Source organism: Pongo abelii, chromosome 4, assembly GCF_028885655.2.
Source record: "Pongo abelii isolate AG06213 chromosome 4, NHGRI_mPonAbe1-v2.0_pri, whole genome shotgun sequence".
In the NCBI taxonomy this organism is placed as follows: Eukaryota; Metazoa; Chordata; class Mammalia; order Primates; family Hominidae; genus Pongo; species Pongo abelii.
Window position 1 is genome coordinate 179649332 of NC_071989.2, and position 72089 is coordinate 179721420.

General features: G+C 42.7%; 2 protein-coding genes across 3 annotated transcripts; both read left to right on the plus strand.

Annotated features, from left to right (window-relative positions):
* The first annotated feature begins 204 nt into the window (after positions 1–204).
* GABRP (gamma-aminobutyric acid type A receptor subunit pi) lies at positions 205–30562 on the plus strand. Of its 2 annotated transcripts, XM_024247114.3 has the most exons (10): positions 205–534; positions 5235–5329; positions 5790–5908; positions 10900–10967; positions 11880–12097; positions 14133–14215; positions 22230–22367; positions 25113–25265; positions 26085–26272; positions 28470–30562. In XM_024247114.3, exons 2-10 carry the CDS (start codon positions 5277–5279, stop codon positions 28770–28772), a joined length of 1323 nt encoding a protein of 440 aa, XP_024102882.1. In that variant the 5' UTR covers positions 205–534; positions 5235–5276; the 3' UTR covers positions 28773–30562. The 2 variants fall into 2 exon arrangements, with proteins under 2 accessions (XP_024102882.1, XP_054411266.1); XM_054555291.2 differs by lacking the exon at positions 26085–26272.
* Positions 30563–50788: 20226 nt separating this feature from the next.
* LOC129059677 (basic proline-rich protein-like) lies at positions 50789–53342 on the plus strand (the record flags this gene model as incomplete). The annotated part of the gene is made up of 4 exons (XM_063724591.1): positions 50789–50835; positions 51103–51556; positions 52292–52647; positions 52961–53342. Coding segments are annotated over 4 exons (1239 nt in total), but the record flags the coding sequence as incomplete, so codon positions are not given.
* Positions 53343–72089: the final 18747 nt, after the last annotated feature.

Consider the following 72089-nt stretch of genomic DNA (forward strand, 5'->3'; position numbering starts at 1 on the left):
ATTTTATAGATGGGAAGCTGAGGCCTAAGGAGGTGAAGTGGCCACTATAGCCATTCCATTGCACCAGAATGGAGGGCTGTTCACCAAATTCAGAGCCTGGCATAGTGGGTGGGGTCACCCACTTTGTCTGACTCTCATGGGTCCTTGATCTCAGGGGTCTTTTCTGGCAGAGGTCTGGGAGCATGACTGAGACATGATCTCAGAATCAAGCCCCTGGAGGCAGTAGCTATAGCAGGAGCTGACGATCTCCAGAAACTCAGGACCAGACAATCTCCAGACACTTAGGACCAGTCAGTGCCCGCACCAAGGACAGGGCTTTGAGAGGCTCCGCCCACCTCTGTTTCTGCACAGCAGGTTCAGCAGCTCCATTCTTCCCCAGAGAGCCACTCCATCTGAGGATGGCTGCGTGTCCACATACGAGGGGACAGGGCTGAGGATGAGGAGAACCGTGGGGACCCAGAAGACCGTGCCTTGCCCGAAGTCCTGCCTGTAGGCCTGAAGGACTTGCCCTAACGGAGCCTCAACAACTGCCTGGTAAGGAAACTGCTGGCCCCTCCAGGTGCCTGGAGAGAGGGGAGGGAGGGAGATCCAAATACAAGCCCTGCTGGGACCGAGGGAGGGGGCAGGCCTGGACTCTGCTGAACACCTAATGTGTGTCAGGGAGCGCCACTGCAGGATGAGCAGCAGAGCCAAGATTAGAGCCCCTGCTGTCCTCACTATAGCCACAGTCATTTGCTCCTGTGCACCAGCTGGCCAAGACCAGCAGACACAGGGCACACACTGCACCACTTTATCTTCTGGGATTTTCTTAAGCAGGACCCATGGCAATAATGCCTTTCCTCACCTTAACCTAACTCGGGCTCTGCTCCTGCTTTCCAACAGATGATTCTGTCTATGCTGAAGTGACAAGGATAGGAAAACAGTGCCTGCATAGGAAGGAAGCTGGAGGTGACAAGTTGGCGGGGGTCACTGTATTTACGTGGTAGAAATTCTGGGAATAGAGTAGAAATGGGAGTAGAAACTTGCACATATTGGAATTATTTCTGCTTCCAGCCTGGGAAGTTTTCAAAAGAGACATAGAGGCCAAGAGCACAGAGTATAGAGGCCCAGTAGGCCAAGCCAGGAAGAGGCGGGGGAGAGTGGGAGACATTAGGCTGGATTTCTGGTTTAGAAAAAGGTGCCATCAGCTCCTTATGTAAACCTAATGCCCTGTGCCTGACCCTGTCCTTCCCGAGGTGGTGCCAGTTAGCTCACACTCTCAGTGGCACCTGGGGTGTGTATAGAAATAGAAAGAGCTTGAGATTTGGGTTCTATTAGCCATAGTGGAATCACTGAATTCCCATGGAAGACACGGAAGGCAGAGGAGAATGAAAACTAGTGTTTATTGAATGTTTTCTATTCTCATTTGTCAGATCGAAAACTGAGACTCTGAGAGGTTAAATGACTCGGGTGTGTCAGAATCCAGAGCTCAAGGTCTTCTCTACAAGCGGAGGTAAGAGCTTGGCCAGAGATGCTCTCGGGGCAGGATAATGCATAGGCTGTCCCCACTCAGAAGCCTCTTGGGCCTCCTGAGCACCATGTCCCTGCAGATGCAGAAGGCTAGGTGGTTCCAGTCAACATCTGTGTTGCAGCTTTGGGGACAACCCTTAGGACACTGCCCTCTGGTGGCTTAGTACCTCTCCACTAAATTCCATCCCCCAGCACCTGTACCAGAACTGGTGGCCTGAGCCTCCATTGAGGCTGGCCGACACATAAATAGCAGCTTAACGATTGGCTCTTCTACCATAGGGGGTGATGGCATCAGCTGCACTTGTCACTTGGGATGTGCTGCGGATGCAACACTCCATCCCCCAGATGGGTTTGGTATAAAAAGGACGAGATTCAAGTAGAATGCAGTTCAGTTTGGGGTTGCTGAAGGCCCTCCTCCTAGATGCAGGGCAAAGAAAAGGGACTTGGAAAACAGATTTAAATCATGCCACTTAACTGTGTGACCTCAGCCAAATCCCCTTGCAAATCTAAGATTTGACTCTAAAACTTAACACCTTCTGGGCCAGCAGCCATGAGAATTAAATGAAATTAAGCACCAGACATGGCTTCTAACAATTCATGGGCATTTAGAAGCCTTTTTCTTCTTCTCTTTTCTTCCCTTACAAAATGAGACATGTTCAGCAACCTAACCAAGCAAACAGGGTAGGATGGGATTACATTTCTGGCTCTAGCCTGGGTGAAGCTTCTCAGATCATGAGACTCCTTAGAGGAGGCTAAGAGGCCCAGGGCCAAATGTTACATCTTCCTAACAGAAGTTTGGCCACTGGGAAAGCACTATTCAAGAGGAGTCTTGGAACTGAAGACTGGATGGTTCCCCAACTCACTTGATCGAGGGCCATTTCCTATAGGAGGAGGAGGAAATGAGGAATATGCCAAAGTGGAACCATGTTCATTCAGGCCAGACCAGGAGAAAGACACAGACAGCCAAGGGCTGATGGGAAGAGGCTGATAAGCATGTGGGAGAGAGGCCGTGGGCAAGCCTCCACATCTCTGTCCAACATTTGGAGGGCCCCCACTCTCCTTTGTCCACGTGGCAAATGCAACACACTCTTCAAGAATCAAATGACCTTTTCTGTGACTTCCCTTTTGACATTGCCCCATCCTCCCCGCTCTTTTGCATACCAAGTATCCCCTGTCCTCTGCTCATATTAGAGGATGGCTATAGGGAATGTTCATTCACCAGTCACACATGTCTCTTCCTCACTAGATGGGTGCTCTGGTGGTGCTTTTCACATGCCTGGTTCATAGGAGAAGCTCAACAAACCTGTGGAAAATTGAATGAGGCAATGGAGGGCATGGGAGCTGCTCCAAGGACCCCCTTAAACTCGATGCTTGGACAGGGAAAGGACAGGGATTGGGGAGATGGACTAAAAGAAGAGAATGTGAATATGATCGTTGGTAGATTTATAATGTTGATTTTATAGCTGGTATTTTCAGTGAGTGAGAACAAAAGAGCTAACACAACAGAGAGCAGAATGATAAGAGTTTACCTGTGTGCAAAACTGTTCTTCACTGATTTTGTAACAGTAAAAACTTTGGAAATAACAGCATTCACAGTAGAAGATGTGTTCTAGAAATGTTGGTACATTCAGACCGTGAGACACCTTGCAGCCATTAGAGAGAATAAGGCGGATTATAGGAACTGACATGGAAGGTGTCACTGATACTGCAAAACAGCATGTTTCATGGTGCACTCATTAAAAGGAGTTGGGTCAGCTTGCTTAGATGCACTTTTCTGCCCCTCATGTACTACTTAGCCTTGGAAATATTCCTTATCCTCTCTAATCCTCAGTATTCTCACCTGTAAAATGGGGAGAGTGGTAGTCCCTACTTCAAAGAGTTGTAAGGATTCTAGATATGCGTGGCACAGTTGTAAGCATGCATTAAGTGTTCAATAAATGTTTGCTGTAATTATTAAGTTAAAAAAGTAAGCAGCAAAAAGTATGCTATTGCCCCAATTTTGCTTTTTAATTTTGTTGATATAGAGATATATATGTATGTAAATATATATGTGTGTCTGTGGATAAAACAACTGTTATCAGTAGTTATTTCTGAAGTATGAGACAAAAGAGAAGAAATGGGGGGGGACTTTTTTTGTTTTTGTTATGTTTTTTTAAATAGACTTCTTTTTTAGAACAATTTTGGGTCACAGCAAAATTGAGCCTTCCCTACACATAAAACCTTCTTTACTGTCAACATCCCACATCAGAGGAACACATTTGTTTTCATCGATGAATCCATATTGACACATCATTGGGACTTATACTTTTAACTTCTGACTTGTTGCCATTTCTACAGTGAGCGTGTATTAGTTTTGAAAGTAAAATAATATCAATGAATGGCTGAATCACACCCAAGCTCCAGAATGGCCAGATTCTAGAAAATGGCCTGTTTCACAGAGGTTGCCACAGAGAAGGTAATCAACCCAGGGCTGCCTGAGAATGGGGCCTGAGCCTGAGCACCCCCATTCTGCTGTCACCAGCATCACAGGTCACAGGCTGGCCTGCCTGGCTGCCCCCTGCTCCCTCAGAGGGATGCCTGACAGCAGCCCCTGAATCTGAGGAGGCCGGGCCCCTGGGCCATGCCCCACCGATGGTCCTCACATACACACCAGCTGGAAGGCTTCAGGAAACACAGGGACAAGGTCTAGCAGGTCACGACAGCAGCAAGCATCATTGGGTCAACTAAGGCCCAGGCCCCAGCCTGCTCTGAAGGAAGAGCGTACCTGGGGGAGGCAGCCAGCCCTGGATTCAAAGTCTTCCCTGGCACTCACCAGCATGGTGTCCTTCCCATGCACCTGTTTCCTTGTCGTAATAATGTAGGGATTAACCCACCCACCACACAAGGCCGCTGTGAGGATGGAGTGAGTTCTGTGGGACAGCACCTAACTCATGACCTCCTGACACTGGAGGCTCTCAGGTTTTTGTTTCCTATCTATATGACTGACCCCACAAGCCTAGATTGGGGATAAATAAAAGAACGTCTGGCTTGGTCAAGGTGAATACAAAGTTGAGAGTGTCCTTCCTGGCAAAGCTGGGACAAGGACAGGGCAAGGAGAGCCTTGGCTCCCAGCAGATGTGGCCTAGAGGATAAACTGGCTGCATTTCTGTTGCTGATGAACCACTCTCCAAACAAGGTCCCTGTCTTAATTTGGGGTAGATTTAAAACACAATCCTGGGCTGGGCGTAGTGGCCCATGCCTGTAATCCCAGCACTTTGGGAGGCCAAGGCAGATGGATCGCTTGAGCTCAGGAGTTCGAGACCAGCCTGGGCAACATGATGAAACCCCACCTCTACCAAAAATACAAAAAAATTAGCCAGGTGTGGTGGTACGTGCCTGTAGTCCCAGCTACTCAGGAAGCTAAGGTTGGGAGCATTGCTGGAGCCTGGGAAGTTGAACTGCAGTGAACCGGGATCATGCCCCTGCCCTTCAGCCTGGATGACAGAGTGAGGCCCTGTTTCAAAACATAAAAAATTAAATTAAAAAAAAAACATAATCCTCCAAAATGAAGTCATTCCTGGAGGGAACACAGGGAGAAGGAGCTGTAACTGAAAGGTATGGAAAGAGGCTGCTTCCTATGCATGCTGAGAAAATGCTGCACTGACCACCCACCAGAGAGAGAGGCTGGCCAGGAGCAGGTGAGCCTGTTGCACGGCCTTCCACTTACCTTGTCCCCTGTTTCCTAGGTGATTCCTACTTCAGCCCCTTGGTGTGAGCAGCTTCTCAACATGAACTACAGCCTCTACTTGGCCTTCATGTGTCTGAGTCTCTTCACTGAAAGGTGAGCTTTGCTACCCCCAGAATGGCCTCTATCTGCGTTGATTTGCATTCGGGCATGTGGTGGGAGGGGGAAGCTCTTCCTATTCACCCACCGCAAGGCAAAACCTGGTCCACTCACTTCCCTGGAGCACCGAACAATGAAACTTCCCGCCGTTTACTCTATTTACAGAACACAAGCTTCCAATATGGTCACAGATGGATGAACCCTTATGTTTTTAAAGAAGACACTTGGAGGGTTTCCAAATTACCATGATATTTTGACCTATGGCAAGTGCGTAAAAAATGGAGATACTAACTCAATAGCTGAAAACTAAGAGATTTTTCTGTAGGAATGTCACTGCTGGTACATGGGCAAGGCACATATACCCACACACATGTGGGCAAACACAGGCTCAAGGGTGTGTACACGTGTTGATTCACACATAAACAAGCAAACACAACAAAGCCCATTTCTTTTCCAGGATGTGCATCCAGGGGAATCACTTCAACGTCAAGGTCGGCAGAAGTGACAAGCTTTCCCTGCCTGGCTTTGAGAACCTCACAGCAGGATATAACAAATTTCTCAGGCCCAATTTTGGTGGTAGGTCATCCTCTGTGTCCAGCACATCATTCAAAGGGAAGAAAACAGAGACAATAAGCAGTGGAGGGTTTCAGGAGGTTTTAGTTGACTCCATTTTCTGATCTGCAGCCTGTTAAGGTTTGGCAATGATGGATGAGGATGGCTACCAATGATTTTTCACACTGCCTGGAAAAAGGCATCCAGCCTCTCCACCTGCAAGATAAAGCAATGCTCTTCCTCACTGTGGAGGTTGCAAGAGCCTCCTAACAATCACTCACACACTGTCCTCCTCCTGCCCCGACTTGCAGGGTCATTATTCATGAATTCACCATGCGCCACCAGGCTACCCCACCTGGTCTTCCCCCTCCAGCCTGAGCCCTTTCAGCTGACTCCCCAAACTGCCATCTGGATGCCTCCTGGGTCATTGCCCTGTTTGGAACACCTGTATGTGTCCCAGCATCCTCACGTAGAGTCCAGGCACACCAGGCCCTTCCCAGCCCAGCCTTTATCTGTCTGCCATTCTCATCCACCCAAGTCCCCGCTCCTTCCCCTCCTACAATGCTCCCCAGTGTACTCAGAATGCTCCCTGACATCCTTGGCCTCTCCTGCCTCTATGCCTTTACAGAGGCTATCTTCCTAGAATTGCTTCTTTAAACTTGACTCCCTAGGAAAATATCAATTTTCCATCATGTCTCAGAACAAACACTGCCTTCTCTGAGAAGCCTCCCCTGATTCCTCCAGACCCTATCCCCTTTCTTCTTCACTTCCTTGTGAACATGCGTCAAAATCATAGCCATTCCCATTATGCTATAACTGGATTCATGTCTGTCCCGGCTCCAGGCTGCAGCCCTAGAAGGAGTCTGACTTCATTTCCCTCGCTATCCCCCACAGAAGCTCAGTGCGTGACATATAACAAATTGCTGATTAATATCTGTTGAAAGAATAAAGCAAGGAGGGAGGGAGGGAGGCCAGCTACACAGCTCTTCATAGCAGAAAGCAACAGAAAGAGCCTTAGCATTTAACAAACCTGAGTTTGGCTCCTAGCTCTCCTGCTTGGCAAGTAGTTTACCCTTCTGTGCCTCACTTTCCCTTTCTGTAAAATGGGGACATCCATCTATCTCACAGGGAAGACTGAATGAAGTGAAATGTGTAAGCCTGAGGCACAGTGCCTATCCCATCAACAGAGTGTGGGTTATTTTCATCCCTTCTCCTCCTTGCTCCTCCCCTCAGATAATAAAACCCTCTGGTCTGATCTAAGATTCATGTGGTAGTGCAGATCCTCTGGGCAGCAGATGCCAAGAGCTGATGACTTCTTCAAGCTATTTATGGGGACTGTGTCTAGGAGGGAGAATGGGGCAGCGGGAGAGGCAAGCTAGGAGAGCTGTCAGACCTGCAGGTCTGGCCTCAGGGAAGGAGAGAGGGAAGGAAGGGAGGTTGGGTGGAAGTGTCTTAGATGGTAGAGCAGTCCTCAGTGTTTGGAATGACCACCAGGTCATTGAGCTACAGTTGCATTCAGAGGAGTCTCCCATCTCCGTGCCTCCCAGGAACAGGCCGCTTTGATATCCCGACTGTGTTCAGTCTGGGGTTGGCTGTGGCCCATGAGAAGTGTGGCCTTGGAGCAAGTGTGGTGGTAGATTCCAAAGCACAGCAGCCGGGGCCCTCAGTCAATCACACCTGCTCAGTTGGAGATGGGAGAGATGCATTTTCATTCAGATTTGAGACACAATTAAGATGTGACATCCTGACATTAAGGAACCTAAAGAGGTTTCAATATCCCCTGGTTTTCCCAGGCCCTACTGAACACGTATGACAAGCACTTGAGTCTGCACGCCTTGGTTAGTGCCACTCAACAATTTCTCTTGCCTCCCAAACCCCAAACAATTAAGCCAGAATACACCCCTTCTTGTTTGCCTACTCACTGGCCAATAAGGTGCAGGGTCCTTGGGCAAGGAGCTCATTCTGAGAACAGGGAGCCTGGGGTAGGCCTAAAGGGATGTGATGCCTCATCCCACCTGGGATGAAAATGGGGCATGGAGTCTTCAATTTAAAAAAGGGAACAGCACAACCCCATACCTCTTGTTTTGTGCCTCTTGGCACTTCACTCCTGAAAATCCCTATACTTGCATGGCAGGCTGGAGGCCCACGGAGGGCCATTGCTTTCTGTAATATCTGTGCACCCAGTTTCCAGGACCCCAAGTGCAAAAGAGACAAGACCTTCATAGGATTTCTCATGGACTGAGCTGGACAAAGCAAAGGTTTGTAAGCAGGCACTAGTGAACACTACCCAGGAGCTGGCTTTGACCTCGTTCCTAGGAGAAAGCTGCCCTCTGGTGGCACAGCTTGCTTTTATAACTCAAGGGGAAGAAACAGCAAGCTCTGGTTCACTAAAAAAGCCAACTCTGAGGCAAAGCCTAGACTAGACTGTGTAGAAATAAACTGAACAGAAAGCACAGTGGTACTGGAGCTCTCGTGTCTTTTCCATTCTCTGCATTCTTCAGGGAGGGCAACTAACACGGATCTATGGCACTTAAAGTAGATACCATAACCGTGCCAACCCAACTCTCAATGGTTGGCACTTGTCTTAGTCTGTTTTGTGCTTCTATAACAGAATACCTGAGACTGAGTATTTATAATGAGCAGAAGTTTATTGGCTCACAGTTTTAGAGGCTGAGGAGTCCAATATCAAGGTGCTGGAATTTGGCAAGGGCCTTCTTGCTGTGTCATCAGATGGTGGAAGGTGACAGGGTAACAGAGAGGACAGGAGAGGGCTGAACTTGCCCTTTTATGATGGCACCAATTCCACCATGAGGTTTAATCGCCTCTTAAGGGTCCTGCCTCTTAACACTCTTACAATGGCAATTAAATGTCAACATGAGTTTTGGAGGGGACAAACATTCAAACCACAGTGGCTCTAGTAGCTCTACTTTACAGGTGTGAAACTGTAGCACAGGCCAGGTGCAGTGGCTCACACCTATAATCCCAGCACTTTGGGAGGCCGAGGTAGGCAGATCACCTGAGGTCAGGAGTTCAAGACCAGCCTGGCCAACATGGTGAAACCCCGTCTTTACTAAAAATACAAACATTAGCTGGGCATGGTGGTGGGTGCTGTAGTCCCAATTATTCTGAAGGCTGAGGCAGGAGAATCACTTGAATCCAGGAGGCAGAGGTTGCAGTGAGCCAATATTGCACCACTGCACCTCCAGCCTGGGCGACAAGAGGGAAACTCCATCTCAAAAAAAAAAAAGAAAGAAAGAAAGAAAAGAAACTGCAGCGCAGAGAAATTTGAAATTTGCTCAAGATCACAAAGCTGTTAGGTGGCCTGAGTGGAATTCCAACACCTGTCTCTGACTCCAGTCTTCTAGTCTCAGAGCTGCACCTTGCTGCCCAGAGGGGCAGAAAGCCACTTAGCACCCCACCGCTTCGGCACCTTCCAGGGTGTGCCCTCAAAGATCTCGCCCTTTTCCACCAGATATTAACATTCAAGTATTGTTTAATTGCATTGGCTCTAACACTTCATTTTCAAATTCCTATATCCTATGGCTTAGTTTCCTTAGATTAATAAGTAGTTTGCCTTGACCTATTCCTACCGATGAGATGTTTTTAAGCTTCTTTTGAAATCCGCCTGGCCTCTTCCTGGTTAATGCATTATCACAGTCCCCTGAGGCACCCCCGGGGGTTATTTATTGCAAGTGAATGCTATTGCATCTATTAGCCTGGTGAATAAAGTTGTCCCTTTTCCAAAATTAGCTAGGATTACGGAAGAGAGGGGGAAGGGAAGGGAAATGCCATTTATTGAGTACCTATTATTACATGACTGATGGACATGATGCTGGGAGCTTTGTACAGATAACCAATGACGAACACCTTCAGGATGTCCGGCTAGGCAGGCACTTCTCTTACACTCCCTATTGCCGCCATTCCACAAAGACAATGTCACACATCTAATTTTATTTAACCCTTCCCATGACTCTGTGACGTCAGTATGATCTCCACTTGCAGGTAAGAGAACTGCAGCTCCGAAAGATTTAATAACTTTTCCCAAATAAAGAAGTGGGAGGTGACAGAGCTGGGATCTAGGTCCATTATTCCACATCTCCATATAAAGAGAAGCAAACTTCCCTGACCTGGCCTGGCTTCTTGAAGGTGGCTCTGACACCTCAGTCTCTAGAGATAGAACTGTCTCTCTCTGAAGTTCAGTCTGTCTGCTGAGACTCCAGGATTGAGGCCCAACAGTCTGCACACTGGACCAAGTGCGGAGGTTCTGAAATTCTAAATTGTTTAGGGTTCTGGGAGAGTAAAGGAAGAGAAGCAAAGTGTCAGGAGGTCAGCAAAAGCTCAGCCATGAGTCTTGAATGCTTCTTGTGGTAAATTTACTTTGCCAAGGGGGAATAAAACAACATCTGTTCACAATCAGATTACCAAATCTGTTACCTTTCTAAACAGTTAGTTCCTTGCAAATGCCATAGGAAAAACCTTCCATGTAAGAAGTGGCAAATATCTCAGCACTATGTTCCTTATGTGTTAATTGACCAGCGTGACCAACATGGAGAAAAAAATACAAAATTAGCCGGGCGTGGTGGCACATGCCTGTAATCTCAGCTACTTGGGAGGCTGAGGCAGGAGAATCACTTGAACCCGGGAGGCGGAGTTTGCGGCGAGCCGAGATCGTGCTATTATTGCACTCCAGCCTGGGCAAGAAGAGTGAAACTCTGTCTCAAAAAAATAATAATAATAATAAATAAAAAGCATTAATTATGCAGGTGGTCTCTCTTACATATTAAGATACCTATGTATGTGTGCATATTTTTCATACAAAAGAGAGGCACACCATACACAATGATTACTCTTGAGAGGGGATAAGAAAATTTTTCTTTTTATATTTATAGAATATTTAAATTTTTGTAACAACCAAGCATGACTTTTGTAATTTTAATCTTTTTAGAATGCACTAATGTAGTATTAGGACAGCTCATGTTTGTGTTTCTGTTCTTTCCTGTTTTTTTTCATCTTAGGAGAACCCGTACAGATAGCGCTGACTCTGGACATTGCAAGTATCTCTAGCATTTCAGAGAGTAACATGGTAAGCGCTGTTCCTTTGTACTCCGCCTAAGTAGTCCCTCTCTGTGTGTTTAATGGGGATATGCTTTCTAGTCACTCAAAAAAAAAAAAAAAAAAAAAAGAATGGCTCATGGCCCTCCTCCATTTGGAATGGCAAAAGCTGGAGTGCTATCTCCAAACTCAAGACAGTGGGAGATTCTTGTAGAGCAGATTTTCTGAGTAAGACAATCGAAGATTCTTGTAGAGCAGATTTTCGGAATATTAGGAAGAAAATCGGTTCAAGAGCCAGGAGGAGAGAAACCAGGCAATGAAGTGGGTACACTTGGTGATGGATAAAATTTGGGGAAAGGAATAAAAGTGTAGTAGGCAAGCCTGGCCATCGCATGGTCTTTTATAATGGGGAAGACAACCCAAGGAAAACTGACAGCTGATGCTGACAACGACCCTCTCCCTTAAGAGAACATATTCGAGACAAGGGCAAACTAAAGGCAGTTTGCCAAGAGGGTATGCTGTGCATTCCAGATAAATCAGGGACAACCTAAGCACTTAGCCCACCAAAAAATTCAACAATTTTGTGGGGCCTTAGTGATCAGTGCAATGTGAGCTGTCACGCCAAGTAAGTTAAAGTCTTGAACATGGGGCTCCCTTTTGGCAGTGGGAGCTATTATCTAGAATAAATAAGGCGATTTGTTCTCTTATTTCAATATGCCACTAACCCAAGACTGGGGTAACTGGAGTGACTTATCAGTTACCCCAGTCTTTGGGTAGTGGCATATTGCAATTAGAATGGTAACTTTATTCACCAAAGTCTGTGTACTCTTGCTCTAAGTGGAGGTGGGGAGGGGAGTGAACCTTGACCACTTTTCTCCCTGTTTGGTGGGGTTTTCTCACCCACTACCCCCATCCGTTTCCATACCCTGCCTCCCCCTCCCAGGACTACACAGCCACCATATACCTCCGACAGCGCTGGATGGACCAGCGGCTGGTGTTTGAAGGCAACAAGAGCTTCACTCTGGATGCCCGCCTCGTGGAGTTCCTCTGGGTGCCAGATACTTACATTGTGGAGTCCAAGAAGTCCTTCCTCCATGAAGTCACTGTGGGAAACAGGCTCATCCGCCTCTTCTCCAATGGCACGGTCCTGTATGCCCTCAGGTACGCGGACACCTGTGACCTCAGGGGTGGAGGACAGCAGCTGGGAGAAAACATGCAGATGTGTCTTGGGTAGTTGTGACCAGAACTCAAATAGCCACTGTGAGTTCCCATGCCTTCTTAGATCCTTGCCCCCATAATAGAAGGTCCCTCTCTCAGTTCATCATCTACCAAATGCCTGCTCTGTGCCAAGCCCCATGCTGGCCACAGGATAGAGCAGAGTAAGACATTGCCCTGTCCTCAAGACATGGACATGGAAACAAAGGAGGTCCCTGGTGCTGGGGCTCAAGTTAGGGAGTAGGTGAGTGGTTTGGGGGTGATGTTACAGGATGCTTTCACAGGATTCTGAGCTGTGTCTTAAAGGGTAAAAGGAAGTTAGCAAGGGAAGAAGTAAGGGCAATGGCAGAGACAACAGAGAGGTGCATGCAAGGAACTTTCCTTTCATGGGGCCCAGTGGAGCTGCAGCAGCTCCAGAACACCGCTCTACTTGTCTGAGTCATGTTTGTAGAGAAAACCAAGGTGCAGTGACCCAAAGTCTCTGCCACCTGCAGCCATGGGCTCCCTTTTGCCATCTCCCCAAATTCCTGAAGCTGAAGTTCCTTTCACCCAATTGTTAATGGAGCCAGGTTGGATGGAACAGGACTCATCCCTGCCTGTGCAAGGACTGTGCAAACCTAAAGCTCCCAGAGGCCTTGGGGAGGAGGCCAGGAGCCAAATATTCATGGGGCTGATGTTCAATCTTAAGTAAGAGTCTGAAGTTATAAAACAAGGGTTGAGCTAACCAATAAACTGAATTTCTGGACATGCCTCAACTATACTGAGTTTTGCAAAGACTATCTCAAAGCCCAATTCTTGTTTCATGAAACATAATTAGACTTCTCTTTTGACCTCAATTCCAAGCATCATTAATGTTCCCCTTCCCCATGTTCCCACAGCAATGTGTGAATGTGGGTGTGTGAGTGTGTGCATGCATTTGTGTGTACACGTGTGTCTGTCTGTATTATGGCACACAACACAATATTGTGTAAGGGTTACAAGTAATGAGTGATGTTTTAATAGCCTGACTCTAGAATCATAAAGATTTTGGTACAAGTCCCTGCTCTGTCCCTCAGCAGCTCTGTGACCTTAGGCAAGTTACTTGACTCTCAGAGCCTCAGTTTCATCAGCAGTAAAATGAGAATTAAAATATTTCCTACCTAGTAGAGCTGTTCAAAGGGGTAATGCATGCAAAGCACTCAGCCCAGGGACTGCCTCACAGTAAGCACTCAGTAAACCATAGCTATTGTTAGTCTCTGTCTCCCTAAAGGGAGTGTGAGTGAGCATCCTGGAGGTGAGCACCGTTCTGTAATCACCTCCATTTCCCCCAAGTACCTAGCACGGTGCTTAATAAATAAGGATGCTGAATAAAAATGTATGACACTGAAGAAAAAGGAAGATAGAGGCCCGGCGAATGCAATCTCCATTGTGAGGGCTTAACTGACCTTTAATTGAATATCTCTGGGGTTAAGCCCCCAAAGCCACAGTGCCTGGGGCCCCCACTGCCTCTGCATCCTGGTTCCCATGAGGAGGCAGGGCCTCATGAGAAGAGCACAGCCAGGAGACCTAGGCTCCAGCCTCAGTTCTGCCACTCAGAGCCACGTGAGCCTATGCAAGTCCCTATGCCTGCTGTCAGGTGGTGACGATAGTGACGGTGAACACTGTTCTAGGCCCACCCAGGTCTGTCAGGAAGATTAAATTTAAAAACTGGATGCTAAAGCATCTTGAGCCAATGCATCTATCTGTTCTGTGATACTGCCAGAAGTTTTGCCCCTTGAATGGCCAGCATTTCAACTTCCTCCACTCTGGACCCAGGTTTAACCAAGCCTCATGCACATTCTTTAGCACCCCGAACCTCAAGGATGCTTTAGATGCAGACTGCAAGCTACATGTTCATTTAAGAGTTCAAGTGAAAGTCTTCTTTCAGTGGGCCTTCGAAAGGAATGTGAACTTTCTATAACTTCCTCATAATACTGTTTTTGAACCCATTTTTCCTTCTTAGAATCACAACAACTGTTGCATGTAACATGGATCTGTCTAAATACCCCATGGACACACAGACATGCAAGTTGCAGCTGGAAAGCTGTAAGTATACATCCTACAGGCTCCTGAGATGATTGTCCTGGGTGACTGAGGTCTGTGTATTCAAGAAAAGTATCTCATACATAGTGACCTTTCTTTTCTTAATGTTGATTCCTTGTGGATTCAGCCCTTCTGACTGTACTTCCAGACAGATTTAGAGACTTCTCAAAGACATGCCTAATATCTTTTGGGGAGAACCATTATGCATTAGTACCAGATATCTCCACCTGAGTGGACAAGAAAACCAAAGGAAATGCTTTAATGTAGTTGGTGGTCTAGGCCAGGGGTCAGCAAACAACGGCTGGTGTGCCAAATCCAGCCCCATCACCTGTTTCTGCTAAGGAAGTTTTACTGAAGCACAGTCGTGCCCATGTACTTACATATTGTCTGTGGCTACTTTTGCACTGCAGTGACAGAGATGAGTATTTGTGATAGAGACCAGATGACTCATAAAGCCTTAAGTATTAACATTCTTCTTTGCTGCAGAATTTTGTTTTGTTTTGTTTTGTTTTGAGACTGAGCATCGCTCTGTCGCCCAAGCTGGACTGCGGTGGCGTGATCTCGGCTCACTGCAAGCTCTGCCTCCCAGGTTCACGCCATTCTCCTGCCCCAGCCTCCCGAGTAGCTGGGACCGCAGGCGCCTGCCACCACGCCCGGCTAATTTTTTGTATTTTTAGTAGAGACAGGGATTCACCATGTTAGCCAGGATGGTCTCGATCTCCTGACCTCGTGATCTGCCCGCCTCGGCCTCCCAAAGTGCTAGGATTACAGGCGTGAGCCACCACGCCTGGCCTGCTGCAGAGTTTTTAACAGGCTCTAATAAGTTACTTCCACGTGAAATTCCAAGAAGGAGTGGTAGCACTTCCCAAACGTTTTAAACCATGGAATCTTCTTTCATGAGCGTTTTGTGGGACAATCATTTTATAAAAAACATTTTGGTGACAACAAATATAGACTAGCCCCTGAGACCTAAACTTTTAATATTTAATTTATGCCATCTATCTTATTACTAACTCTCAAAGGGTCTATGGTTCCAGATGAGTTCTATGACCATGTTCTTTGCCACCCACCCACCCTTACTCTCCCAAGATCAAATCAGCCACAGGTCCCAGTAGAAGATGATGAAAAAGGTCATGGGCTTTTTATCAATGTACTCATCATTTGTCAGCAAATATGTCCAGGGCTACATTTTTAGGTCTAAAAAATCACAAAGGCTTTATTTTATTTCTTTTTTCTTGTTTTTTTTTGTTTTATATATATATTTTTTTATGATACTTTAAGTTCTAGGGTACATGTGGACAACATGCAGGTTTGTTACCTGTATACATGTGCCATTTTGGTGTGTTGCACACATTAACTCATCATTTACATTAGGTATATCTCCTAATACTATCCCTCCCCCCTCCCCCCACCCTTTCTGTGTTCCCTTCCTGTGTACAAGTGTTCTCATTGTTCAATTCCCACCTATGAGTGAGAACATGCGGTGTTTGGTTTTTTGTCCTTGTGATAGTTTGCTGAGAATGATGGTTTCCAGCTTCATCCATGTCCCTATAAAGGACGTGAATTCATCATTTTTTATGGCTGCATAGTATTCCATGGTATATATGTGCCACATTTTCTTAATCCAGTCTATCATTGTTGGACATTTGGTTCCAAGTGTTTGCTATTGTGAGTAGTGCCGCAATAAACATACGTGTGCGTGTGTCTTTATAGCAGCATGATTTATATTCCTTTGGGTATATACCCAGTAATGGGATGGCTGGGTCAAATGGTATTTCTAGTTCTAGATCCCTGAGGAATCGCCACACTGTCTTCCACAATGGTTGAACTAGTTTACAGTCCCACCAACAGTGTAAAAGTGTTCCTATTTCTCCACATTCTCTCCAGCACCTGTAGTTTCCTGACTTTTTAATGATCGCCATTCTAACTGGTGTGAGATGATATCTCATTGTGGTTTTGATTTGCATTTCTCTGATGGCCAGTGATGATGAGCATTTTTTCATGTGTCTCTTGGCTGCATAAATGTCTTCTTTTGAGAAGTGTCTATTCATATCCTTTGCCCACTTTTTGATGGGGTTGTTTGTTTTTTTCTTGTAAATTTGTTTAAGTTCTTTGTAGATTCTGGATATTAGCCCTTTGTCAGATGAGTAGATTGCAAAAATTTTCTCCCATTCTGTAGGTTGTGTGTTCACTCTGATGGTAGTTTCTTTTGCTGTGCAGAAGCTCTTTAGTTTAATTAGATCCCATTTGTCAATTTTGGCTTTTGTTGCCACTGCTCAATGAAATAAAAGAGGACACAAACAAATGGAAGAACATTCCATGCTCATGGATAGGAAGAATCAATATTGTGAAAATGGCCATACTGCCCAAGGTAATTTATAGATTCAATGCCATCCCCATCAAGCTACCAATGACTTTCTTCACAGAATTGGAAAAAACTACTTTAAAGTTCATAAGGAACCAAAAAAGAGCCCGCATTGCCAAGACAACCCTAAGCCAAAAGAACAAAGCTGGAGGCATCACACTACCTGACTTCAAACTATACTACAAGGCTACAGTAACCAAAACAGCATGGTACTGGTACCAAAACAGAGATATAGACCAATGGAACCAAACAGAGCCCTCAGAAATAATACCACACATCTACAACTATCTGACCTTTGACAAACCTGACAAAAACAAGAAATGGGGAAAGGATTCCCTATTTAACAAATGGTGCTGGGAAAACTGGCTAGCCACATGGAGAAAGCTGAAACTGGATCCCTTCCTTACACCTCATACAAAAATTAATCCAAGATGGATTAAAGACTTAAATGTTAGACCTAAAACCATAAAAACCCTAGAAGAAAACCTAGGCAATACCATTCAGGACATAGGCATGGGCAAGGATTTCATGTCTAAAACACTATTTTATTTCTTTTTTCTATGCGAAACACTGTAATAATAAGAAAAACCTCACTCCCCATTGCAAAGGAAGTAGAGAGGCTAGTGGGGAAAGACTTCTTGGAGCAGGCAACAAAATGTGTTTTATGACCTCAATCTGCTGTTGCCCCAATCTCCTTGACTGAACAACTTTTTTGTTAACAATAATAGTAATAATAATAGTAATAAATGGGAAGGGCACAGTGGCTCACGCCTATAATCCCAGCACTTTGGGAGGCCAAGGTGGACAGATTACTTGAGGTCTGGAGTTCAAGACCAGCCTGGCCAACATGGTGAAACCCCATCTCTACTAAAAATACAAAAATTAGCCAAGTGTGATGGTGGGTGCCTGTAATCCCAGCTACTTGGGAGGTTGAGGCAGGAGAATTGCTTGAACCCAGGAGGTGGAGGTTGCAGTGAGCCAAGATCATGCCATTGCACTCCAGCCTGGGCAACAAAAACAAGACTCCATCTCAAAAATATATATATAGTAATAAATATTATTTTCCCTATAAATACTGTAGCATTCATTTAACAATTACTTAATCTATGTCTGACACTATACTAGACACCTTCCAAACAATCCTGAGAGATATATATTGCTTTTCCCATCTTGCAGATAGAGAAATTGAGGTTCATTAGGATTTGGCAATTTTCCCAAGGGAAAGTTAAGTAGCCACACTGGGACTTGAACCCAAGTAGAATGGCCCCAAGGTCCAAAGTTCCCTGAACTCTAATATCGCTTCCACTGGGCTGGAGTGGAACAAACTCACATAGGGAGTTTGTTCCAGTGGCTTGTTTATGATCTGAGCTGCTTATTTTTCCTGAGTATACCATAAAGTGCTTTTAAACAGTAATATGGGGATAATGAAAATCTTTTAATAACTCCTTCCCAATTTCTCCAGTGTCCATTTATTATCATCACTGTTCCCCAAATTGAGTAACTGTGTGATGCTTTTGCTGGATTCCCCAAATCCTGCCAGAATGTTCAACTGAATTGCAACCTGATTACCACACAGTGGTCCCAGACATATCCCTGTGCCCGTTCCCTTGCATTACTTAGGACCAAGACAAGTGTTTGTCCTTTCCTGTGTCTGCTAAGGAAAATCTTTTTTCTCATTCTAATACTTTAGTTTTATATATTGTCCCACTAAAGTCTCCAGCCAGTCTGGATGGCTAGTTGGGTTCCATCTGTCTATCCTCGTTTAAATACATTCAATTCATCCATTCAACCATTAAATGACTATTCTATGTGAGGTACTGTGGTAGATGTTTGCAATACACAGATAAAAGTAATGCCGCAGTCTTCGAGAACTCCACAGTCTAATAGAGGGTGCGGGACTTTAAATAATTATAACAGGATGAGTTACAACAATGAAAAGTAATAGGGGGGTCAGAGTTTTCCTAGGGAAAGTGTCACTTGGAATGAGACGTAGGGCATCAGCTGGAACGGACCAAGAGACAAGGAGTGGGACTCAGAATCTGCTAAGATGAGGATTATGTACAAGAAGGAACACAGCAGAAGGGATGGCAAATATGCAAAGCCATCCTTGACATTTATCACTCGTGCTTCCAACTTTTAAAAAAAATTGCTTGATAGATATAAAGCTCACACAGTCATGCCAGTAAATGGGCATCTAAACTGTAATCTGGGGATTTGCCTGTGATGAAGAATGAGGATTTAACTCTAAGTTGATGTGTGATGAATGAACTCCCTAGCATTGTTAAGTAATCTCCGTTGTTCCTTAGTAAACCACTCCGAAATGCCCACCAAACTGGGGCACCTGTGATAGGCAAACAACATTGCAGATATGATTTATTAAGGCAGCAAGGTAGGGCTTGTGTGTGGAGGGAGAAACTGTAGTCAAGCTCTGGAGAGCAGTGGGCACTCCTTACGTAAGGTCACAAGTGGGCAACATCTGAGAAGCACAGCCATTATGAAGCAGAAGGCATTTTTCAGAAGCAGACATTTAATTAAAGACCCAGACAAACAGATTAATTATCTTATTGATTAAATGCATGCAGAACCTTCTTGAAGCAATACAGCTGCTTGGTGGCAGAATAAAACTTGAGGTTATCAGAAAGAGAACTCGTTTTCAGTCCCACATGGAAAAAGCAATTACCTTCCGTGTATCGTGGCTGGACTCATCTCAAATCCCAGGAGACAGATTCTCCTGGAAACCTCAGCCTCTGTTTCACGAATACCATCCCCAGTGAGTGGAGGGAGCTTTCTCTGTTCAGCCTCTGTTTCACATATACCATCCCCAGTGAGCGAAGGGAGCTTTCTCCGTTCGGCCTCTGTTTCACATATACCATCCCAGAGATTTCTCTGAATGTTTATTAGCAGTGTTTGAGTACAGAAACCTCACTATGGGTTTTTTCTAAGTACCATCTCTAGAAAAGAACTGATACCATCCCACAGTTTTCCTTATTCACCCAGGGACAGAGGGACCATAATGTAATGATTGTGAGCATTTACTAGTTGTAAAGTCAGAGTGTCCAGGTAGAAACTTGTACTACCCACTTTCACAGATTTTTTTTTAATGTGTGATGGTAGCCATATTTAGACAGCTGGCTTTAGTGCACATTTGGATGCTTCCAAGAGAAAGTCCACAGACAGTTTTTACCTGGAAATCCCCTAAGAGTTCATGGCTATATTTCTCTTCCCTGGGGAGGGCGAGATAACCTTTGCTAGACAATGGGTACCGTACTGTGAGACTTAACAAAATGTTAGTTCCAACACCGGCATCACATTTCCCAGTAGCCTTTGAAAATGAAGGCAATATAGCTTTATGTTTAAGATCACAGGTACTGAAATCACTGGGTTTTGCTATCACTAGCTCTGTGACTCCGGGTGAGTAACTAATGTCTCTGGACCTCAGTTTCCTATCAGTGAAGTGGGAAGAATAATAGTGTGTGACTCAGAGTTGTTTTTTAACAGCTTTATTGAGGTATAACTTATATACGATAAAATTCACCCATTTTAATTGTAGAGTTTAAAGATTTTTAGTACATTTCCGAGTAGTGCAACCATCACCACATGTCATTGTTAGAATATTTCCATCACCCCAAAGAGACTCCTGTACCCCTCTGTAGTCACACCTCTTTCCCATCACCAGCTCCCAGGCAATGACTAACCTACTTGCTGTCTGTATGAATTTGCCTTTTCTGGATATTTCTTATAAATGGAATCATGCACTATGTGGTTGGTTGGTTGGTTGGTTGGTTGGTTGGTTGGTTGGTTGGTTGGTTTTGAGACAGAGTTTTGCTCTGGTTGTCCAGGCTGGGGTGCGATAGTACAATCTAGGCTCACTGTAACCTCCACCTCCCAGGTTCAAGTGATTCTCCTATCTCAGCCTCCCAAGTAGCTGGCACGCGCTGCCATGCCTGGCTAATTTTTGTATTTTTAGTAGAGACAGGGTTTCACCATGTTGGCCAGGCTGGTCTCAAACTCCCGACCACAGGTGATCCACCTGCCTCAGCCTCCCAAAGTGCTGGGATTACAGGCGTGAGCCACCACGCCCAGCCCTATGTGGTCTTTTGCATCTGGTTTCTTTCACTTAGCATGTTTTTGAGGTTCACACATGTTATGGCTTGCATCAGTACTTTATTCTTTTTTATTATTGAGTAGTATTTCTTTGTATGCATATATATATATTCATGTGAGATAGATATATATATCAAATTTTATTTATTGATTCATCAGTTGATGGACATTTGGTTTCCACCTTTTGGCTATTATGAGTAGTGCTGCTATGAACACTGGTGTGTGAGTCTTTCTGTGGACAGGATTTCATTTCTCTTGGACAGATACCTAGGAGTGGAATGCTGGGTCAAATGGTAAATATATATTTAAGTTTTAGAGAAATTGCTACCTTGTTACTGTTTTCCAAAGTGGTTGTACCATTTCACATTCCCACTAGCTAATGTTCCAGCTTCTGCATGTGCTGGCCTTCGTTATTGTCTGTCTTTTTTATTACAGCCATTCTAATGGGTGTGAGGCATTTTATTGTGGTTTTGATTTGCATTTCCCTAATGACTAGTGATGTTGAGTATCTTTTTGTTTGCTTATGAACCATTCATGTATCTTCTCAAAGAGATACATCGAGGGTTAAATGAGATGATAATGTTGTAAAGCACTTGGAAATGCAATTGCTTATTAAATGATAGGTATTATTATTATCGTCACTCATAGACTTTGGGATTAAACTTTCCTAAGGTAACTTTGTTTCTTGCTTGCCTCGTTATCCTGAGAAAGTTATGCAACCCCTCTGAATCTGAGAGTTTTCAAGAATAATGTGGGAAAATCATTATAGTGACTGAGTTCTATGGAACAGCATTTACTGAATAACAACATTTCAGGAAAAAATATAAGTTTTACTATATATTAAAATACATATATACACTACTATATATATTATATAGATATAAATCAACTACAAGATCCAGTTCAATTTCAGAAAATATAAAGAGATGTCCATCTTAGAATTGAAGAAATATAGAAATGGCTACCTTGCAAGTTTACAAGAACATTAGTGACATAATGTATAAAGTACTTATAAATGTTCAAAAGGTAACTATTGTTACTATTATCAACTATATTAATTAAACTGCTTTGAGACTTATCTAACATGCATTTTTGCAGGCTTTAATAAAGCAGATTTTTTGTTTTTGTTTTTGCATTTATGCCAATATGGAAATATGAACAGATCAGTTCTTAAGTCCCTGAAAATATCATCAGAGCTATTATACAATCTTGAAAGGTACATCTTTGTGTGTTCACAGATATGTGCTTAATAAATGTAATTTAAATAATGAGGGAGGCCACTTCTAATGACTTATCCACCGGATCTACGCAATACCTAACACAAGACCAGCTCTCAATTGACGGCAAATCATCCTAGCAGGTCACTTCATTCAGAGCAGACATTGCAATTGCACTTGGGAAATCATGCCAAGTTCTGCATGGGATTGTCCTTGGACTTATCACCATGAAGAAGAACTCATGCTGTCTCCATATTATAGCATTTTCCAGACCAGACCAGTTCAATCTGGGACACGCTTGCACTGACCAGGGCTCCATTTTATTTGCTAGGGGGCTATGATGGAAATGACGTGGAGTTCACCTGGCTGAGAGGGAACGACTCTGTGCGTGGACTGGAACACCTGCGGCTTGCTCAGTACACCATAGAGCGGTATTTCACCTTAGTCACCAGATCGCAGCAGGAGACAGGTAACTCATGTGACAAACTGTATGAAATAAAAATAAGTGAACTGAGGTGTAGGGTTGCTCTCTGAGTCAGAAATATCGTCTTCTCACTTTACCTCTTTGGGATGCAGTGGAGGGGGACAGTAGGGTTTGTGCTGAGCAATTGCACCTCCTCCACACCCAGTATTAAAATGGTCCACTGAGGAACAGACCTCTGGACCAGCTCTGAAGCCTTGCACCATGTACCTCCAGATATTTACTAATGATTGCTCAAATTCCGTGCCTCCATCATGCATAAAATTTATTCATATTTCTCACTGGAACACTGGTTCTCTGACACTGAAGAATAAAAATAAGAATACAGCTCAAAGATGAAGAAGACAGCAGCAATGCCCAACAAGAGCATGAACACTCTAATTATTGCAAACGTGGCAGGAAGTATTACTTATTCATTTCATTTACCAGAAATGCATCTCTTGGTCTTTGGCGATTTTACATAGACATGTTTTGAAAGATGTGATGTTATATATAAGCAGCTGGCATTTTCCTCTCACTTCCTTGTGATAATATTAAGAACACTTATTCTCATCAATATTTGCACCCTAAAAAATTACTACGTATTTTATTTTATTTATTTGAGACAAAGTCTGTCACCCAGGCTGGAGTGCAGTGGCACAATCTCAGCTCACTGCAACCTTCGCCTCCCAGGTTCAAGCGATTCTGGTGCCTCAGCCTCCTGAGTAGCTGGGATTACAGGCATCCTCCAGCACGCCCGGCTAATTTTTGTATTTTTGGTAGAGAGGGGGTTTCGCCATGTTGGCCAGGCTGGTCTCGAACTCCTGACCTCAAGTGATCCACCCGCCTTGGCCTCCCAAAGTGCTAGGATTACAGGCATGAGCCACCGCGCCCGGCCTACTGTGTGTTTTAGTTGAGCCTAGGTGACATTAAAAATCATATGTCACACCAAGATCATGGCTACGTGAAAATTAGAAATTAAAGGCCATGTATAGAGAAAAGACTGGAATAGAAGGAAAGGTGATTTTTTTCCCCCTACTTTTCTTATTTTCCAAGTTTTTCTTTTCTTTTTTCTTTTATTTATTTACTTATTATTTTACTTTATTTTATTTTATTTATTTGAGACAGTGTCTCACTCTAGTGTCACCTAGGCTGGAGTGCAGTGGCGCAATCTCAGCTCATGGCAAACTTCACCTCCTGGGCTCGGGTGATCCTCCCACCTCAGTCTCCCTGGTAGCTGGGACTATAGGTGTGTGCCATCTCGCCTGGGTAATTTTTTGTATTATTGTAGAGATGAGGTTACATCATGTTTCCCAGCTGGTCTCGAACTCCTGAGCTCCAGCAACCCACCTGCCTTGGCCTCCCAAAGTGCTGGGATTACAGGCATGAGCCACCAAGCCTGGCCTTATTTTCCAAATTTTAAGTAATTATCATGTATTATTTTTATAATGGGCAAATAAATACACTTTATTTTTAAAGACAACTTTGTAAATTAGGGCTATGCAGTCATAGTTTACCAAATCTGGATTCCCAAGTTGGGTTCATATAAAAAATGGCTTCAGTTTTCAAAATTATGTAATCTCATGTAGCACATAACCACCCTCTTTAGGTACAAAAGAGGGTCGTTATTTAGTCAAATGTTGATTCTAAGTTTTGCTTGTTTGTTTTTAAAACATTGACTTTCAAAATCAAGGAAATAAAGCAGGCAGTGTAGACTGATAAAACATCCCTGGACTAACGGGCAAAAGACCTGGTTTTTATTCTTTCTTCTAACATCAACTCCAGGTCCTTTTTAAATCACTAAAACTTCCTGTGTCTCAATTTACCCATCAATAAAGTAAAATAATAAGTAACCTCTAGGGTGTCACCAAGCTCTAAAAGTACATATTTTTATTCTATACTATATTTATCCAGTCATATGTCTGTTGTTTATTTAATGGTATAATTTCTCATTTCAGGCTTTAATTTGGGGGTGACAGGGGGTTGGAGCAGCTCCCATTCTCTATCCTGTTTTTCCCCAACAACAATCTAAGCCAGACTTTTCCTGTTCCCAGAGGATAACCTCTTCATTCATCCATCCACACCAATGCTGGCCACTACTGCTCACCTCCCAATAATAGAAGCACAGCAGGAGCAGAGCTTGGGACTCTAACCCATGGACATATGTTTTGTGCTACAGTAGCCTATTTGCCACAGAGAATTCTGTTACTGATAGCTCTCTAACACATGCCTTTCCCACATCTAGAATACACTGCTAGTTTCCTAAGGATGATCCTGAAGTAGTATAAAATCTGGGGTGCCTCTGAAATCATCAAAAATTCACTTGTATTTAATAGGTCCATTAGGTCTATTCCATAGTATTCCTTGAGAAACAGATGGTCACAGGTAATCTTCATTAAATAGGTATTTATTGAACAACTACTTTGTGAGTGCAGAACTGAAAGATTCAGTGTTTGCCCCCAAGGAACTCACTGTCTAGTGAGGCAGACGTCAAGAAAACCAGCATTGATTGCACTGCTGTAGGAATACTGTGATTCAGAAAAGCCCAAGATGGACATAAGACAGGACAGCGCCCCTAGAAATCCCATTCAATGCAACAGCAATGTCTCCCGCGGAAATCATAATGATAGTTCATACACAACCAGATTTAGATCAATGACAGACGGCTTAATGTACATATAGTTAAGTATCCCATAGAGAAACCACTTGTTACATGAACAGACATAATTTCCTATCTGTTGTTTACCCTTTCAGGAAATTACACTAGACTGGTCTTACAGTTTGAGCTTCGGAGGAATGTTCTGTATTTCATTTTGGAAACCTACGTTCCTTCCACTTTCCTGGTGGTGTTGTCCTGGGTTTCCTTTTGGATCTCTCTCGATTCAGTCCCTGCAAGAACCTGCATTGGTAAGCAGCTCCAACAGGAGATTTCTAAGAACTGGCTTATCAGGTACTTACTTTTTTTTCCTTTTACCATTGTCTTCATTGATATTCCTAAGGCAGTTCCAAGAGTTGTTTTCTTGGGAGATTCTTCTACAGAGAAAGAAAGAGAGACAGAAAGAGACTACTTTAGGAGTTTGGGTTTTTTGTTTTTTTTTTTGGAGACAGAATTTCACCCTTGTCGCCCAGGTTGGAGTGGACTGGCGAGATCTCGGTTCACTGCAACCTCTGCCTTCCAGGTTCAAGCGACTCTCCTGCCTTAGCAACCCAGGTAGCTGGGACTACAGGCATGTGCCATCATGCCCAACTTATTTTTGTATTTTTAGTAGAGATGGGGTTTCACTATGTTGCCCAGGCTGGTCCTGAACTCCTGACCTCAAGTGATCTGCCCACCTTGGCCTCCCAAAGTGCTGGGATTACAGGTGTGAGCCACCATGCCCTGCCAGGAGTGGTGCATTTTTAAACTTAAGTTTTACAGTGACAAGTAAGGGATCATTGTGCTTAGATGGTCTATTGTCAGTTCTTTTGCGTATTTATCACCCCCTCCCAGGAGAAGACAGAACGTGAAACATTAAAAAAAAAAAAAAAAAAAACACATCCCTCATATCTGTACAAAATGGACAAATCAACCCTATTCTAGAAGGTCGCAGACTTTTCAAAATGAGATGCATTCCATTTCTGGGTCTTGCCCTCACCCTGCCGATTCTCAAATGGGGACACTCTGCCAGGCTATGGTGGAGGACTAACCAGTCACTTTGTAGGAACATCCCCTGCCTGTTTTCCCAGGAGTGACGACCGTGTTATCGATGACCACGCTGATGATCGGGTCCCGCGCTTCCCTTCCCAACACCAACTGCTTCATCAAGGCCATCGATGTGTACCTGGGGATCTGCTTTAGCTTCGTGTTTGGCGCCTTGCTGGAATACGCAGTTGCTCACTACAGTTCCTTACAGCAGATGGCAGCCAAAGACAGGGTAAGAGTCTTGAGGGCCCTGTGTATGATCCATCACTGGTGCCACGTGCTGATCTGTAGACATGGGCTGGACCTGGCTTCTATCCCCACCCCACCCCCAGGGATTCCCTGTGCTCCAGTGAGTCTTATCCTTGTTCAGGTGGGAGCAGCTGGAAGTCATGATGCCCCTTGAAAAAGACCATTCTTTTCACCAAATACAATGAGATATTAATATGTTTAATTTTCCAGCAGAAAATATATTATCTGTATGCAGCATAAAATCACAACCACAGGAGCAAGCATCCATGAAGAATCCAATATGAACAAAACATGATCAGCTGCTTGCAAGTTTCAGATTAATATATATTTACTATTTAATTCTTTTGCTGCATTATTGTATCCTTAAATTATACAAGTAATGCTTTACTGAGAAATGTATGGAAATATTAGATTGTGACAAATTTCTTGGTTAGCATATTTTTCTGCTAATTGAGAAAAACTGTCACTATTTGGTTTAGCAGTGGAGTACTGTAGTCCAGCTCTCTAAATAATAATAATAGTCATTATTCATCAAGCATTTACATGTGCCAGACACAGTAACAAGCCTTTTGCAAATATTATATTATTTTAAATGCTCATAACAACCCAATGAGGTTGTCTCCCTTTTTAAATTTATGAAATCTGATAACAAGAAGGGAAAGAGACTTACCGCAGGGGATATGGATACTAAGAGGTAGAGCTGGGATTCCAACCTAAGCCTACTTGGTTCCAAAGCCTGACACTTATCCGCTATTCCCACTTGCAGTGAGCATTGGACCATGCTCTTAACTATCACTCTTCACAGGTCCATGGACCCCTAGTGTTATTTGGAAGCCAAATTTGATAGATAATGGCATACTAAAGTTCATGCTAAGAAGCAAGAAAATGATAGGGATCCAGTTCAGAAGAGGTGCCCACCTTTAGCAAAGTGCTAGGACCACAAAGGATCTAATAGTGAAGAATGAGAAATCCAAATGACCCAAAGATACAGTTGCTTTTTCCCTTGTGTTTGGCTACAGTGAGTAATGTTTCACGGTCATGTCAACCAAGCACCAAAGGCAAATGACCACGTATGCCAGCCAAGGAGGAACATGGCTTTCATTTATTTTGCTCCTTTAGGCTTCCTTATGAGGGAGGAAGGAAGTTGAGTTACCTCCTCACCCCCCCAAAATATCTGGATTTACCAGATTGGCAAAATGGACATTGGTGAAATACTGACAGCCTCCTCTAAAGACACCAGAAAGCTCTTATTTTGCTGTGTATATGATAATCACTGCACTGCAGAGTACTCGCTGTGTCCTAAACATCCATCAACATCTTCTTTAGTTCATCCAACAACACAATGAAATGAGTACCATTATTATCCCAATTTTACTCTTGAGAAATCTGCCACTCATTGATGTGGCACATTTCTCAAGAGTAAAATTGGGATAATAATGGTACTCATTTCATTGTCCTATACAGTGATATGGTAACTCCCATAAGACCCCACACCTAGCAAGTGGCCTGGCCAAGGATCCAAACCACACTCTTTCTGACTTCACTACACTCCCACATTCCTGGGAGTTGACCCCAGCCATGTTGGAGAATGGCAACTCCTTGCAATGGCAGGGAGCATCACTATTTCTGCTTTGGTGGCAAAGCCTTTAAGACACAGCTGACTTCTATTATCTCTCATAATCAGTTACTCCCTTCTCCCTGGAACAGAACTGAAGTCATCAAACACCTACCAGATGCTTTCCATTTTTTACCATTTAATCTTCCCATCAGTCCCAAGATGGCAATACCAATCACCATTTGGCAGGTGAGGAAATCAAGTCTTAGAGGGATCGAGGTGACTAAAGTTTCACAATAGTGAGAGGCCAGATGGAATTTGAACCCAGGTCCACTAACTTCGAAGCCTGAGCATTTCGCATCTGGCACACTGCTTAGGATATCCACAGTGGGCCATGGTTACTCCTCCTGTTATATATGCTGGTGACCTACAAATAGGTGTCTCCAAACAGGGTAACAGGAGTCCAAGCCTGGCTTATTGGCCAATTTCTGAAGCACTCAATGCCACGCTCTATTAAGCCTAATTATTCAATACTTAGGCCTCTAAACTTTTCATTAGCTCATTACCTACTTACTTATTTTGCTGAGTCAAGTCTTTTAAGCTAACTGCATTGTCTATGAACTAGGGGACAACGAAGGAAGTGGAAGAAGTCAGTATTACTAATATCATCAACAGTTCCATCTCCAGCTTTAAACGGAAGATCAGCTTTGCCAGCATTGAAATTTCCAGTGACAATGTTGACTACAGTGACTTGACAATGAAAACCAGCGACAAGTTCAAGTTTGTCTTCCGAGAAAAGATGGGCAGGATTGTTGATTATTTCACAATTCAAAACCCCAGTAATGTTGATCACTATTCCAAACTACTGTTTCCCTTGATTTTTATGCTAGCCAATGTATTTTACTGGGCATACTACATGTATTTTTGAGTCAATGTTAAATTTCTTGCATGCCATAGGTCTTCAACAGGACAAGATAATGATGTAAATGGTATTTTGGGCCAAGGGTGCACCCACATCCAATGGTGCTACAAGTGACTGAAATAATATTTGAGCCTTTCTGCTCAAAGAATGAACCTCCAACCATTATTCTAAGCTATGTAGAAGTCTAGCATTACAGGATCTTGTAATAGAAACATCAGTCCATTCCTCTTTCATCTTAATCGAGGACATTCCCATGGAGCCAAGATTACAAATGTACTCAGGGCTGTTTACTCGGTGGCTCCCTGGTTTGCATTTACCTCATATAAAGAATGGGAAGGAGACCACTGGGTAACCCTCAAGTGTCAGAAGTTGTTTCTAAAGTAATCATACATGTTTTTTACTAAATCTCTGCAGTGCTTATAAAATACATTATTGCCTATTTAGGGAGTAACATTTTCTAGTTTTTGTTTCTGGTTAAAATGAAATATGGGCTTATGTCAACTCATTGAAAGTCAATGCACTAACTCAATACCAAGATGAGTTTTTAAATAATGAATATTATTTAATACCACAACAGAATTATCCCCAAATTCCAATAAGTCCTATCATTGAAAATTCAAATATAAGTGAAGAAAAAATTAGTAGATCAATAATCTAAGCAAATCCCTTGGTTCTAAGATACAATGGATTCCCCACACTGGAAAGACTCTGAGGCTTTATTCCCCCACTATGCATATCTTATCGTTTTATTATTATACACACATCCATCCTAAACATCCAACCTAAACAATACTAAAGCCCTTTTCCCACGCATGGATGGAAATGGAAGATTTTTTTTTAACTTGTTCTAGAAGTCTTAATATGGGCTGTTGCCATGAAGGCTTGCAGAATTGAGTCCATTTTCTAGCTGCCTTTATTCACATACTGATGGGGTACTGAAAGTACTGGGTTGACTCAGAGAGTCGCTGTCATTCTGTCATTGCTGCTACTCTAACACTGAGCAACACTTTCCCAGTGGCAGATCCCCTATATCATTCCAAGAGGAGCATTCATCCCTTTGCTCTCATGATCAGGAATGATGCTTGTTAGAAAACAAACTGCATGACCCAGGAACAAGTGGCTTAGCTTAAGTACACTTGGCTTTGCTCGGATCCCTGATCCTTCCAGCTGGTCTGCTCTGAGTGGCTTATCCTGCATGAGCAGGAGCATGCTGGCCCTGAGTACTGAACTTTCTGAGTAACAATGAGATATGTTACAGAACCTATGTTCAGGTTGCGGGTGAGCTGTCCTCTCCAAATCCAGCCAGAGATGCACATTCCTTGGCCAGTCTCAGCCAACAGTACCAAAAGTGATTTTTGAGTGTGCCAGAGTAAAGGCTTCCAGTTCAGCCTCAGTTACTTTAGACAATCTCCATCTTTAATTTCTTAGCTTCCTGTTCTAATAAATGCATGGCTTTACCTTTCCTGTCAGAAATAAACCATGGCTCTAAAAAATGGTTTATCTTCTGTAACTCCCTATAGCCACAGGTTCTCATTCCTTTTCCCATTATACTTCTTACAATTCAGTTTCTATGAGTTTGATCACCTGATTTTTTAACAAAATGTTTCTAATGAGAATGGGTGGGGGTGCTGGTGAAAAGAGGTGAAATGTGGGTGTATGAGCCAATCATATTTGTGATTTTTTTAAAAAAAGTTTAAAAGGAAATATCTGTTCTGAAACTCCATTTAAGCATTATATAAAAACAATGATAAAGATGTGAAACTGAAATAAATATACCATATTAGCTACCCACCAAATCAAGTGATCATCTAAACAATGATTGTTATAAGATCCAATTTGGAGAAGGTGTGTATCACAGTGCAAACTCAATGGGCTCACATTCTTCTATCCTCATGTTCCCCCAACCCCAGACAGTACATATATATGCTCAAGACACACATACTAACCCTACCATTAATATCTTCTGCCAAGCAAATAGTTAATGCTGGTGACACAGCCAATGTTTTCTTTGACATCACTGCACCACGACACTTGCCTTGCAGTTAAACAATTGAGCCTGGTGATAGCGAAAGAGCCAATTCTCAAAAAATGTCACAGATTTTCTTCTAAGCATTCTTTATCGCTTGGAATTCTCTTTTTTGTTGTTGAACGATATTTTTATAGTTTGAGAATACACTTTGTGGGGAGAACATTGACTCTTGGATTTTGTATCACTCTGCACTAAAGTGTAGCTACTACATTAGAGTTCTCAGTAAAAACTTCTAATATTCTAAACCTGTCCATTGTATCCCCTACCCAGAGCAGTCCCAGTGATCGTGTTGTTAAAAATGTTTACTTCTTGCATGAAAATATCAAGAACAACCTCACCAAATTTCCAAAGGACATGAAACTAGCTGGGGTTGGGAATATTCTAAGTCATAGAAATATAATTATTAGTTAACTTGCTACTGAGACTAGCAATAGTCTCAATATAAGAAATCATAAAAATATAGGAAGACACTCAGTAGCAACTAAATGGCAGATGTTTCATTTCAAATGAAAGGGAGAAATAAGGGTGGGGCGTGGTGGCTCATACTTGTAATCCCAGTACTTTGGGAGGCTGAGGCGGGTGGATCACTTGAGGTCAGGAGTTCGAGACCAGCCTGGGCAACATGGCGAAACCCTGTCTCTACTAAAAATAGAAAAAACTAGCCAGGCGTGGTGGTGGGTGCTTGTAATCACAGCTACTTGGGAAGCTGAGACAGGAGAATCACTTGAACCCAAGAGGCAGAGGTTGCAGTGAGCCGAGATCACACCACTGCACTCCAGCCTGGGCGACAGAGCGAGACTCCATCTCAAAAAAAAAAAAAAAAAGAGAAGAATAAATTTTTAAAAAAGGAGAGCATAGCAGAAAAGGGCTGGAGATTACAGTAGACCTCAAGCTGGAAATGAGCAGGCAATGCAGGGGAGTCCCCATTGAAGAAAAGTGCAGTATGGCTTTCAGTGCCAGGTGATATGGTTTGGTTCTGTGTTCCCACCCAAATTTCATCTCGAATTGTAATCCCCACATGTCGAGGGAGGGACCTGGTGGGAGGTGATTTGATCATGGGGTGGTTTCCCGCATGCTCTTCTCGTGATAGTGAGGGAGTTTTCACAAGAGCTGATGGTTTTAAAGTATAGCACTTCCTTGCTCTCTCTCTCTCCTGCTGCCATGTAAGACATGCCTTGCTTCCCCTTTGCCTTCCACCATGATTGTAAGTTTTCTGAGGCCTCCCCAGCCATGCAGAACTGTGAGTCAGTTAAGCCTTTTTGGTTTATAAATTGCCCATTCTCAGGTAATATCTTTATAGAAGTGTGAAAACGAACTAATACACAAGGCAAGTATAGTGACAAGCATAAAGATCTGCAGTTAGTGGGAGTTTGAGATCAAGATATGGTCTTTCGGCCAGGTGCAGTGGCTCACGCCTGTAATCCCAGCACTTTGAGAGGCCAAGGTGGGCGGATCATGAGGTCAGGAGATCGAGACCATTCTGGCTAACATGGTGAAACCCCATCTCTACCAAAAATACAAAAAATTAGCCAGGTGTGGTGGTGCATGCCTGTAGTCCCAGCTACTCAGGAGGCTGAGGCAGGAGAATCGCTTGAACCCAGGAGGCAGAGGTTGCAGTGAGCCGAGATGGCACCACTGCACTCCAGCCTGGTGACAGAGACTCCATCTCAAAAAAAAAAAAAAAAAAAGAGAGATAAGGTATTTCTTCAATGTTGTGCCTTACTCTTACACATAGAGAGCAGTTCTTCTCAGCTGCTGGCCTATAGTTAATTTTTGTCAGTTTACTTCCAAAGTTCCTTGCTTTTTAAAATGTATATATTTTTAAAATTGTCTCTTAACAGACAAGGAATTACACCCTAATACATGATCAATGTAAGTTATGTGTGATATTTTTTAAAAGAAAAATTGAAAACGTGTTTAATCTATTTTTAAAATTAAATATATATTAAATTACATATAATTTTCAACAGTTTTGTAAAGAATTTAAATATATATCAGACTGCAGTATATTTGGGTTGAAAACACTGAGTTCAATTTTGGCCCGTACGTCTAGGGATGTACAGAAATGGGGAAAGAGAGAAGAATGACAGAAGTGATTTAAATAATAGAAAACAAGTCCAACAAGAAGGAGCTTTTGTACCTTGGAAAGCAAGCTGAGTGAATGACTGTCATTATTAAGTTCAAGAGAAATTTTGTGCAAGGGACATGCTGTTCCACTATTCACCTGAATAAGTGAACTGAATAAAAGTAAATAGGCATAAAAGCACTTCAGAGAAAGCCTAATTGTTTAGAAGGAAGAAAATGTGCAGGTTGAATAATGAAATGCTCAGATTCTCCATCTGGGAATTTCCCATGAGAATAAAGATTCATCTCTCCCTTTGATTTTGCCATCCAGCTGCCTGAAAGCAGACAGCTCTATTTTACCAGGTAATCTTGGAAGGTTGTAGATGCAGGGAGATGCCTCTGGCTGCAGAAAATTAAAGTGTCAAAGTATTGCTAACATAAAACAAATGCCTAAGAATATTCCTGGTGGCCCACAAGGTTGAACTTCAAAATTATGATTTCTTTTGGGGGATCTGAAGGGGAATCATGTGATTCATAGCTTTCAGTGACTTGGCTATGATATGAAACTTAACCACTCAATATCATTCCTTATAACTGTGCCTTCCCAGACATTAGATAAAATGCAATCCCATTTGAAAACTAGAAAAGAGAATAGAACATGAAAAGTGAGTAAATAACTACCTGATGGTCCAATGTCCCTCTGATCTTTGAGGACATCTGCATTTACAAGCCAGCTAGCTATTCCTCTCTCAGTGAAGACGAGAGCCAAGGGTTAAAGAGTTGTAGAGTTGGGCAATGTTGTGTATCTTTTTGCTGTAATACATTATAGCCATGAGTACAACTACATGCGGAGTCCTGTGAATCCTCCTGGTGAATCATCAAACCTAGCCAGTGGTCATGGGAACTCTGGACATACAGGCTTTGAAGCAGTGGTTCCTGAATCTGGCTGATCATAAGAGTCACTGGTGGAGCTTTATAGACAACTGACCCTAGAGTCTCAACTCAGACTTATGGACTGAAGACCTGTATTTTTCCAAGCTCTCCACATGTGAAGCCAGATGGGAAGACAGATACCACATGCCTTGGTGGAAAAGACAACAACTTCATGAAAACTATATTTTCAGGAGGGTGAAATAATACAGTGTGTCCACCACATGGAAACATCCAACAGGATATGACTATTGAATATGAATAATATGTAGAGCAGACAGAAAGCAAATTTTTCCTTCTGTTTCATTGAATCTCCTATGTTAGTGCCCAGAAGGAACAGGACATCTGACATGGTTTGGATTTGTGTCTCCACCCAAATCTCACGTCAAATCGTAATCTCCAATGTTGGAAGACGGGCCTGGCGGGAGGTGATTGGATCACGGGGGAGGACTTCCCCCTTGCTATTCTCGTGATGATGAGTTCTCACGAGATCTGGTTGTTTAAAAGTGTGTAGCACCTCCCCCTTTTCTCTCTTCCTTCTGTTCCAGCCATGTAAGACGAGCCTGGTTCCCCTTCACCTTCTGCCATGACTGAAAGTTTCCTGAGGCCTCCCCAGCCATGCTTCCTGTATAGCCTGTGGAACCATGAGCCAGTTAAACCTCTTTTCTTTATAAATTACCCAGTCTCAGGTAGTTCTTTATAGCAAAGCAAGAACAAACTAGTACAACATCTATTTCTGACGTGGCCATAACATGACAAAAAAGCATCCAATGATAAATTTGTGGTTGAAGAATGATGCAGGCATACAGGGATACAGCAGTTCTTCGTTGCAACTCCCAGTTTTTGAGACACTAAACTTTAACCTTAGTTGAAGTTAATTTGAGTTTATGTAAATCAATTAAAAACATTCACAGGAATGCAAAAAGTTAGACTACCTGCAATCAAAGAACCTGCTTTCTGTAATGGGTAGGAGGGGGCAGCTGGCTTGAATGATGCCTCACAGGTAGCCCTCAAGGTCAGGGGTATGAGTCAAAAGCTTCACTAAGAACTCTCAGAGTAATGAAAGGAGGGAGCACTCAGCTGAGAAATATGCGATCATCAGAGTTGTGACATAAAAAGGCAACTCCAAATTTTTTCCACAAAGAATCTAGTTGCATTCCATTTCAGACTTATCTCAAAAGACTAATCCAGTTTAATTTAGTGTGGGAACCTAAGAATGAGAGTCAGACTTCCTTCTCCTTCTCAGGGCCTCTTTGAGTCTGGCCTGCCAACTTACTCTGTGTCTGCACCCAAGGCAGAGGCCTGCAGTTTCTTTTTGGACTAAGACATTTGTGTAATTTCCAAATTTTAGAAGTTTTGAAGCTGGGATTTCAGGTTGAATACATTCATGGACACATTTAACGAACAAGAATTGTGGCTATGTCCTTAAAACATACAAAGAAGAGGCATGAATGATGAATAGACAGTTGGTCTCTATGAAAAGATTTCTTTTTAAAGGAAGTAGGCAAACATGTCTCTGATGGATTTTGCTTTTCAATAACAAATTATTGAACCAATTCACAAAAATATATCTTGAAGGATCGAAAAGCCCTCATTCGTAAACCAAATCATATCTATGGAACAAAAAAAAGGAAATGGGACAGGGTGATAGTGGAAACTGATAACCACAAATATCGCCAACAAAAGTTAGGCTCAGATGCCATGGCATTTAAAGCCACAAACTTTAGAATGCAATAATAAAGTGAATTTTCAGAATGTAAAGAAGTCCCAGGAGAAATTATCCATTTAAAAATATGTGAGATGTGCTTTTTCTGAGTTTGTATATTTCTTACATCCTAACAAAACATTCTAATTCATTTCACAGAGGGATTCAAAGGCAAATTCTCAACAAAGGAAATACAACTTTGTTTTTTATCTACTCATTTAGGAATTTAATATAATTTATTAAGTTATTTTTTCCACAAAGAATCTAGTTGCATTCCATTTCAGGCTTATCCCAAAGACTAATCCAGTTTAATTTAGTGTGGGAACCCAAGAATGAGAGTCAAGAGACCTGGACTCTACTATTAACTGAATCTCTATTTGCCTAAGTTTTCTAATATGTCAAAGGGAACAAATATATTCACCCTTTCTATCTCACAGGTTTGTACTATGGTTAAAAATTGAGATGATAAATGTGAAAGTATTTTGGACAAGTGATATCAGTCACACAAATGGGTCCTAATCAATCTGATACATGGTTATACACATACTCCCAGAAAATCAGTAGCTGGGACTTGATGAAGTGCAACCAGCTTATATGACATGTTAGTAGAAACTAGGGTGGGAGACGATGCAGGATGCATCCGAAATCAAACAGGGCACAGCCAAGACTAGAAGCCATGTCTTCTAGGCCTAGCATCTTTTCACCGATCCCATGACCTCCTTAAAGGATTCTATGCACTCAGCTTCATGCTCAGCCTATGCAGAAGCAGGGCTGCAAGATTACAACATCTATAGTACAACAGCAAGCCACAACCTCATAAAGATTGAATGGCATTATCTGTGGCCTGCGTCTTGACGATCTCTCTCAATCTGCCAGAACTCTTCCACACCCCAACCCACCCACCAGAAATTTGAGGCAGCGGCATCTCTGGAATCTTTACTAGCAAATCAGATCATTCTTCCCCAGAAAAGACTTTTAAAGTCACTTGTTAGCCTAGAAGACCCTGCTTTTCACCTCTTCCGTCTAAAAGTTCTGCAAAGGAGATCACAAAAGCTGGCATCTTGCCCACAGTGCATATTGGAGCAGCCTGGCTCGCTGCTCCAAGAACACAGTTAACAAGAACATCCTATTTCATCTCTACAAAGGTGAAAGATCTCAGCTCATGATTCCTCTCAGCACTACACTGGTGATTGTTTTAAAAATGCATTTGTATGTATACACAATGCCTTCCATTGCAATGAATCTTTCACATTTTTAAAGGTAAGTTGTATGTTCTGACACTACAAATGGTAGTAAAGGTATTTCAAATTATCTCTCATTTGCTTACTATATTAACCAAGAGAGTACATAAAGGGAAATAAAGTTACATCTTTATCAGAAAAGCATACTGTGCTTTGGTAAGCACTGTGCTGTCACAGCACCATGTCTGCTCAAAGTTTTATAATGTTTTCCAAATAGAACACAGGAGTAAAGTAACTTTTATGCAGTTTGCTGGGGGAAAATATTAAGAATAATCACCGTAGTGCAGTCCATCAGAGGTGTTTTTATTTTGCTTTTTCTCAGATAGAGAGACTTGATGTTACAAGTTGCATGAAAGGACGGAAGTCCATGGTGTATAAATGCTAGTTAATAGCTACAATTTTTTATGTGACAACTATGTACTAAGCACCTCACCTACCCTATCTCTCATCCTGAAAATAGTCCTATAAGGTAGATGATATTAATCCATTTTGCAGAGGGGAAAATGGTGATTCAAGGAGATTCAATGGCTGGCTCAAGGTTATGTAGTTGGGAAGTGGCAGAGCTTCAATTTGAACCCAGATCTATTTGGCCTCAAGACTTCTGCCTGGGCCGGGTGTGGTGGCTCACGCCTGTAATCCCAGCACTTTGGGAGGCTGAGGTGGGTGGATCACCTAGGTCAGTAGTTCGAAACCAGTCTGGCCAACATGGTAAAACCCCATCGCTACTAAAAACACAAAAATTGGCTGGGAGTGGTGGCACATGCCTGTAGTCCCAGCTACTCGGGAGGCTGAGGCAGGAGAATCACTTGAACCCGGGAGCCAGAGGTTGCAGTGAGTTGAGATCATGCCAGTGCACTCCAGCCTGGGCAATGAGAGTGAAGCTCTGTCTCAAAAGAAAAAAAAAACCTGTGCTTCATCCATTACACCATACTGCCTCATTCTTACAAGTTGTTAGAAGTCTCCAGAATCTGGATCCAAGTTAGACAATAACAGAAATGAAAGAAATGCAAACAATAATAAGATCATGCCCCTTTCACTTTCCCACCTTAGAAATGTCCACTGAACTTTCCATCTTCAAAGCCAGTAACTCATAAGGGTGATGGGAAGAAACAAACTGACCCTGTGAAGAAATCAAGGAGGATGCCGGAGAGGTTAGGAGGCTGGCTTTGACCTGAGTCAACTTAGGTTTCTGCCCTGGCTCTGCCTGTCACCAGTTAGCTGTATGACCTGACTTAACCTCTTTGTACCTTATTTCCTTCTCTGTAGAATAAGAAAAATGTCCTTACAGCCTCCAATGATGCAATGTGTGCAGTGCACACAATGATACCAAGCGTTCAGAACACTTACAGTTACTGGCCGATCGTTGCATGCTCCATAAATGTTATCTCTTTTTTATTGGAACTTTGGCTGTGAGGTTGCTATATAAAAATAAAAGGCACATTATTGGTGAAACAAAACAAAATTCACAGTTTCTGGCTTAACTGGTTTTTGTTGGCACCTAATGGCTGTACACCTCTTGATTTAAGAGAGCCTTAAAAACAAAGAGTGGATATCAAACACTGGGTTTCTATTTGCAAGGACAGATGCTCTTTTTTGGGCTAAGCTAAAACTAAAGTCTAGTCAGACAGCCCAAATCAAAACCCATTTTATTTCTCCTGCAAGTTTAAGTAGGAAATCAGTGCTTCTAAGAGTGTGAAGTGAAATCTCTAGAATTTATAATGAATAGCTCAGTCCCTGAACTGCACATTCCTCCCTTTCCTATTTTTACATATAAAATTTTAGCCATCATTTCCACCATTCCCAAACTCTTCTTTAAAAAAATTGTTCTAAATAATATTATGGAAAATAAAATAGCAGCCTATCAACATATAGAGCTGATATAGGGACCACATCTGGGTAGGTTTCCTTTAAGGAAACTCTACACTGGATCTTCAGTCTTTCCATGTATGGCTTAATCCAAGAGCAAATGAGGATGTCTTCTTAGAAAGAAAGCATATTAAAACATTTACCTTGGGATTAATGAAGAATGGAAGACATTTGGGCAGGGAAGTGGGAAAGGAGAATGAAGCCATTGGGTGCCTAACACCGTAAGTAACTTAGAAGTCAGGCACTCAACAGAAAGTTTTGCATTAAAGATTAAAACACAGAGTTTCCAATAAGTAAAGTCTTTATGGGAGTTTTCACCAACTATCACCCATAGGGCTGGGTCCTTATAGAATTATTTTTAGGCTTAATATTTACTTCCTGAAGAAGCCTTTCTTTCCTCTCCAAAAAGCTCAAGTCCTGTGTTTCATAGACTATAGCAGTACATGCCTTTCATTAAAAGCCCCATCAATGTGATCACAGCTGTAATTGTACACATATCCAAATCATTCATTGTTAACTATCTGTCTTTCCCTGAGATATGGACTTCATACAGGCAAGGACTCTGTCTGCCTTTATTCCCTGAGCCCCCACAGTGCCTAACATAGTGACTCCACATAAAAACAATCTAATAAACATTTGTAGAGTTAATAAATATATTCATTGAGTACAGAAATATTGAACCAAATTCTGTCCTGGAGACTAGAGCAGTATTTCCCTAAGAGTCCTTGGAGTGAGAAAGCCTGGGTTTGAGTCTTGGCTATGATACTTACTAGCCGTGTGGTCTCAGTCAAATTAATTCCTCTCTCTGTGCCTCGTCTGTCAACTGGCGATAATAATAGTTCTTACTTCACTGGGTTATTACATAGATAAAATGAATTAAAACATATACATTGCTTAGGCCAGGCGTGGTGGCTCACATCTGTAATCCCAGCACTTTGGGAGGCTGAGGCGGGTGGATCACGAGGTCAGGAGATCCAGACCATCCTGGCTAACAAGGTGAAACCCTGTCTCTACTAAAAATGCAAGAAATTAGCCAGGTGTGGTGGCACGCGCTTGTAGTCCCAGCTACTCAGGAGCCTGAGGCAGGAGAACGGCTTGAACCCGGGAGTCAGAGGTTGCAGTGAGCCGAGATCGCGCCACTGCACTCCAGCCTGGGCAACAGAGTGAGACTCTGTCTCAAAACAAAACAAAACAAAACAAAACAAAATGTACATTGCTTAAAGCGATGCCCTGTACATAACAATGCCTGAGAAAATATAACCTACTGTTATTATGATTCTTACAAACACCACTTTGGCTAGATGATCTGGGGATAAAAAGGCATATTTAGTCCAATAATTTTGGAAAATACTGAATTAAATAAAGTTAAAGGGCTGCCTGTTTCAAGACTTGTCAGAACTTTCAAAATACTAATGTACATTATGAATGTCTAAGGGGGACATCATGTACAGTGTTTCCAAAATGTATTTGATGACAGAATCCTACTTGTGAGTAAATTATACTAGCGTAGCTCATGGATAGTTTATGGAACACATTTTGTGAAATGCTGGATTTGATTCTTTAGTAGAAAAATAACAAGATGCCAGGTGTAGTGGCTCATGCCTGCAATTTTAGCACTTTGGGAGGCCAAGGTGGGCAGATCACTTGAGTTCAGGAGTTCCAGACCAGCCTGGGCAACATAGCAAAACCCTGTCTCTATAAAAAGTATAAAAGTTAGTGTGGTGGTGCATGCCTGTAATTCTAGCTACTCGGGAGGCTGAGGTGGAGGGATTGCTTGAGCCTGGAGGCAGAGGTTGCAGTGAACCATGATCGTGCCAGTACACTCCAGCCTCGATGACAGACCTGTCTCAAAATAAAAAAGAAAAAGAAAAATAACAAGAAACAAAATTTGGGAGGAAATATTTTTCAAAATTATAGATTGAAGAAATATTATTTAAGAAAGTAACTCTTTCTTAAAATATAATTAATGAGACATAAAATATATGAAAGGAAAATCTAGTCTTAAGTGTTTTGTTTTGTTTTGTTCAAGACAGAGTGTCACTCTGTCGCCCAGGCTTGAGTGCAGTGGCGCAATCTCGGCTCACTACAACCTCCACCTCCCTAGTTCAAACAATTCCCCTGCCTCAACCTCCTGAGTAGCTAGGATTACAGGTGCCCGCCACCACGTCTGGCTAATTTTTTTGTATTTTTACTAGAGACGGGGTTTCACCATGTTGGCCAGACTGGTCTTGAACTCCTGACCTCAGTCAATCTGCCCGCTTTGGCCTCCCAAAGTGCTGAGATTACAGGCGTGAGCTACTGTGCCTGGTCAAGTTTTTATTTTTTTATTTTTGGAGACATACTCCTTCATTCTATCACCTAGGCTGGAGTGCAGTGGCACAATCTTGGCTCACTGCAAACTTTGCCTCCCAGGTTCAAGCGATTCTTATGCCTCAGCTTCCCGAGTACCTGGGACTACTGGCGTGCACCACCATGCTCGGCTAATTTTTGTATTTTTAGTAGAGATGGGGTTTCACTGTTTTGGCCAGGCTGCTCTTGAACTCCTGGCCTCAAGTGATCACCCACCTCAGCCTCCCAAAGTGCTGGGATTACAGGCGTGAGCCACCGTGCTCAGCCTAGCATTAAGTTTTTAAAGCCTCATGTCTTATTTGGGCTGAGGTACCAGACCCCTTATAGCACCTGAGAGCAAAGTCCCAGCTTAAGCTTGGGAGCTTGCAGAAGGGTCCAGGCACAAGACAAGGCTGAGCGCCAAACTCACAGGTGCGCCTGGTGATATGCTTAGTTACAAATTAGAGTTTGCCTTTCTCCTTCTCCCTACAAATAATCTAACCAGGTATATTTGTTTGCTAGGACTGCCATAACAAAGTACCACAGACTAGGTGGCTTAAACAACAGATATTAAGTTTCTTACAGTTCTGGAGGCCAGACGTCTGAGGTGTCAGCAGGGCCGGTTTCTTCTGAGACTTCTCTCCTTGGCTTATAAGTGGCCATTCTCTTGATGTCTTCATATGGTCTTTTGCTCTGTGCCTGTCCAAATTTCCTTTTCTTATAAGAACACAAGTCATATAGGATTAGGGTTTTCCTGAATGACCTCATTTTAATTTAATTACCTCTTTAAAGACCTGATCTCCAAATACAGTTACATTCTGAGGCCCTGGAGGTTAGGACTTCAGCATATGAATTTTTGGGCAAGGGATGAAGAGGGTTGGAAATGACAGAATTCAGCCCTTAACACCAGCTCTGACTCCTCTCACTGGCCACCTCAAAGAGTGAGGGGTTACTGTGTGTCCTTTTCAATTTCCTGCATTACAAAACAAAAAGGATTTTTTTTTCAGATGGAGTCTCACTCTGTCACCAGACCAGAGTGCAATGGTGCAATCTCAGCTCACTGCAACCTCCACCTCCCGGGTTCAAGCAATTCTCCTGCTTCAGCCTCCCAAGTAGCTGGGACTACAGGCACGTGCCACCATGCCCAGGTAATTTTTGTATTTTTAGTAGAGATGGGGTTTCACCATGTTGGCCAGGATGGTCTCAATCTCTTGACCTTGTGATCCACCTGCCTCAGCCTCCCAAAGTGCTGGGATTACAGGCATGAGCCACCTTGCCTGGCCCATGAAAAGGAAAAATTTAAGCCCTCTGCTAAGTTACCCATCACCATCGTTTCTTGCCCAATTTTCCTCCAACCATTTTAGCTCTTACTTTGTCTCCCACAAACCAAGAGAGCCCCCATGACTCAGGTCCTCCAGTGCCTCTACCTTCCTTTTGGGAACAGCTGAGCAGCATCGTGCTTCTCCACAGATTCCCAGTGCCCTTCCTTAAAGAGCCTTTGCACCACTCAACCCAATCATCCTTTTCAGAACCTGCCACTTCCACTGCTGCCAAGGGTCTACTATCACAGAATAAGGATTTTAAACCCACAGAATCCCAAAGATCTCCTCCAGTAGTGTTAAAATAGGGATAATCTTCTTTCACAACTGGGGAAACACAGGGCACTCACAATCTGATGACAGCTTACAGGACTGTGAACAGCCTCAGTGCCTAACACAGCCATGGCTATTGTCCTAAAACAGTGAGGATGGACTTCACCAGCTTCCCTCAGAACCAGGAACTGGCTAGAGGGCATGGCTGGAAGAGTTAAAGAAAGAGAGAGGAAACACAAAACGCAGCTTAACGGTCAAAGACAGGTTTATTTTAGAGAGATAACCCTGAGAGGGGCTTCTGGCCAATTTCGGTCAGGAGCACTTTCTCTTGCAGACTAACAGTATATATTGGTTTTAGGGTGAGGGGGCTTATCACAAGCTTGGAGTGTTTCTGTGTGAAGGAGAAGTTTATGGTGGGGTTGGAATGTCTCTGGGTGGAGGGGAAGTTATCTTGGGGCTGACATCTTTCCGGCCAGAGTGGGGTTATCTCAAGGCTGGCATCTTCCCAGCTGGTGGGGGGTTATCTTGGGGCTAGCATGTCTCTGGTCAGGGAGGAGTTTGGAAGTTCTGATTGGAGAAGTTATTTGTGGTTTATGTTTATGCTGACCTTAGCCATTAGGCTGATGCCCTTTGGATTTAGGTGGTTTTTTATTAAGGTGAATTTTAAAATGAGGTGCTTGTCAACGATGGTTATGCCGCTACTCAGTCAATGGCAAGGCATTTGGTTTCTGTAATGGAAAGCAGGAGACATTTTTTTCTTTTTAATTACCTTGCTATGTGATAGAAGTCACAGAGTGGAAGAAAAGTATGAAATGTTGCCTTTTTATATACCCGACCTTCTGATAGGCTATATGTTTTAGGGACAGATAACTTCCTAATGAGACTTTTTATAATAAAGCTTTCATTGCTTCGAAAAATATTAACTTTTGTAGCTCTTCCGGGTACATCAAAAGGACCCTGAAGTTATAGTTACAATATCCTAAAGATTTAGCTTCTCAGTAATAATGGGTAAGAGCCTTAGCATTGCCTTGGGCCAAAACTATATTATTTGAAATGAAACCTCTCATAAATATCCAACTATGAAGTCACTATCTATCAACTGCTGTTATATAAACAGGACAGAGCTAAATCTCCCATCTGCCAATATCAGAGCTGCCACAAAGAATGATTTGGTGTCCAGTACTCACAAATTAAACAAGCTCTTGCGCTGTCAGCCAGTTCTGGGAAGTCAAGTTTGATTTGGGCAGCCACAGTGTAGGAGGATCCAAGTAAGGAGACCTGATAGGGCCTGAATTCCTCATGCATTTCCCTTTTGCCAAAAGCTTAGACCTCCCTTAGCCTCAGTAGTTCTCTTCACTGGTATAAGATGTGATCAATTCTTTAGAAAGAACACGGGAACAAACAGCGTCCACCTCCTACCCCCTTTTCCACACCTTTGTGTCAGAGTCAAGCTCTGGACTTTGAAAACCAAAAATAAAATTCTAAGACCCCCAACTGACTAATGGACACCCTCTCAGCCAAGGGCACGCCAAAGAAACCTGAAAACCTAATTCAGGCCATGATGGGAAGTGGGAGTCAGGCATGCCTCATTATACCCTCCTCCCTTGGGGATTCAGGCTCAGCTGACCAGCATTAACATTAAAACAGAGATCTTAAGACTGACACAACAGACTCTGTAGCAGTAAGATACCAGCACGAGTATCTTACTGCTAGCAGGCCCTGAAAGAAATCAAAATATTTTAACCCCAAATTTATTTATTTGACACATTTTGAAATGGCCCTGCAAAGCTGTCTCTTGTGGGGAAAATCTACATTCTGTAGAGAATCCCCTTGTCTTCCAGGTCTTTTTCCTGATCCAGGAGAGAATTAACTAAGAGCCTGGCATCTATTTTGTTTGTTTGTTTGTTTTTGAGACAGAGTCTTGCTCTATCGCCCAGTCTGGAGTGCAGTGGTGCAATCTCGGCTCACTGCAACTTCCGCCTCCTGGGTTCAAGCAATTCTCATGTCCCAGCCTCCCGAGTAGCTGGGATTACAGGCAGCCGCCATCATACCTGGCTAATTTTTGTATTTTTAGTAGAGACAAGGTTTCACCATGTTGCCCAGGCTGGTCTTGAACTCCTGACCTCAGGTGATCCACCTGGCTCAGCCTCCCAGCATGCTGGGATTACAGGCATAAGCCACAGCACCCGGTGAGTCTGGCATCTTTTTAAATCTGATAAGAAACATTTGCAATGCATTTTCTCTGAAGCCTATTACCTGGAGGCTTCATCTACATAATAAGAACCTTGGTTTCCACAGCCCCTGAACCCCAGACCCTGTGTTCTATTGATTTCAGGTCTTTAAAGATTTAACTCTTTCAACCAATTGCCAATCGGGAAATCTTGGAATTCATCTATGACCTGGAAACCCCCCCACAACCTGCTTCGAGATGTCCCACATTTCCGGACTGAACCAATGTACATTTTACATGTATTGATTGTTGTCTTATGTCTCCCTAAAACGTGTAAAACCAAACTGTAGCCTGAACACCTTGGGCACAGGTTCTCAGGACTTCTGGGGCTGTGTCACGGGTCATGGTCCTCACATTTGTCTAAGGGTAAATCTCCAAATATTTTACAGAATTGACTCTTTTCATCGACAATTTCCAGCACCAAACAGGAAACTGGTCTCCCCTGAGCAGCTTCCCTGTGTTGCTCTCACTCTACTCTAAGTGAGCTCACACCTACCTGGTTCACTATAGTTCTTTTCTGTTTTGTTTGTTGTTGTTGTTGTTTTGTTTTGTTTTTGAGATGGATTCTCGCTCTGTCACCCAGGCTGGAGTGCAGTGGCACAATCTTGGCTCACTACAACCTCTGTCTCCCAGGTTCAAGCAATTCTCGTGCCCAAACCTCCCAAGTAGGTGGGATTATGGGCACACCTCACCACACCTGGATAATTTTTGTATTTTTAGTAGAAGTGGGGTTTTGCCATGTGGCCAGGCTGGTCTCAAACTCCGGACCTCAGGTGATCCACCCACCGCAGCTTCCCAAAGTGCTGGGATTACAGGCATGAGCCACCATGCCCAGCCCAGTTGCTGATGTTTTTGAGATAGGGCTCACTCTGTTGCCCAGGCTGGAGTGCAGTGGTGCAATCTCTACTCACAGCTTTGATCTCTGGGCTCAGATGATCCTCCCACCTCAGCCTCCCAAGTAGCTAGAATTGCAGGCATGCACCACCACACCCGGCTAATTTTTGTATTTTTAGTAGAGACGGGGTTTTGTCATGTTGCCCAGGCTGGTCTCAAACCCTGAGCTCAAGTGACCCCCCCAGCCTCAGCGAGTCAATCCTTAGAATCCAAAGTTCTGGGATTACAAGTGTGAGTCACTATGCCCAGCCTGTCCACTGTAGTTCTAGTCCATACCAGAAACGCAGATGGGACGTCAGTGGATCACATCTTGAGAAACTGCTGTAAACAGTGTGAAATCATCAATAGAATTTACTTTTAAGGGCAGGGGTTACCTATTATTAACCTTTTCATACATCTTATTTGAGGGCCTGGAGCATGACAGTCACCTAATACATGCATGATGATCTGAGCTCAAGCCAAGATTATTGTTTTCAAGCCTAAGATTTTTAAGTAGAGAAGTATCAGAGGCGACCAGGCACAGTGGCTCACACCTGTAATCCCAGCACTTTGGGAGGCCAAGGTGAGTGGATCACTTGAGGTCAGGCATTCGAGACCAGCCTAGCCAACATAGTGAAACCCCGTCTCTACTGAAAATACAAAAACTAGCCAGGCATGGTGGCGGGCACCTGTAATCCCAGCTACTCGGGAGGCTGAGGCAGGAGAATCGCTTGAACATAGGAGGTGGAGGTTGCAGTGAGCTGAGATTGCGCCACTACACTCCAGCCTGGGCGACAGAGTGAGACTCCATCTCAAAAAAAACAAAAACAAACAAAAAAAACCCCAAAAAACAGAAAACATATCAGAGGCATTCAAACCAGAGCAATTCCATCCTGAACAGGGATTGGGCAAAATAAGGCTGAGACCTACTGGGCTGCATTCCCAGGAGGTTAGGCATTCTTAGTCACAGGATGAGACAGGAGGTCAGAACAAGATATAGGTCACAAAGACCTTGCTAATAAAACAGGATGTAGTGGGGAAAAAAAAAATCGAAAAACCAAAATGGCAATGAATGTGACCTCTGGTTGTCCTCATTGTTCATTATATATGAATTATAATACATCAGCATGCTAAAAGACACTCCCACCAGCACCATGACGTTTATAAATGCCATGGCAACGTTCAGAAATTACCCTATACAGTCTAAAAAGGGGAGGAAATTTCAGTTCCAGAAACTGCCTACCCCTTTCCCTGATAACTCATGAATAATCCACCCCTTGTTTAGGATGTAATCAAGAAGTCACTATAAGTGTATTCAGTTGAGCGGTCCATGCCACTGCTCTGCCCATGGAGTAGCCATTCTTTTATGTCTTTACTTTCCTTTTTTTTTTTGCGATGAAGTTTTGCTCTGTCGCCCAGGCTGGAGTGCAGTGGCGCAATCTCGGCTCACTGCAACCCCTGCCTCCAGGGTTCAAGCTATTCTGGTTCATCAGCCTCCTGAGTAGCTGGAATTACAGGTGCATGCCACCACACCCTGCCAATATTTTTATTTTTAGAAGAGACAGGGTTTCACCGTGTTGTTCAGGCTGGTCTCAAACCCCTGACCTCAAGTGATCTGCCCACCTTGGCATCCCAAAGTGCTGGGATTACAGATGTGAGCCACCACACTCAGCTGATTACTTTCTTAATAAACTTGCTTTCATTTTACTCTATGGACTTGCCCCAAATTCTTTATTGCACAAGGTCCAAGAACCCTCTCTTGGGGTCTGGATCAGGACCCCTTTCTGGTAACAGAAGTAACATGATTGTTTTGGTTTTAGACAGCAAATAATAGCCAGGATGTTTAAAAATAGAAAAACTTTCACTCATACTTCATTACTTCTCTAAAACAGATTAAAATACAATGTTAATTTGCTATGTCTTTCTACAGCTTTAGTTAGAAAATGGAGAAAAAAGAGCAGAGACCATAGTGAAGGGGACCAATTTTGCCTCCTTTAATCAAAGTGGAAGAACACATTAGAATAATAATTCCAGGTATAGGAATGGGTTTCTAATTGGTTGAGATTGCCATAACTCTAATGATGTACTGAACCCTATTGTAAGAGTATTTTTTTTTTCTATTTTGAGATGGAGTTTTGCTCTTGTCCCCCAAGCTGGAGTGCAATGGCGCAATCTTGGCTCACTGCAACCTCCACCTCCCAGGCTCAAGGGATTCTCCTGCTTCAACCTCCCAAGTAGCTGGGATTATAGGCACACGCCACCATGCCCAGCTAATTTTTGTATTTTTAGTGGAGACGGGGTTTCACCATGTTGGCCAGGCTGGTCTCAAACTCCTGACCTCAGGAGATCCACCTACCTCAGCCTCCCAAAGTGCTGGGATTACAGGCGTGAGCCACTGCAACTGGCCTCTTTTTTTTTTTTCTTTTTGGGAGCCACCGTGTTTTTTTAATAATCTAATTTTGGAGGTGACACATGATCACTTCTGCTATATTCTGTAGTCACAGAGATCAACCTTGGCTTAGCATGGGAGAGGAATACACAATGGTGTGACTAGCAGGAGGCCGGGGTCAGGGGAGGCCACCTTAAATGCTGCCTACTACAACCTTCAGGCTTCTGTTTCTATCTCTTGGGGCAGCTATTACCTGAATTAGGGTCATCCAGAGAAACAGGCCAATAGGATGTATATATCTCTCTCTAGAAAGAGGTGTATTACAAGGTATTGGCTCATATGATTATGGGGGCTGCCATTTGCCAGCTGGAGACCTAGAAAAGCTCATGGTATAGTTCAATGGTCTGAGAGCCAGAGACCCTATGGTTCAGGTTCCAGTCTGAATCTGAAGGTCTCAGAGCCAGGAGTGCTGAGAGCAGGAGAAGATCAATATCCCAGCTCATACAATCCGGCAGAGATAATTCACCTTCTTCTTCTTCTACTCAGGCCCTCAACAGAATGGATGATGCCCACCCACATTGGTGAGGGCCATCTGCTTTACTCAGTCCACCAATTCAAATGCTAACCTCTCCCCGAAACACCATCGCAGGCACACTCAGCAATAGTGTTTAGCAATCCAACTGGGCATCCTGTGGTGCAGTCAAATTGACACACAAAATTAACCATCACACTCCTCCACTTTTCCTTGGTGGTTTCTCGCTCTTCCCCTTCTGTCCATGTGGTTTGATGGGGCTGATCCTGCCCCTGCTCCCACTGGGCTCCAGAGGAGGGCAGCTGATCCAGGCCTGGACAGTCAGCTTGCTCCATCCATTGGCTACGATGATAGCTTCACAGAAAAGCATGTGGCCAAGATGATCGAATAAGAGCCAGTTACGGCATCCTCAAGAGGACGATGTCAGCCAGGAGTTGTGGCAGCTGTCGTTGCTACTTTGTGAGAAGATCTTCACCCCATATGGTGACACTGGAAAGCAGGCTGAAAGAGCGTAACCATCAAAGAGAAAGGTTAGCTCCCTCTGAGGGAGAGAAAAGGAAACCAGCTCTACAGTTCCCCCTGCAGCAATCAGGATTTGGAGAAACAGAAGGTTACAGAGGCAATCCCCGCATCCCAGATGTGTAGTATTTCCCAGGTCTTTCAAACACATTTAATTCTGCACAGGGAAAAAAAAAAATGGCATCATTATTTAATCCAAAATACAATAACCACAATAGATTGCCCATGTGGGCACATAAGTCCCCTGCAGAGAATTTAATGTGCGTGCTGCCTTTACCCACATATACAACCAAGGCAGTGTGAATGGGGCCAGTCCCTCCTCGTGGCCTGGGAAGAGAGAACGTGGATGCCCATGGTTGTTATAACAGCAAAAAGGGGGGAAACAAAGAAAGCCCAAGGGTATAGCTGCAACTCCACTTAAGACTAATGCATATCTTCATTTTAGTCCTCAGCAATAATTCAAAGAAATATCTGATGCTACTGAAAGACTCCTGTCATCCCTGGTAGATACTCATCAATTATCATTAAGTATTGCACAGTTCAGGTCAAGATATAATATGTCTGAGAAAAACCATGGCACCTCCTTTTAATCTTGCATAGAAAACAATTAAAGTATATAAAGCACATTATTAAAATATGTAAAATTTATAATTTAATTATAACATTGCATGGCTTTATGATCTAATAGTTCTGCTGTATTTTGCATATTAGTGAACAATTGCTTTCTTAAAGCACACAGTAGAATCATTTACTTGATGCTGGAGAATAAGTTAATTATGGATTCCCTGTATATGACTAATGGATTTAATAATCACTTTACTGTAGAATTAACTTATACTTCCCTGTGCTTATAGCACTAATGATGATATTCATAAAAGTTATATTTTTTAAAAAATGTAAGATTGGCAGAAAAAGAGAAACCAGTGTGCAACTTGGTTTTTGAGCCAGCAGTTGTAAATAGATAGTTCAGAGCCATCAAGGCCCTCCTCTTGCTCTGTAATAAATCACACATACCATCTCCACCTCCCACCCCCGCCACCAACCCTGCCTCCATTGGCTTTATTAAGGGAATTTATTTTATTTAAGGGAAGACGAAATGCTTGCCAGATACATTTAGTGAAGCTCCTGATTTTTTTAACCTCCATTGTGGGTTACAATGAGGATTCTTCAGTTACATCCACTTCATGAAGCTCTGGGAATCCCCATATGTGCTAAGATCACATTGGGATGCCCCAGTCCCTCTGCTTGTCCTAGTTTCAGTCCGTTGAAGCCACTCACTTTTCTCCTTCAGCCAGAACAAACACTAGCAGAAGTCCCAGCAGTACTGTTCTTTATTTAAGGAGGAGAGTCCCTAGCACTGCCTTTCCTGTCTTTTACCCTTCCTTACCACCATCACACCACTATGATCATCACCACCACCATCACCACCACCACCACCACCACCATCACCACCACCACCACCATCACCACCACCACCATCACCACCATCATCATCACCACCAACAACACTACCATCACCACCATCATCACCACCATCACCACCACCACCATCACCACCACCACCATCACCACCACCATCATCACCACCACCACCACCACCATCACCACCACCATCATCACCACCACCACCACCACCATCACCACCACCACCACCATCACCACCACCACCATCACCACCATCATCATCACCACCAGCAACACTACCATCACCACCATCATCACCACCATCACCACCACCACCATCACCACCACCACCATCACCACCACCACCATCACCACCACTATCATCATCACCACCAACAACACTACCATCACCACCACCATCACCACCACCACCACCATCACCACCACCACCACCATCATCACCATCATCACTGCCATGACCATCACCACCACCATCATCACCACCACCATCATCACCACCGCCATCACCACCACCACCACCACCATCATCACCACCATCACTGCCATGACCATCACCACCACCATCATCACCATCACCATCATCACCACCAGCACCACCACCACCACCACCAACACCACCACCACCATCACCACCACCACCACCACCACCACCATCACCACCATCACCATCACCATCATCACCACCAGCACCACCACCACCACCACCAACACCACCACCACCATCACCACCACCACCACCACCACCACCATCACCACCACCACCACCATCACCACCACCACCATCACCACCACCACCACCATCACCACCATCACCATCATCACCACCACCACCACCATCATCACCACCACCATCACCACCACCACCACCTTCATCACCACCACCACCATCATCACCACCACCATCATCACCACCACCATCATCACCACCGCCATCACCACCACCATCACCACCACCATCACCACCATCATCACCACCAGCACCACCACCACCACCACCAACACCACCACCACCATCACCACCACCACCACCACCACCACCATCACCACCACCACCACCATCACCACCACCACCATCATCACCACCACCACCATCATCACCACCACCATCATCACCACCACCATCATCACCACCGCCATCACCACCACCATCACCACCACCATCACCACCATCATCACCACCAGCACCACCACCACCACCACCAACACCACCACCACCATCACCACCACCACCACCATCACCACCATCACCATCACCATCATCACCACCAGCACCACCACCACCACCACCATCATCACCACCACCATCACACCACCACCACCATCATCACCACCACCACCATCATCACCACCACCACCACCATCATCACCACCACCATCACCACCACCACCTTCATCACCACCACCACCACCACCATCATCACCATCACCACCACCACCACCATCATCACCATCATCACCACCACCACCAGCATCACCACCACCACCATCATCACCACCACCACCACCACCATCACCATCACCACCACCATCATCACCACCACCACCACCATCATCACCACCATCACTGCCACGACCATCACCACCACCATCATCACCACCAGCACCACCACCACCACCACCAACACCACCACCACCATCACCACCACCACCACCATCACCATCACCACCACCATCACCATCACCATCATCACCACCAGCACCACCCCCACCATCACCACCACCACCATCACACCACCACCACCATCATCACCACCACCACCACCATCACCACCACCACCATCATCACCACCACCACCATCATCACCACCACCACCACCATCATCACCACCACCACCATCATCACCACCACCACCACCATCATCACCACCGCCATCACCACCACCACCTTCATCACCACCACCACCACCACCATCATCACCATCATCACCACCACCACCAGCACCACCACCACCACCATCACCACCACCACCATCACACCACCACCACCATCATCACCACCACCATCACCACCACCACCACCACCATCACCACCACCACCACCACCACCACCATCACCACCACCACCACCACCATCACCACCACCATCATCACCACCATCACCACCACCATCACCACCAACACCACCACCACCATCACCATCACCACCATCACCATCACCATCATCACCATCACCATCATCACCACCAGCACCACCAGCACCACCACCATCACCACCACGACCATCACACCACCACCACCATCATCACCACCACCACCACCATCACCACCACCATCACCACCACCACCATCATCACCACCACCACCATCATCACCACCACCACCACCATCATCACCACCACCATCACCACCACCACCTTCATCACCACCACCACCACCACCATCATCACCATCACCACCACCACCACCATCATCACCATCATCACCACCACCACTAGCACCACCACCACCACCATCACCACCACCACCATCACACCACCACCACCATCATCACCACCACCATCGCCGCCACCACCACCACCATCACCACCACCATCACTGCCACGACCATCACCACCAGCACCACCACCACCACCACCATCACCACCACCACCACCACCACCACCATCACCACCAGCACCACCACCATCACCACCACCACCACCACCATCACCACCACCACCACCACCACCACCACCATCACCACCACCACCATCACCACCACCACCACCATCATCACCACCACCACCACCATCATCACCACCACCATCACCACCACCACCTTCATCACCACCACCACCACCACCATCATCACCACCACCACCACCACCACCACCACCACCACCACCTCCATCACCACCACCACCATCATCATGATCATCATCTGGGTTATGCTTTCCTCATGGAATTAAATGATGGAAGACCTAGATTTTGTTTCCAGTTCTGTCGGTTTATAGCAAGGCGTGACCTTGGGTTATTAAACCTCTCCCAACCTGCTCCATGGCTCTAAAATGGGAAAACCGATTACTTCCCTCTGACTCTGAATGTGCTTTGTCCACTGTTGAGTCCTAAATATAGGCAGTGAATTATTACAGTGCTCTCTCCTATCCCAACAGACGTCACCCACCCCTTCGTAAAACACTCTGCCATTTTGGGCATGGAGATTTAAAAATCCTGGAAGAAAAGAATTAAGGCTTGTGCTCTGGTATAAATCTTCTTGTACAGAGCTGTTCAAGAAGTATATGTTTACTAAGTATATGCTGATAAATTGACTGAATGCATGTAAATTCTTAATTCACTCTCTGAGGACCTGAGGAATTGTAATTTTCTTTAGGTCAGAGACCTGTAGCTCTCGCTGGGAAGCCTTGAACCTCTCTCTTTCTGCCTCACATCCCCCACCAATGGCTCCCAGCATCACGCTTTGCAGAGTGCAAGGTCACAAATGGTGAGAACAGACTGCCAGGAAAGGGGATCTGGCCCCCAGCGGGGACTCAGGACACCTAAGGGCACCATAGACTTCCCCTCTTCTGGTTTCTTCATGGTGTTCAATATTGGATATCTCTTTTCCTCCTTAGCGTTTTAAAATACTAAATTGCTTTGACAAGAGAGAAATCCACATTTGTTTTATTATAACTTACTTAACATATTAAAGGGAAATTTTTAAGCTAAAATTTCAAGATTTCACTCAGACCTTCTTTGGGTAATTAAATGTCGCTGGTAAACAGGAGGCTGCACTGAATGTCCTGATCTCTGTTAATACCTAAACTTTTGCTGTTGTTTAATGAGCTTCATTTATAACACACATGCCCACCACAGCCCCCCTCTCAGGCCACAGTCCAGTCACTTCCGTGGCAATTGGGATGATTTGTTCATAGTCTGTTTATTCATTTAAAAAATAGTCAGACTTCTTCCTGAAGATCCTTATTCTCATTGAAAATATGTAACCCTGAAAAGCCCTTGTCCAAGTTCATGCCCTTTTCTCTTCACCCACAGCCTTTAGCTTTTGGCCTAAAACAGTGCTTCAGGGACCATGAAGCGCATACATGTCACCTGGGGATCTGTGCACGGTCTGACTCAGGTGGGGCCCAAATTCTGCATTTCCAGCAAGCTCCCAAGAGGAGCCAAAACTTGATCCCAGTCCACACTTTCAGTAGCAAGAACCTAAACTTTTTGTGGATCAGCCTCAAAATAATTCCTCTTTAATTTTACGCCAAGAAAATCCACATTATACTTACATAATTTTGTAATGCAAGAGAAACAAATTTTTAAGCTGAGCAATTTCTACTACCACAAAAATAATTCTATTATTCTTTTTCTCTTGAAATACTAAAACCCATCATCTTTCATTTCTATCTCCACTTTATCTCCACTTCAGCCTCATATTCCCTTCTCCTATTTCAACCTGCTCCACAAGCAGAAGGCAAACTAAATACATTGAGTGTTACACAAGCACAACTGCACCTCAGATTTTCAGGTGTCATTTGCCTTTCAAATGTTAAATAATATCTAAAAGGTCTTGAGCTTATGTAATACTTTATGCCTTACGAAGGGCTTGCATACACTTATTTCATAAAAATAAGTTCACGTCTGGGAAGTGATGGAATAATAGAGTTTTTAAAAAAAGGTAGATGTACTTTGGAGTGAGACTCACAAATCCTGGCTCTGCTAAGAAGTCAATCTTGGGCAAATTACTTAACCTCTTTGCTTATATTTTCTCATCTGTCAAACAAGGTATATGATAGTGGCATCATGAGCTAGCTATTTGGACAAAGGTTATAGTTGGAAGATTTCAGAGAAAACCGAATGGCCAATACTTGGAACCTAGAGGGCTTTTGGTGTGTGTCCCCTCAATACTTACATCAGCCTGTTCCTCTAATTCTACTTCCTGTGCAGGGGTTTTTCAATGCACTCTGTTCTGGGGTACCTGTCCTTCTCCAGGATAGCACCTAGACCCTAACACCATCGCTTCCTTTCCTCTTTATCTGCAGACCTTTTCAATTCCTCTATAAAACCTCCTGCTTTTGTGAAATGTGTAGTGGTATTTGACACCTAGGTTTCAAGTGACCAAACAAGACATGATGACAAATCTAAGAAAAATGACACCAATGCTTTGAAGGAAACCAAAATCAATTCTCTTTCCTCCTCTTCTTCGAGCTCCCCTCTTTTTCCACTGTTATCTTACCTCATCTATCATGCTTAGACAGAAATCCACATGTCTAGTTTCAATCACCGTTTCTCAGGCAACAGCCAAGCCACTTAGCAAGAGTCTAAAGCAAGCTAATATAATATTCTGCCCAGAGTAATATTCGGCCAAAGGTTACTGTGCCAGAGTAGGCTAATTATTCTAAGAGGACTTACTTTTACTATAATTATTTGTCACTATGAACTAATTAAAAAAAAACCCTGCGGTTTATTAAGTGCCTCTGTATCCCCTAGAAGCTTTTACATATGTATCTCATTTCATACTCATTACAACTCAGTGAAAGGTTTTTTAATTTTAAGGAAATTTTAAGATCAAGTCAGTGAAATTACTTAAGGTCACAAGTTAGTGATAGGCAAGTCAAGATTCAAACAAAGCCATAAGCGATTGTCTCATTGTGTTTTGTTACTATTGCTTTTAATTTAAAAATTAGGTTTAGCCAAGTAACATGTGCATTATCTGAAGGTAACGTCTCCCAGATAGGTCAGTTTCCCCATAGAAGGATTCTCCCACTTTCTCACTTGGAAGATGTAGACCTGGCTGCCAGCATTCTGGGAGCTCCCAGGGAAATGGCCTAAGGTCTCTCTGTTCAGTCCACTGACTTCCCCTTAATCTCCTGGTCCAGCATCCTATCCCTGGCCCAAACTGAGCAACTCTTACAAGAAATTAAACTCCTTGTCTTTTTTTTTTTTTTTTTTTTTTTCTTATTCTCTTGAACGAGCTGCCTGCAAAGGAATCTTACTTTTCTATATAGCAATTTTGAAAACATCCCGTTTTCAGGCCCAGTCCACAACCCTGCCTCCAGGGGCTCATATCGCTTTCAAGTCTTGACATTTGGAAGTTCTGCAGTGCAACGTGACTGGCCTCTTGTTGTCTTCCCCCACGATGGATCTCTAGGTCTGCCCTGTCTGTGCTGTACTAAATCAGTTACCACCTATTCATTTGCTTTCCAGCTTCCAAACATTGTGTTGAATTCCCCCATTTGCCATGGAGCCCTCTCGTGTTCTCTTTGCCTTTATTAGTTTGTGTTTTTCAAATTCCTTCAGTATAATTTTAGTGGAGTTTGAGGAGAAAACCGTAATACACGTGAGAACTCTTTGACCATGTTTAACAAGAAGTCCTATCCTCTATTATTGGTCATAGTTATTTTATTAAAAATTTTTTTATTTACCTTTTTTTTCTTTTTGAGACAGAGTCTCACTCTGTCGCCCAGGCTGGAGTGCAGTGGCGCTATCTTGGCTCACTGCAACTTCCACTTCCTGGGTTCAAGCGATTCTCCTGCCTCAGCCTCCTGAGTAGCTGGGATTACAGGCACATGCCACCACGCCGGGCTAATTGTTTTGTATTTTTAGTAGTGATGGGACTTCATAATATTGGGCAGGCTGGTCTCAAACTCCTGACCTCAGGTGATCCACTGCCTCAGCCTCCCAAAGTGCTGGGATTACGGGCATGAGCCACCATGCCCAGTTGCTTAGTAGTTATTTTAGAGTCATGGTGTGTTAAATAATGCCCAGAACCTCACTAGACCCCCAAATAAACAGAAGCCAATTAGATTGGGCCATAGATACTTTCTAGTATTTCACAAAATAGTAGCCTGAATATATTGGACATGTTAGTCTTATGACTAAGAAGAGAAAAAGGAAGGAAGAAAGCAGGAAGAAAGAGAGAGGGAAGGGGGTTAAAAAAAAAAAGAATGGAAAATAGCTCCCTAACAATTTTTAAATCATACATGATAATAAACTTTATACTTTACACAATTTTTCTTTATTAATACTTCTTGGACTTCACTATAAAACAATTTTATTCTCATACAATAACTCTCTCAGGGTTTGACTTCCAGAACAAATCAGAAGGCAAAAACTACAATTCTACTGTCAAGATTATAGTTTGCTTTAAACCCAAAAGCTGTCTTTTAAAAAATTGCATCCCAGAAGAGCATTTTTGGATTTTTAAATATCCTATTTATCCTCTCTAAACTTGGAATCTGAGTCAACATTGGCTTGAAATCATCTGTGGCAGATTTATAATTTTTCTGGAGGGGAAAGAGGGAAAAACAAGATGAAAAAATGGGGATGCTTTTTCTTTCGGCTTAAAACCAAAGATTCAAAGCTGGTGTGAATGAATGACTTGGAATGAAGCTTCTGGTAAGCACAGTGGTGTTTGCAACCGTGCTACAACCTTAAAATTTACATGGTTTGCAGAGTCTCCCCACTTTGCGTCATGAGTGTGGCTGAGGTTATTCTGGGGAGATGATAGCTGTGGAAAATGTGATTTAGAACTCTGATCCCACCCTGCACGACTGTGCTGGATCGATGCAGCTCTACGTGGAATGGTGGAATATGGGAGAAACAGCTTTTTTTTTTTTTTTTTTTTTTGAGACGGAGTCTTGCTCTGTCACCCAGGCTGGAGTGCAGTGGTGCAATCTTGGTTCACTGCAACCTTCACCTCTGGGGTTCAAGTGATTCTCCTGCCTCAGCCTCCCAAGTAGCTGGGGTTGCAGGTGCCCACCACCAGGCCCAGCTAATTTTTTTATTTTTAGTAGAGATGGAGTTTCACCATTTTGGCCATGCTGGTTTCGAACTCCCGACCTCAAGTGATCCGCCCATCTCAGGCTCCCAAACTCCTGAAATTACAGGTGTGAGCCACCGTGCCTGGCCAAAACAGCCATTTCTATGATCAGTGTGTGAACAACCTGGCATGGTCCTGGATGCAGAGGTGCTGACAGATGGAGAATCACTGAGCCACAATGCATCTGTGTGAAACAGGAAAAAATCTATGAGGATGTCTGCCAGTTCAAGAAGCTAAACTCTCGGAAGAACACCAATAGTGGCAAGAAACATAAAGGACCTTGTGATTCAGGTAATACAGAATCTGCACACCATTCAATTCTTATTAAAGAGTAAAAGATGTAGATCTCTGTACGTGCTTTTCTATTTCTGACCTTGACTCTATGTATTGAAATGACGTAAGAGCCTAGTACGTGTTTTATGGTCACAATCTGATTTAATATCTAGATTATTTGACCTCCAGCAGATCTAAAAAACTCAAGTGTACGGTTAGTTGTCCAGGGCTTGATTTGGTGCTCCATATTCAAACCAATCAAGGATCAAAAAATTAGCAAGTATAGAGTTTAACTATGTGACTTCAAGAGTAATAGCAAATGTTTCTGTGTTTATTTCATTACAATAACAGAATTTTTATTTCATGATATCTAGACGGAATTAAAAGTAATAAGAAGCAATGAAGGGTAAATGCCTTAATAACTATGAATTATATCTTTGCTGAACTCAGCATATTTAAAAATATGATTTGATGAATTAATTGGATGAAATTTTGTTTTGATGTGAGAGTCTACACTTATATCCTCTGAAAGAATCACATGAAAATAGATTGTAGATCTACAATACTTGATAAGTAAGTTGAAAAGACTTCGTATGTCAATGGAAAATTTATTTGCATTCATTTGCCTTTATTTTGGTACACTAAAGAACCATAAGAAGACAAAACATAGTTCTCACAAGGCTACAATGTTCTTGATAGGAGAAAGAAGCCATTGTAGACGTAAAAATACTATACTCATTGGGAAAGATGAAGAAAAATAAAGCAATCACAACAGCAACTTTCACAAAGATAGTTTTACGACTCCATATTAATATAAATCATTCTTCAAAAACAAGCTGCTCCAATTTCTTATAGATTTTCCAGTGTCCTAATGCATCTCTCTGGAGTTCTAAATTGCTTATTAAACACTTCGAAACATACGTCTGGAAATAGCCATTAGTGAAACAGTGTAAGTGCAACAGTTTCCTCAGTGCCCAGAATCCACTTTATCACATGGGCACACTCTAGACGCATGTATTTCATGTATAATTATTGCATTTAGTTTTCAAAAGTCCATTGGTATAATTTTCCCTATTACATTAGTTTCTGACAAGTAAAAATGTAAGATCTCAAGAGGCAGATTCTCAGAATGAAATAAGGCTTAGCCAGCGATGTCCCCCACTGTGACAGTGTCAACCCATTCTAACGCAGTGCTAGAATTACAAATACAAATGCACAAGGTGTGCAGAGCATTGCAGTACTGGGTGTGCTGAAATCCAAGACTCCTGAGGATTACACACGTTTAGCAAAGAGAATGATTTGCCTAAGACCCAGGTGTTCAAAAGAATTTCTCCAATCCACTTTAGCCTATTATTATGTATGTATTCTGTTTTAAATGAGAAACAAGAGTCATTTTCTCCAGAATAATAGAACCATAGTGACACTTGAAGTAAGTCCAGTGATCCTATATGATGATGATAATAATAATAATAATAATATTTTGAGATGAGGCATCTGTTGTCCAGGCTGGAGTGCAGTGGCACAATCAGTGCTCACTGCAGCCTCGACCTCCTGAGCTCAAGCAATCCTCCTGCCTCAGCCTCCCAAGTAGCTGGGACTACAGGCATGCACCACCATGCCCAGCTGGTTTTTTTGTGCTTTTTGGTAGAAACAGGGTTCATCATGTTGTCTTGAACTCCTGGCTCAAGTGATCCCAAAGTGCTGGGATTACAGGCATGAGCCACTGTGCCTGGCCTATCATTATAATTATTATTAATGATTATAAGACTAAGTTTTCCTTCCAGTGTCCACTTTTTTTTTTAGTTTTTAAAGAAAACTAATTTAATAAGGTACCTCTTCTAGTATCATATTTGAAGTCATCAAAGCTAGTTTTCAAATCTTCTACATCACTTCTAATTACTTATTCACAACTCCTCAGTGTCATTTGTGAGTTTCTTGGGCTGAGAATATGGGTGTAAAGGACTGATGGTATCAATTATTCTGGAGCGTGGAATCTTACCATTCTCGATTTGGTTACCCACTCTACACTCTAATTTCTACATGGATATTATAGCATTATTTGAAGTTAACATAGAGGAAAATGAATTCAGTGAGTAGGATTCCTTCAGAATTTTCTGACAAGCCTTTAAAAAATCACATTTACGAAAACATAGTTAACCATTACTCTGTTAATTTATAATATGTTAATACTTTCCTGTAATGGTCTGAGTTCACATGCTTTGCAAAATGACCAATTTACTAACACAATTATGATTTTCCTGCAATTATATGAAATAATTTACACTTATTTTAGCACACTGTTTTATATATGTGTGTGTATGTGTGTGTATACATATATACATATATATACACATATATATTTGTATACATATATATGTATATATGTGTATACACACACACACTTAGCAGCAGCAAGAAGCCAAAATCCATTAAAATACTTTCAAGGCTGCACTTTACTTAAATCTGATTCAATGTTCTTGAGCTAAATAATACAAACCTAATATGGTTTAACAGTCCATTGGGTGCGATTTTCTTTGGGGTTTTGGCATATAATATGTTGGATTGAATTTGAACTTTGGTCATGCTGGGGATATGGAAAGTCTGTGAGACCTTTTGTAGACAAGACAGGTAGATTTATCATGAGTGATTTTGGCACAGGCTATTGTAAGTATATTACGTTTGTAATATACAGGGAAATTAATGGGCCAGCCTTCCTGATTAATATGCGACATCAGCTGGAACAATGGAGTCAGTATCAGAGTTCCCCTTAGTCAAGAATATGTAATTGATTTATGGGCAGTTCAGGATAAAAACAAATAGATTTGATTTATTTAAGCCCAAGAAAAAGCTACTATTATTAGCAATCAAAAATACCCCCAAAAGAGAAGGGAAAAACTATTTCCAAATATTGGGAGCTTTTAGCAGCAGCTAGAACAAAACTTTTGGTGGTTAGGAGAGCTAAGCTATTGTCTATTCTTTATGAGTTTCTTGATATAAAATGTACTCCCTAATGTTGACAAGCAACAATTTCACACTAGCCCACTTTTTATTTCTTATCCCATTTGTTTTTGATTTGATGTGGACAAGTTAATATGTCCAAGGGCCATAGGCAGTAGTTTTGCCCTTGAAAGGGGGAATTTATGTGATTTCTGTTTTTTTATTGTGTGCCTTTGGCACTGACATTTCTGCTTTCTCAGGACAAAAATAAAAACTACCTTAATGTTAAATTGACTGAACACATTCTTACGTCCTGAGATTACTACAAATGAAAAAAAATACTTAATATTAAGAAATAGAAGCCATGGAATATAAAATTTATAAAATCTATCCACCTTTATAGGACCCCAACAGCCATGAATTAATTATACAGTGTTAGTATCAATTGCTATGTTGACTACAACAAGTAAATAATTTAAAAAGTGGGCAAGATAATTCACATAGCTAGATTAAAGATGTCTTGATTATTTTACCCTGGGTCATAACAAAGTCAATTTTCCGGGATGCTGTATCACTTAAGATAAAACTGAGCTATGTAACAATGACATTACATTATTTTTCAGAAATAAATTTTGTATATATAATAAGATATATGCATATTCGTACACTTTTTTTTTTTTTGATACAGAATCTCTCTCGTCACCCAGGCTGGAGTGCAGTGGTACGATCTCGGCTTACTGCAACCTCCGCCTCCCAGGTTCAAGTGATTCTCCTGCCTCGGCCTCCCAAGTAGCTGGGATTACAGGCGTGAGTCACACTGCCCAGTTAATTTTTGTATTTTTAGTAGAGACAGGTTTTCACGATGTTGGCTCAGCTGGTCTCGAACTCCTGACCTCAAGTGATCCACCTGCCTCGGCCTCCCAAAGTGCTGGGATTACAGGCATGAGCCACTGCGCCCGACCACATATGCATATACTTTTAATTTTATCTTCTAAATGGATAAAAAAATGTGCTCTGAGTCAACTGGTAGAAGTTTAGGAGATATATATATACTCCCTAATATTGACTCTCTCTCTCTCTCTCTCTATATATATATATATGTACATATATATATATTTTTTTGAGATTGAGTCTTGCTGTGTCAGCTAGGCAAGGTGGAGTGCAACGATGCAATCTCAGCTCACTGTGACCTCCACCTCCCGGGTTCGAGCGGTTCTCCTGTCTCAGCCTCCTGAGTAGCTGGGATTACAGGCGCATGTCACCACGCCCAGCTAATTTTTGTAATTTTATTAGAGGTGGGATTTCACCATGTTGGCCAGGCTGGTCTTGAACTCCTGACCTCAAATGACCTGCCTGCCTTGGCCTCCCAAAGTGCTGGGATTACAGGCGTGAGCTACCGAGCCCGGCCCATTTTTTTATAATTTGTTAAAGTAAAAATAACACAAATAGAATAAAGGCTCTGTTTTAGATTTAGCTCCATTATTGAAATAAAATTATAAAACTAGCTGTAATACAGAGACCAAATGGTGTAATTGAAAAAATATTTACTTTGTAGACAGACAAGCATTGTTTAAATCTGTGCTCTGCCACTTAAGGATACAACTGACCTGCTTCTTTGAAGTCATCTGTAAAAATTAGAAAATACCTACCTTGCCAGCTGGCAGTGTTAAATAATAACATAAAGCTTGGTGCATAGGTATTAAACATATTTTTTTCTCTCATTTTCACTCCTCATAGTGAAAATGAGATCTTAGAGTAATGGCTATTTTTGTCCCATGTATTGTAGTATCAAGAACATCTTTTGTATTTTTTAATATGGTCCTTTTTTGTTAACAGCTTTATTGAGACATAATTCATATGCCATACAATTCACCCACTTAAAGGGTATAATGCAATGACCCTAGTAGATTCACAGGCTTCTGCATCCATCACTACAATCAATTTTAGGATATTTTCATTACCCCAAAGAAACCTCACTCCTATAAGCCCTCACCCTCCAGTACCCTATCCTGCCAAGTCACGGACAATCGCTAACCTATTTTCGTCTCTAGAGGCTTCCTATTCTGGACATATAATACGTGGTCCTTTGTGACTCACTTCTAACACTTAACACAAGGGTTTCCAGGTTCATCCTCATGGTAGCATGGGTCAGTGCTTCTTTCCTTTTTGTTGCTGAAGAATGCTACATTGCATGAACACACCACATTTTATTTACTCATCCATCACTTGATGACATTTGGGTTGTTTCCACTTCTTGGCTACTAGGAATAACACTGTTGTGAAAATCCATGGAGAAGTTTTTTCTGCGGACATGTTTTCATTTCTTTTAGGTATATACCTACAGGTAGAATTGCTGCCTCACATGATAACTCTTTGTTACTTCTGTACTATTTTCCTTCCATAATATTTACATTCCTACCAGCAACATGTGAGGGTTTTGGTTTCTCCCGCTGCTCATCATCTCTTGTTACCATCTGTGTTTTTAACTGGACCCCTGGTAGTGTATGTGTGAAGGGCTGTCTCATTGCGGTTTTGATTTGCCTTTCCGAGACGGCTCACGAAGCTGAGCATCTTTTCATGTGTCTATTGGCCTTTTGTATATCATCTCTGGGGGAATGTCTACTCAGATCCTTTGTCAATTTTTCATTGGGTTCTTAGGGTTTTTGTTGTTGTTGTTGTTATTGCTGTTGCTGTTGTTTTGAGATGGAGTCTTACTCTGTCGCCAGGCTGGAGTGCAGTGGCGAGATCTCGGCTTACTGCAACCTCCGCCTCCCGGTTTCAAGCGATTCTCTTGCCTCAGCCTCCAAAGTTGCTGGGACTGCAGGTGGGCGCCACCACGCCCAGCTAATTTTTGTATTTTTAGTAGAGACGGGGTTTCACCGTGTTGGCCAGGACGGTCTCGATCTCTTGACCTTGTGATCTGTCCCCCTCAGCCTCCCAAAGTGCTGGGATTACAGGCATGAGCCACTGCGCCTGGCCGTGTTTTTATTGAATTATAATAGTTTTTTATATATTCTAGATACAAGTTCCTTAACAGATACATTGTTCCCCTTTTCCACACCATTTTCCTACTTTTTCTTCCTCTTCAACGTCCCCCATCCAACTTAACACAACACTCTTCATAGCTTCCATTTTCACCAGGACTTTTGGAAATTTGGATAAAAGTTTTTCCCATTGTAAATAGTCCATGTTTGGCTGGGCACAGTGGCTCACATCTGTAATCCCAGCACTTTGGGAGGCTGAGGCAAGCAGATTACTTGAGGTCAGGAGTTCGAGGCCAGCCTGGCCAACATGGTGAAACCCTGTCTCTACCAAAAATACAGAAATTAGCTAGGGATGGTGGCTTGTGCCTGTAGTCCTGGCTGCTCAGGTGGCTGAGGCAGCCTGGGTTCAATCACTTGAACCCAGGAGGTGGAAGTTGCAGTGAATAGAGATCACGACTGCACTCCAGCCTGAGTGACAAAGAGATACTCCATCTGAAAAAAAAAAAGTCCATATTCAACTAAATGAGAGGCATCTCTGAATGAGTTTCTAAGCAAAGTTTTTTTGCTGTTGGATTCCCTTTTTCATACTGCATAAATACTATGCAGATGTTTGTAAAAATTTTGGCTAAAAGTCTACTATGTGAGTACTGAAAAAAGACCCCAATTATTTATTCCAATTGCATTTATTTATTTTTATTTTTAATTTTTTTGAGATGTAGTCTCACTTTGCTGCCCAGGCTGGAGTGTAGTGGAATGATCTTGGCTCACTGCAGCCTCCACCTCCCAAGTTCAAACAATTCTCCTGCCTCAGCCTCCCAAGCAGCTGGGATTACAGGCACATGTCACCATGTCTGGCTAATTTTTGTATTTTTAGTAAAGACAGGGTTTCACCATGTTGACCAGGCTGGTCCTGAACTCCCGGCCCCAGTTGCATTTACATATGCACAAATTATTTTCAGAAATATTTCCTTAGACACTGGAGCCACTTTTTAAGATTTTTTTTATTTTTAATTTTTGTGGGTATATAATAGGTGTACATATTTGTGGGGCACATGAGATGTTTTGATACAGGCATGCAATATGAAATAACCACATCATGGAGAATGGGGTATCCATCCCCTCAAGCACTTGTCCGTTGTGTTATAAATAATCCAATTTCACTCTTTTAGTTACTTTTAAATGTACAATTAAGTTATTGTTGACTATAGTCACCCTGTTGTGCAATCAAATAGTATGTCTTATTCATTCTAATTTTATATTTTTGTCTACACATCAACCATCCTCACATCCCCCCTCCACCCCCCAACTTCCTTTCCCATACTCTGGTAACCATCCTGCTACTCTTTACGTTCATGAGTTCAATTGTTTTGATTTTTAGATCTCACAGATAAGTGAGAACATGTGATGTTTGTCTTTCTGTGCCTGGCTTATTTCACTTCACGCAGTGATCTCCAGTTCCATCCATGTTATTGGAAATGACAGGATCTTGTTCTTTTTATGTCTGAATAGTACTCCATTGTGTGTATGTCTTACATTTTCTTTATCCATTCATCTGTTGTTGGACACTTAGGTTGCTTCCAAATGCTGGCTATTGTGAACAGCTCTGCAATAAACATGGGAGTGCAGATATCTCTTAGGTATACTGATTTCCTTTCTTTTGGGTATATACCCAGCAGTGGGATTGCTGGACCATATGGGAGCTCTATTTTTAGTTTTTTGAGGAGTCTCCAAACTGTATGGGAGCCATTTTTGACACAAATTTCTCACTTTTTTTGTAGCTTCTGTTATTTCTTTGCCTCCTGAAAATACAGAGAATTTCACTGGAAAAATTTCATTTTTGTTATTTCTTTGCCCCCTGAAAATACCTAATGTCATTTTTGTTTGTGAAAATTCAGCCTACCCCATAAAACATCTGGAGTGGAAGGCAAAGGCAGATAAAACATTTCTTCCCAGTGATGATAGGTGCATTCCAATTCAGGTACATGAATCTTTGGCACAACACACAGAGGCACTCAATATATTTGTTGATGACATTAATGAATTCTCTTTCCCAGATCGCATTTTATAATCCAAGTTTGAAATATTAAAATGTTTCCATTGTAACCATGTCAGGCAATATAATGCCTTCCATATTCAAGGTGATAGAAGATATATAAAATCATTTCATATATAGGATCTCATTAATAGGACGTAGGGATCTGCAGGTGGTGGCAGAAAGGATGAAAGGAGGTTACAGCATGCTGTAGTGCAGTGCTTCTCAAAGTGCGGCTTAAAGACCACAAGTCACAGCACCCTCTTGACACCCTGGTGAAATGATCAGCTGCAGGGCTCAAGTGCAGCTGAAAAAAGTCAAGATTCGGGAGGTGTGCCTCATGAATCTGCAAGTGAAAACAACTGTTCCAGATGACCTCATGCCACTCTAAAATTTGACAACCACTGATATAGTTAAACAAACAAACGAACGGCATATTATGCCTCAGAATGAATTGCACTATGAGCAAATTCACCTCTTTGATCTGGTTTCCTCTTTTTCTCAGGTATACCTCAGGATTGTTTAAAAATGAATATTGGCCAGGTGTGGGGGCTTACTCCTGTAATCCCAGCACTGTGGGAGGCCAAGGTGGGCAGATCACTTGAGGCCAGGAGTTCGACACCAGCCTGGCCAACATGGCGAAACCCCGTCTCTAATAAAAAATACAAAAAAATTAACTGGGCATGGTGGCACATGCCTGTAGTCCCAGCTACTCCAGAGGCTGAGGCACAAGAATCACTTGAGTCCGGGAGGTGGAGGTTGCAGTGAGCTGAGATTGCACCACTGCACTCCAGCTTGGGTGACAGAACAAGACTGTCTCAAAAGAAAAAGAAAAGGAATATGAATCATTACCCAGTGCATTCCATTGCCAAGTGTAAACACTCAATAAATGGTAGTTACTATAATCAGTGTTTTTAACCATCTCTCTGGGGGCATTCTGCTTGGAATAATGGGTGGAGAGGACCCATGAGTAGAGGAAACAGTGTAAGCAAAGCAGCAAGGACAGTCATGTTACACAAGTTATTCACTACGGCAGTGCAGTGTGCATGAGTGACAGCATTCACAGGTAAACCTGGAAAAGTAGGATTGAATTGGCTAAGAAGATCCAATAGGGTACAGAGATTGGATTTTTCACAGTGAGCCATGAAGTCATGGAAAGACTATATATTTTTATTATAAGAAGTTTCAAACATCCTCAAAAATAGAAAGAACAGTATAATGAAGCCCTCTATACCCACCACCCAGATTCAATCATTATCAATGGTTTGTCACATTTATTCATCCATCCTTTTTTGTTTTACTTTTTTCTTTGCCAAAATATCTTAAAGCAATCTCCAGCTTTCCTGTTATGTCACCCTGCATGGCTCAGTATGCCTCTATGGAATATATTGCACTTTCTTACATAAACAAAATGCCTTTATCATACCAGAAAAATTAGCAATATTTTCTTGGCATCATCTATCAGCCTGTCTGTAATCACACCCCAACTTTCTCTGAAAAATCTTTTTACAGTTGGTTTTCTGAATTAGACTTCAAACAGTTCAAACATCACAGTTAGTCACTAGGTTTCTCAAGTCCCTTTAATCTAGAAAAGTACTCTCCCTCATCCTTGTTTTTTATATCATTGGCTCATGGCAGGAACCAGGTGCTTTGTTCATACAGAACACTCCATACTCTGGATTTGTCTATGGTCTTCCTTAGGGACGGCATGATCATTTATCTGTTAGTAAAATTACCAGAATTACAGTTTTGAAACAAATAAATATATATTGTACAGTAAGTCAAATAGTAATTATGTTAGTGTCATTAGAAACCAAGATTTTTAGCATCAAAGAAAAGAATGGTACAAATGTAAGAGAAAGAAGATAAGTGAAAAATCTGTAACCTTAAATTTCAATTGAAAATATCAGTTTAAATCCGGGATGTAATTTTATTTTTGAAAAAAACAAAACCAAACCATTTACCAGCTCTGAGCAATGAAAAGGCCTAGAAGTTATGCCCAACCCTGTAGTCAAGAGCACCTGTAGCACCCAGATTATGGTTTTGCAATATAATTTTCCACTAAGAGGAAAGGAGGCTCCTTAGAGAAATGGCTGATTCCAGGTCTGAGGCAGCAAATACACAGATTGAGTCTGAACATGTTGTCATACCAAAAAATAAGGGCATTACCATTCCACTGGCACCTCCTCAACAGGACACAGGAACCAACTCGATGGGACTCCCACTGGCCAAAGAAACACAATGCAAACATCAGAAAACATAATGGCTAGCATGGATTGTAATACCTCAAATACGTTTAAAACCTAAGTATTCCTGAAAATACTAACACAGGGCTAGAGAAACATGTGAAATGATACCACAGGGATGTAATCAGCCAAATCCAAAATGCAGGATATTTGACAGGACAAATAAGTTGCTTTCTTCAATAAACTAATGGTAAGAGAAGTAAAAGCAGGAAGCAAACTAGTATAGATTAAAAGGGACTTGAAAATGATATCAGCCTGGTGTGGTGGCTCTTGCCTGTAATCCTAGCACTCTGGGAGGCTGAGGCAGGAGGATCATTTGAGCTCAGGTGTTTGAGACCAGCCTGGGCAACATGGTGAGACCTTGTCTCTACAAAAACTACAAAAATTAGCTAGCATGGTGGCACACGTCTGTAGTTCCAGCTACTCAGGAGGCTGAGTTGGGAGGAACGCTTGAGCCCAGGAGGCAGAGGTTGCAGTGAGCCGAGCCGTGATTGTACTGCTGTACTTCAGCCTCGGCAACAGAGCCAGACCCTGTCTCAAAATAGAAAAAAGAAAAACAAAAGAAAATCATACCAACCAAATGCAATGTGTGGCCCTTCTTTGGATTTGGATTCAAACAAATTATATATAAAGATATATGTGAACTAATTAAATCATTGTGAATACTGACTGGCCACTGGATGATATTAAGGAACTGTTAAAAAATGTTAAAAGCTATACTAGAATTGTGTTTCTTTTTTTAAAAAAAAGAATCTTTATCTCATAGAGACCCATCCTAAACTATAATGTCTAGGAACTGCTTTACAATAAGCTAGTAGGGGTAGATGGATAGATCCTAAGGAGAGAATAAGAGATGAAAAAAGGCTGGCCTATGTATATTGTGGTTGATGGTATACGAGAGTTCATTATGCTAATCTCTCTTCTTTTTTTTTTTTTTTTTTTTTTTTTTGAGACAGAGTTTCACTCTTGCTGCCCAGGCTGGAGTGCCATGGCATGATCTCAGCTCACCGCAATCTCTGCCTCCCAGGTTCAAGTGATTCTCCTGCCTCAGCCTCCTGAGTAGCTGGGATTACAGGCATGCACCACTACACCTGGCTAATTTTGTATTTTTAGTAGAGATGGGGTTTCTCCTTGTTGGTCAGGCTGGTCTTGAACTCCTGACCTCAGGTGATCTGCCCGCCTCAGCCTCCCAAAGTGCTGGGATTACAGACATGAGCCACCGCGCCGGGCCCTCTCTTTTTTTATATATGTTTAAAATGTCCATTGTAGGAGGTTATGCATAAATAAATAAATAACTGCTGAAAGAAAATTTTTCTAACAGATGAGAGGTGGACCTCTGACATATGATCTGATGTGATGACTGCAAATTTAAGGAATCAGGAAAACAGATGAATGTGTTAATGCTTGCCACACCAAAGATGAATATGGGATAGCCTATGCCTACACAAGACTGCTAAGTAGCTTTTTACTCCAAATTAAGGCAAAAACAGGAAAAATGGCGGAAAGATTGTGCTATACTTTTAAATGTAGTTACCCCTACACAGCATGAGAAGGGATAATAAGAGTTATTTACACTTTTAATTCAATGCTAATTTTTAATAAATAGATACTCTAAACTTGCATAATGAATGTTTACTTTTGTCTTTTTTTTTTTTATTTTATTAAATTTTTATATTTCCACAGGTTATTGGGGAACGGGTGGTGTTTGGTTACATGAGTGAGTCCTTTGGTGGTGATTTGTGAGATTTTGGTTCACCCATCACCCGAGCAGCATACACTTTACCCAATTTGTGGTCTTTTATCCCTCACTCCCTCCCCACCCTTTACCCCATGAGTCCCCAAAGTCCAATGTGTTTTTCTTACGCCTTCGCATCCTCATAGCTTAGCTCCCACATATAAGTGAGAACATACAATGTTTGGTTTTCCATTCCTGAATTACTTCTCTTAGAATAATAGCCTCCAATGTCATCCAGTTTGCTGCGAATGCCATTAATTCGTTCGACTACCATGTGATCCAGCAATCCCACTACTGAGTATCTACCCAGAGGAAAAGAAGTCATTATATGAAAAAGATACACATGCATGTTTATAGCAGCACAATTTGCAATCGCAAAAACATGGAACCAACACAAATGCCCATCAATCAACGAGTGGATAAAGAAACTGTGGTATATACATACCATGGAATGCTACTTTTGTCTTTTTAAAGTTAATATTTAAAGAGCAAATGGCATCCACCTTTCTGTATGATCTTTCTTTAACTTCCATTCTGCTGTCTTTTGCACCTGATCCTTTCTTTCAGTTCTTACAAAAGCCCCTTAGCTGGGGTACCTACCTTCTGGGCCTTCCCCTTCACATTGTCCTGAATATTATAACTACAGTCATCTTTTGACTTCATTTCCATCCTGTTCTCTCCCATTACCTGCAGAAGAACAGCCCAAAGACCCCGGGCTGGTTTTGATGTTCCTCCATTATCTTGCTCCAGCCAAACCCCTTCAAGCATCTATCAACTATTTACCTTCCCAAGTCCTCTCTGCAAACCAAACTGATTCACTCCCGTCCTTTGAATGATGTGATCCATGTCTTCTCCCTTCTTTAAGAATACTGTGAAATATTTACCTTAACATGTATTCACGCTTCCATTCAGGAATACTAATACTCCACATTTGTGACCCTTCATTCGGCATGATTGTGACTTACTTTGTGATGTATTTTTTTGTTATTATTTTCCTCATATCTGAATGCAAAATTAAGCCTCTAACAGTTTATGCTTTGTTTCTTCATTGCATTAGAGGCCTCTTAAAAGCAAAGATGGTCTTAAACTTTGTGTTGCCCAAATATATACTGGAATGACTTACAGAGAATAGAGATTCAAATATTAGCTAATTGATATTGCCACTCTAATACAAGACTGAATGGCAACTTAGAATTAACCAAGATAGTTTGTGAATAATTTGAAATGGTCTTCATAGATTCTAGAACTGAAAAGTCAGAGTAAAACTTGGCCACTTAAGAACACAAATTTCTTTGCTTTCAGGTTCTTTGTATATTAAATAAGGTAAACAATGTGATTTGTCTGGGGAATATTGAACTCAAATGCTTTAAGACACCCAGTAATAATATAAAGTAATCCAAGCATGGCACAGATCTAGTTTAATTTGGGGAGCTTGATAAATACCAGTACATTTATAGGGATGTGTGTACTGGGGGAGGAAAGGCCAAATAGGAGTGCCTTAGTCTGCTTGGGCTGCCATAACAAAATACCACAGACTGTGTGGCTTAAACCACACAAATTTATTTTTTCACAGTTCTGGATGCTGGAACATTCAAGATCGAGGTCCAGCAGTGTTTGATTCCTGATGAGGGTACTCTTCCTGACTTGCG

What these genes read in the sequence shown, in the direction of transcription:
- GABRP (XM_024247114.3), top strand. Translation starts at nt 5,277, where the DNA reads ATGAACTACAGCCTCTACTTGGCCTTCATGTGTCTGAGTCTCTTCACT. An exon ending in ACGGTCCTGTATGCCCTCAG is followed by an intron (nt 12,098 to 14,132) that starts GTACGCGGACAC and finishes TTTCCTTCTTAG; the next exon opens with AATCACAACAACTGTTGCAT. An exon ending in CAAGTTGCAGCTGGAAAGCT is followed by an intron (nt 14,216 to 22,229) that starts GTAAGTATACAT and finishes TTTATTTGCTAG; the next exon opens with GGGGCTATGATGGAAATGAC.